Here is a 72,089-nt window from a genome sequence, read left to right on the forward strand (position 1 = left end):
GCCATCTCTCCATTTAGGCAAATAAGCTGTTTGTACTTCAGAAGAAGGAGCCCACAAGGCCTGCAAGAACACCAACAATTAGGATAATTGGCAATGTACCATATGTAGAGAAACATTGTAAAACCTCTTTTTGTAAATTTTAATATTTTGACCCTGCCGTCCATCTATGTTTTTTAAATGTATTGTTTTGTACTGGTTAAATTCCAAAGAATAAATTTATTTAGACTTAGCAACCAAAAAGAGATGTACATAATCCATTTTACACGACAATAGAAAAATAACCTTAATAAACTCCTAGATGTTAACTATACTGAGTACTTCATATGCAGCTTTCTATACCAGGGTATTCAAAGCTTTTCAATGCTCTAGCCCATGCAAGTTAAAGATCATGAGCAGGACTAATTTCAAAATAAATTACCATAAAATGTTTGGTTGTTAAAATCTGCTATTTACAGTGTCGATGAGTTTTTTCTGTGTAGTGCAAAAATCCCTCCACAAAGCTAGTTTAATGTAATTCATATTGACGTTGTTATATACATTCTTTGTATCCTGACAATAAATGCTTTTGATTTTGAAGTTTGATTTGAATTTGAAATATTTTAACGGAACTCTCTACATAATTTAACTGTCAGGTACAGTATTAAGTCTATTAGGATTCAAGGATATAGATGGACAATTGCACTGGGTACTCTGAATACATGAACATTGAAACTGGTTTCTTATTTGAGAGGAATTTTGAGCCTGAGGTAATGCATAATAGACTGAGTCTCTTGTTACCTTGCTATGCGAATGGCATCTATATAGTCGTAACTGAAGTCAATAACCAAGTACAGATTGACACCAGGGGTCACGATTTTTGAGACTTGGGCTCCCTGATTTGTGTACGTGGTTTGATCCAAAAGAGCACTGGTTGTCTTGCATCGTAGCTGTAATATAGATAGAGAATACGAAAATACTTGTAAATAAATAAAATAGTAAGTATATTATATATATATATATATATATATATATATATATATATATATATATATATATACTTACTATTTTATTATATATTATATATATATATATAGTAAATAATTTATCTTACTTAATATTTATAACTTTTTAATGAATGGTAGTGGGAAGTAGAGCAGTATTAGACATGTGAAGGTGGGTGGGTTCATAAATTAAAATTTGACTAAAATAAATAATTGTGTGTTTAACACAGAAATATCTGCATAACTTTATTTATGTGAAAATACTATAAGTACCGGTATTAACTCTTCTGAGTTAAGTCATTATGCATATAACAAATTTCAAACAACTGGCCCTATGCTATAATGCAACAACGATAATTGTATTGAAAATAGTACCTAATCGTTCAATAAAAAGGTAGCTTAATGCAATTATACCACAACTAAATGATCAATAAAAGTTGTGTTACATTAAAAAAATGGTATTATTAGTTTAAATTCTAGACATCCAGCACGATTAACATCTCTGCTTGACAGCAATCGTCATGGATCCAAATGAACAATTGATATTCATATAATAAATCCACCATTTTCACTCTTTGAATCTGTGAATGAACACGTATAATTTCAGTTACCTAATACTGTAATATCAATCTGAACTTAAAATTTCAGCATCTTTTGCCTACTCTGCGATTTCTTTGTTCAATGATTATTTATCCTATTTCTGGGTACAGTCCAATCAAAAAGCAGAAAAAATCACATTAGAACACTTATTTTAATATGATATTACTAAAATGCATGCATGTTTTATATTTAAAAATAAAAATAAAACACAAACCTTAAATATTTTGCGTTTAATGTATTTGAAGCCACACAGACGTTTCAAAGCGTTTTACTATTTCTATACTTGCTATAAAGTGAGAGAGCTATATGGAGTCTGATAAGTGAGTTTTAAAGATATCAAAATTTTTTTAAAGTACATTGTATATATATAGGGCCTTATTTGTTCATCATGAATGAGATTAAAAACTAACTGAGTGCCAAACTTCTGAGTGTGCTAGAATTTTTTAGAAAGCGCCATAACAAGGAGTGGGTAAGACTCCTGCAGAATAGGAGGGCCTTCAACTGACTAATAACAAATTTAAAGAGCATAAAAAAGTAAAAAATAAATGAAGAAATAAAAAAAACAGAGTATAACTAGTAATATTTAGTTTGATCATGTGCCTCAAAGTAGTTACTTATTAGCATAACCAACCCAAGTGGTATTATCATTATAGAGTGGCAGCATAACAGTCCGAGCCACGTTCTTATTGTGCTCTCTCACACACATCGCACCCAGTTGAAAGTCTTTCTAATTAGTTTATTCACTTTGAATTAACGATAATGGGGGACGAGGAAAAATAAAAAAACCCTATATTCTAATAGCGGAAATATTAAAACTCATGGAGTGAACAAATTAAAAAGTACCGGTAACAAAAAATATTCACAATGTTCAAAAAAGGTGACATTAGTACCTGATAAGGAGAAACAATTATAACTGAATGTGTAACAGCTGACATACACAATTAGCCAAAGTGAAAGCCTCGTTGAACTTAACTACTTAACTGTAATGTAATGTTCCTGTGAATAAGGTAGTGTAAATCTGCCCACTGAGAATACATTTATATCAAACTTACATTTTACATATATAAAAGCTATAGTTAGTTTTGAAACCGGCATATTAAAAAAAAAACCTATAGTATAAAAATTATGAAAAGAAAAAATGTTGCAATGTAAACGAAAGGGACCTTTTACTATAGATCAGATTACCGAGAGGTCTTTTAGTTTTTAATACTACTCATGAATCCTACAGGTAAAAAATTTGATAGGTTTTTGGCTCTTTTACCCTTCTTCCATAGACAGCGTTTATTGTTTGCTGTTGGTTGTTTAGTGAAAATAACAAAGGAAGGACTTGGCATGGCAGCAGTATAAGATATTGGAAAGGTTTTTTTTAATTAAAATAAAAAACCATTAAACTAGTACCTAGTGCTCACATACAAGCTTGGCTAACATATGGTAACTGAAATAACAAAATAGAAGGACATTTTCAAGTGCACTGCTGATGTTATCTGCACTTGTGTTCTTGAGTTGTCTGCCTTTTTCATGCCACAGAGATGGATTAATAGAAATCATTCCTCAGTTTTTGAGATTTTTTGTTTTCAAGCCTGCAAAATAGTGTAGAGGCTGCTTTGTATTCTCTTTTGGTTGTTAAACATTTACCAGCAAGTTTGTGTCACTGATATCTGAGGCAATAGGCAAACATGGTTTACCCTGACTATGTTCTGCCCTATGTCTCCTCCTACACATTATTTATACTAGTAACAGACTTCACATGTATCATAACTATTCCTGCTCATGTATTAATTCAGCAGAAATAAGTCAATATTATTCCTTTCCAAAACAGGTATTTAATAGCATAGATTTTGCTTTACTTCACATAAATTTGAAGTGAAAAACTTGGTGTTGAACATTAAAATATTTTCAGGATATAATAAGGTTATAAAACGTTTGTATCAATGCTTTTGTTGACAAACCAAATCTAAAATAGTAATCTTACCAACATAGGAAATGAGTTTTTGCACAGCCATGGAATTAAATGTCTGGAGTCCAGCATCTTCCACGTTGACAGCAGGTGGTAATTCCAGTTCCAACACTCCTGAGAATGCATAAGACTGGGAACAGAAGTATTAAAATATAACATAGAATGTATATTTAACAAGGTATATTATAGAACTATAATTAATTATATACCAAATTTCTATTGAAGTCCTTCCACCTTAGAAACACACTCATAACAATATAGGTATCAGAGGTGTGTCTAGCAAGTATCTGGTTTCCTTTGCTGGTCTATTATTATCATACGCCAGACCATCTCAGATCGTTTATGGGGATGGAAGGGACCTTTTCGAGACCACTGTTAGGTATTTTCTGTACTCAACTTAGTCAGTAAGTCACACTGTGTCATACATTATTACATGTTCACAATTTGAATTTTACTAGTACTAAAGGCTTGAGCAAAGAGTTTGAAGAAACTTCACCATTCTGCTTCAGAGGTAATCTTTGTGGCACACAAAGCCTTTGATATTGAGTCTAAGGATGATACTCTGATAAAGTACTTGGGCTACTCAAGATGGAGGGTGACCCGTAACAATGAATACAAACCTTATAAGAAGCGCAAAGCTTATGGAGAATAGTCTGCCAAGTTGGTTTCCCGCCAAAACGAGCTTAGCGCGTCCGCCGCTAGGAGCGCTTGTTTCCCCCTCTTTCCCTCTCGCTCTAGCTTGTTCTCTCTCTCTCTGTCTAACTGGCCGCGCGCTGTCTTCTGTCTCACTCTAGCTCGCCACGCCACGAGCGCCCTTCACGCTGCCTAGCGGTGGACGCGCTAAGCTTGCCAAATTCAAATAAAAATTGGCAGACTTTTTAACATTGGCTTTGCGCTTCTTATAAGGTTTGTATTCATTGCCCGTAATCTGGCAGGCCTATAATGGTCAGAAAAATCCAGAATCACAGTTTATTTCCAAATCTTCATTAAAATTACACAAAATGCAGATTTTCAGATGCCACTATTTTCTTCCCACTTCTGTATAGTGAATCAGCGGTTTTTGTTGATTGCCTCTTAAACACGTTCAATACTTTCTGGCCTTTACAGGCTTACCAGGTCTGGGTTACTTTCCACTTAATGTCACCATCTTCAAATAGCCTAAATCATTTTTTCATCTGAGTATCACCCATAAATTCGTCACCCATTAAAACGGTATTAAAATTAGTTGTAAAAGTTGTAAAATAATATTGTTAGTAAAAATCCAATTTCTTTGTTATTTGGGAACCGATCATAACAACTGAGGTGGCAAACGTTTCATTACTTAACAAGCTGTTTTTTATGTTTCTTATAATATTGTCGTATCTACCATAGTTTTCATGAAATTTAGCATCAAAATTTATAAACACCATTTTGAAATTGTTAAAATTTGTTATTCATATTTTTTTCAAATTAACAATTTTCCAGCTTAAGGAACTTTTGAGTGATTAGTTATTACGTACAAAACATAAACAGACATAGAGACCTAAAACAAACCATTTCAGGACATGTATTTATAGAAAAAATTTTCTTGGATTTAACATAATTAATCATTTCCTAATTGTTTTAACAATTTTGTAACACCCTGCATTAAATAAGTATACACCTTACAAGCAAAACTGAAAATCATTTGATTCGTCATGATAATAGCCTTCAAATACAACTAATAGTCACAGAACTGAAGGATTTCAAGGTGTTTGAGACCTAATCTTCAAACTTATGTAATGATAATAATGTTAATAATCTATATTGACTGACGCCTTCCGTTCGTTAAACACAGTTTTCAACTTAGATAAGTCATTTATAGTATAACTGTACGTCGCCAGGCATTACACTGTGCCTATAATATCCACAAGACTTCCATCCTCGTGCCTATGGTACTCTTCCAGTATCCGGTTCACCACTCTTCCATTATCCGGTTCACCACATATTTTTCACCTATCAAAATAATGTAGGCGCTTAGTTTTCATGTAATTCCGTATATAGATCAGTGAGTTTTAAGCGTGTACACTCATTTTTCAGAGTTCCATTGTTAATCTTATGAGAGGATATGTTTTAATTGTAAACAACTGATAACTAGAACACATGCGTAGCTGCTCAGATACCTATTCCCAATCCCTTTTCAACTTAATGTCAGTTTATTTCTTTGTAGCGGTTTACACTCTTATCTATTATATAAAAACTTCATTATCTCAGTTTTATGTCACATTGACATAAAGACTAGTGAGCCATAATTAAAGCATTTTAGAGAATCAATCGAACAAGTTTTCATACTGAAAAAATACAAAATTATATTAGCGTTTGTATATATTTACTATTTTAAAATTGTTACTTTGATATTAAACTGTTTACCAGAATTCTTTATGTAATTCTTTACTTGTGCCATAGAGAAAATAAAATATCTGAAAAACATTTTAATTCGAGTTTTGTTTTATATATAGCGTACGGAAAACTCAAAGTAATAAAAATAAAATAACTGCAGAATGCATTATCTTTTTTAATCCAAGAAACCCCTATAATGCCGTGGTGGAGTTTTGGAGGGTGAAAACACTAACACGAGACAAAAGTTATTCTTATTATTTCTCTTATCAGTTAAGGATAGTTTTCAACCAAATTAAAATATCAGCCTTAAAGAACTTAGTAATATTCCTACATGTGCTGAATGTTTGTAATGATTGGTTATCAATAATGTATTTGTGATTTGTAACATTTAAATTTCTAAACCCATTCAAACTAAAAAAAAAACAGTAGCAGTCGTGGGACTGCCGATAGAAGTGAAAACGGAACTATTAAGTTGAGAGTAATTAACAATACTTTATAGTAGCAGTACATCTGTAATTGTGTAAATGTGACGCGTTTTTAATTTTCCAATTTTAAAATCCACGAAAAAATATTATCAAATAACTAGAAATCTATTTTACCACGCTAGTAAGATAAATCATATACCGTAATAATACTCATTTCATGATGAAGAGGTGAAATATTAAAAACATAATTAAAATGAATAATGCTAAATTTTTAAATACAAATATTCGTACAAATATTAAAAATGTTTAAAAATATATTCGTTGTGTTTTCATTATTCATTTATAAGTGAGTAAACACCGAGTGAACAACAGTGAGTTGAACACCGTTATAAATAATACAGTTATTGCTACGGATAAAGTATATAATTGCAATAACAATTAAACCCACAATATTTTTTAAAACTAATAAATTAGTTAAATTAACTTGGTTCTTTCGTAAAGGTATTTTTATTGCACAATAAATTAATTTATTGAGTTAAAACGGTATCAGTGAGCCAATGCGCCAACTACAGTTCCGGCAGAAACGTTCACTCATCACTTCATACGCTACTACAGGCTAAACTAAACTTCCAATAAAAAAATGATAAACTACAAAAAAAATATTCATCTATTTTCACACAACTTTCTCGCTGACAAATTTTGTCTGACCAAAAAATAAAAAAAATCCTCGCTTACTACTTTTTTCTTGTCATTGTAAACGCTATGTAAAATGTAAACAATAATCAAAATTATTTCGAAATTTTTGTAATATTTAAAAATGTAACCAATAGATTGCCAATATTAAGAGCTTTAATTTGACGCATCTTACAGAATTGTACGACATTGGCTTCACTTTTAAATCGCGAGAGGAAGCAGTAAAGGTCACTGATTTTCGCAGTCTGTTTTCATACTCCGCCGGGACAGTTTTAACACAGCGAGACTGACTTTTTCATGCAGGTTAGTAGTCCGCGGCCAAGTCTACGGTTAAAAAACACAGCGAGACTGACTTTTTCAAGCAGGTTAGTATCATTAGCATGTCGGTGACGCGAACCGAGGATTTTACCCTCTACCAAAACGCTCAACGCGCCTAAAGAAGTTTTCACTTCAAAAAAACGGATTTTTAATCATACTATAAGTTTTTAATGTACATAATAATTAAACCAATCCGTTTAGAAATAAAACTATTTTGGGCAACTGATGTTGAACGGTCAAAATGGTATCACCACCGTTGTTGTTAGATCGTTGTACAAACCAGTAGATACCGTACAAATGCAGAATTTAGCAACTTCAAAAATACATTTTAAAGCCTACGATGTTTAGTAGTATCAGAATGTAATTTTAAGACTTTTACAGTCAGGCCCGTACTCAGACTAGATTTTTTCGGACAACTTTACCGGGGCCCGTCACATGTCTATTTGAAGGGACAGTGTCGACGGACGAGATAGCTCAATCTAATTACTGTAACAGGCTAAATTTGTAACATCGGTCATTACAATTTCGAAGAAACTGTGACTATTACTTTAAAAATTATTAATCTTACTCTTTATTTAACAATTTCGATAGTTTTTATCTGTATCAGGCATTTAAGCGTAAAAGTCGATAATAGTATCTGCAATCAAACTACAAAATACCTCAACACTTGTCTCCAGCCTGACCCGATGAATCAAACTAGAATGCGGACATAAAGACAATTTATATTCAATTGAGGATAAAAATAAAATTTAAAAAAGCTTTTAAAGAATTTTCTCCCAATCATTAATATCCAAAAATAATTTTTCAATCGGACAGCTAATAGACTAAATATTAGACATTTATAGAGTTCACAAAATTAATTAAAACAAAATCTCGTCCGATCCTTGATTTAGCTATGCTTGGAATACGTGTGGCAGGAAATCTTATTTCGAAACAAGGAAATTATCCAATATCACTCACACACTATCAGAAAATACGATTTGCTCATATCAGCCACTTTTGTGATAAGAGAAGATTACAACTTTTTGTTTACCACTCTGTTTCTCTTGGTGAATAGAGTTATTTACTATTATTAATATTAATATTATTATTTATGCAACACAGTAGAGGACTGATAAATCTATCTGTATAATATAATAAACCTGTTTCAGAATAAACCACCAAATAAATTTAGATCGAGCAGTTGCAGACGAGTCAGACTATCCCGTACCTTCATATGCACTGTTACTATCTAAGTATAAATAAAAATAAAAATAAAATAAAATAGAAAAAAAATATAAATCATGAAGCCGCAGACGATATCGTATGTGCACTTGTATTGTAAAGTATTGGGAGAGCAGAAAGCACAGATAGATTTCCGCTAGTATCCTATAGAGACAGTGTCAGCCAAGTCCTCAAGAGCGCGTCGTAATCACTACACTCAGAGCGCGGCGAGGTTAGCGAACATATAAAACTACTTGTGTTCGCTACGCGAGGCGCAGTCTGCGACTGCTAGCACTGGGAACAACAACTGCGCAGCAATCCAGCTGCTCGGACAGCGAGTCTGCTTCTCCCACCACATATTGTAGCATCGGCTGACTGCACTGCGTTGGAACCAAGCCACAAACAGCGGCTCAACCTTCACTACCACCGACAATCAGTTCGCCTTCCTGGTCGCTGGACTGCAGTCACTTCATAGTACTACAAGTCTGCCACTTCATTATTGCAACCGCCCCACTCTCTCTCTCTGTTCTGTGAGCAGCGGCTGCTCTGCCACCTTGCGGACTGTTTCAGACAACGCTTGCCTCGCCCACTTGATCTGTGAAGTCAGCTTATCGCCCGCCACTCAAATCCTGATAGTCTCACTGAGGACAGTGCATAATAACCATCACACATGTTTGATATTTTGTCACTATTATTGAAATATGTTGTTTTTGTAACTTGTGTTACGTAATTTGATTGTTATATTAATTTGTATCATATTTGATTTCTTATTATATTATATTCCTTTTACATCAGGTAACTCGGAGGGTACCACTTTTGGTTTAGTAGCTCGGAAGCCATGTTATCATCCTTGGTTTGGTGACTATCATATCTCAGGTTAACTCTTGAAAGATGCTTGCATTGGTTTTGCTTTTTGTACGAAAGAAACACAATGCTTCTATACGGTATGTAAGAATACATTAGGCGTTGTTAGGGTTTAATAAGAGACGATATTTCATTCAATTCATAATATTCATTCAATTCCTGGTTAGGATTCTAAAACCTATCGATTTTCCAATAATGAATGTTTAAAGATCGTCTATTGTCAAACCGCTTCCATTTCACATGTGCACTCGCTACCTTACAGTAAATAGTAAGTACGAGATTAGTAGGGCGTAATACGAGATCAGAACGCACAATGCACTTCCCTCCCGTCGCCGCCAAGAGTCACGCTGCTCGCGACTGTTACATGTCTGTCGATTTGTTTTCGAAATCGTGGTATTATTCTCTTTGGTCGAATTTTATCGACCATGTTGATGTGTGATGTCTGGATTGTTTTTGCACAACCGGCAGCGCGCGCCTGCTTCACCCGTTCCCAGCTCTATGCCAGCAATATTATGTCACATAGAAACATATTATGGCGGTGGTGTTCTACCGTAGCCTAAGCTTGCGGCGATGCAATATCCTGTGAACCAAACTTATATTGCCGCTTAGGCCTTCATATGATTAGAGATTGTTGTAACGATTTTATGGCACACGTACGCTAATGGTTGCATTTTACTTACGGTCCTACACAAAACGTATGAGGTACTGGGATAAATACTCAACAGACATATGACACTATACACTGCCGATACAAGTAAGTGTGTATCTGTCTGTTGTCGACGGAACATCCGCCTCAAAGACGAACGGTAACGCTGTTAGCGTTCTCTGTGCTCTAGACCAAGCGGCGTCATCTTACTTGTCGACGGAACATCCGCCTCAAAGACGAACGGTAACGCTGTTAGCGTTCTCTGTGCTCTAGACCAAGCGGCGTCATCTTACTTGTCGACGGAACATCCGCCTCAAAGACGAACGGTAACGCTGTTAGCGTTCTCTGTGCTCTAGACCAAGCGGCGTCATCTCACACTCAGTCAACGACAGAGTTGGTATTGCATATTTGCCATATAAAGCGGAACTCCATTATAAATGGCACAGTCACTTTTTGGACTTTATTGGCACAACATCTCTTCATCCGTTTTACCAGGTTTTGATACACTGCTATAGCTGTTAATACATCGACGTGGCACCCGAATAAGTGCTCCACTTATCTTCTTAGTAGTGAAGAAAAAGAGTACCTGCAACATAGGAACAAATTGGCGCCCAGAATTGGAACACCTTAACTTTTCCGTTGATTTCGGACTTTAATAATTTATTTGTTATTCAAACATGAGTTTTGTTCTAAAAATACAAGGATATTATAAGTGGGAATTCGTTGTAATGCAAGAAGTTCAGAACTTGCCAGTAGAAGAAACCAACTCCGGTCATGATCAGGAGTCTATGGAATGGGAAGAAGTTGACGACTACACTTCTCTACTGGAACAGCTGCAAAAATGGTCCATTGCAGAAGATCTCAATATGGATTGTGATACGGCAGAGAATACGGAATATGGAATGGAAGTGGACTCAGAGCAAGACACTCAGGAATAAGCAACAGTGGCAGTGACTAAAAAGTACTGGAATATATAACTGCAGACACAAATGATGACATAGCATGTGTTGTGTGGTGACCAAATTATTGTAATATTACATCTTAAGACTTAAATAAAAAGAACTATTTCGTAATTTTAATTTTGTTTGATCTATTATTCTTCCTTCACAATATGCATTTTACACTTGTTTAGGGCCAATAGTTTTCTACAATGGTGTAGCCTTGCATGAAAATCACAATTAAGACTAATATAAGAAGTAAAAACACAATTTAAAAAATGTTTGTCTCAGGTTGGTTCCCAAGTTGGACCGAGCTAGACTGGTTATTTGTTATCATTTTCGAAATCATAAATAAATAAAAACGAATAAATGGTGTCCTAAATGGACGTGAATAAAGCAAATGAAGCGAACAATTTAGAAAATCTTAATTTTTTTGTTTTGTTTGCTGCCACTCGCATAGTTCTCTACCATCGCCCTTGTCACCGGCTTGTTGATGCGCAAACAGCGACTACTCAGTCAATAATGTAAACAGTAAGCGGTACAGAATTATATCTAACCAAGTGGTCTTTATTCAAAGGACTATCATAGTACACGAACTGTTTTGGTATACACTGAGCAGTGCACTCACACGTAAGAAACTAGTTAACATCATTTTATAGTTTTATGTTCAGTAGCGTACCTTTAATGCAGTTATTCAATTTTTGCTTCTTAACAAATGTTGGCCCTCACCAATATGAGAACAACAATTTTACTTCCTCCGTATATATCTAACTTGGAGAAAACCAAGTTGTTTTTCAAACATAAATTTCATTGTGAAAGTTCAAGTGGATGAAGTTCAGATTTGGCCAGTAACGCAACTACTTCTGCTACTGTATATTCGGGATCCTATGGAGTACGAAGATAAACTATACTTCGCCATTGAAACAGCTTGAGAACATTTTAGTTCTTTACTGCTTATAATATTTTGTATGTTCTTTTTACTTAGTGTAAGAGTTATACAGTTTAACAAAAGTCTTCGTCGCCTTACAATTTGTGTGATCGAATCTGATTGTAAAATCTATAGATGGCGGTAGGCAGAGATAATAAAGTATTAGTTTCCATTGAGGGATACTTATCTTAGACGAACCACGTTGAAAATTTTCTGAGCTATTAAGAAACTAGTTTTAAAATCTCAGGAGGTTAAGGCTGGTGAAAAAACAGGAAAACAGAAGAACGTGTAATAGCGTTAAGCGTATAATGACGAAAAATATGCGCGTATTTTTTATATAATTTATGACCACCATTCGAAACAAGTCTTCATTGAATTTTGCGTTACATATATAAAAATGTAGTATTAATAGTTATTAATAATCTTAAAAGTTGTATTGATTACTAGGAATACATAAATATTTTCATATTTTAAAGAGATCATCATCATCATCATTTATTTATTGCTTTTAGACAATATATAACATTGTATAGCAGTCGTCATATATTCAAACAGCAAATACTCTACACACTCACACACAGTCAGACTTACATTTCACTCATTCACACTAATTCACACTATCTTTGGATCCAGATTTTAAATTTTGGTAATTTAAGATATTTTTAGATATCCCAGCGACTCATCATAAACTCCTCTAGCGAATAAAATGCTTTTGACACCAACAGGCATTTGAGACGAGTTTTGAATTGGTTTTGATTAGTTGCATTTTTTACACTTTCAGGGAGCTTGTTGATTAAGCCGACGCCAACCTGATGCGGTAAATGCTGAGATACCGCCAGTCTATGACTATGGACTCTAAAGTTGTCCCTGGCTCTAGTTTCATACTGATGAAAGTCCCTGCCCCGGACTAAAGTGCACTTCGATTGACAGTACAGGATCGCATGAAACATATAGAGACAGGGCAATGTCAGCAAACCTAGCTCCCTAAAAGAGTCCCTACACGACTCTCTGTAATTCAACTTTGCAATAATTCTAATTGCCTTTTTTTGAAGCCTGAAAACGCGTTCCATCTTGTGTTTGGCACAGCCCCCCCACAGTCTTAAGCCATACGCAAAGTGCGGATATATGAGACCAAAATATGCCGTCATTAAGACTTCAGGGGAACAGTATTTCGCTAGGCTTCGCAAGGCAAATATGCCAGAAGTAATTCTAGCACATATATTGTTAACGTGGTCGTCCCAGGTCAGACCTTGATCAATGTACATCCCCAGGAATTTCGTGGATCCAGTTTCCTCTAAAAGGACATCGTCCACAAATACAGCAGGTTGCCTTGCAAATTCCCTTGGTCTTAGGCAGAAATTGATGACATTTGATTTTGATTGGTTCGTTTTCAAATTCCTGTCAGTAAAATACTGAATGCATGAAGTCAGTTCCACAAATGACGTGATTTCCAAATCTTGTGTAGTTTTTCCTTTGAAGGAAAGAGTCGTGTCGTCGGCATAATGAATCAGATCACCATGCTGGATCACCGAGTTAGTCTACAGACGTAAACTAAAAAAAGAATAGGCCCAAGAATAGAACCCTGAGGGACACCGTGGGCTATTTTAATTTTACTAGAGATGACATTCGAAATTTGCACGTCTGCACGCATTGATCTCGATTCTTAAGATAAGAAGCAAGCCACGCGTTTGGCAGACCCCGAACGCCACATTTTTGTAACTGGTGCAACAGTGTTTCATGATGCACACAGTCAAATGCTTTGGATAGGTCAAGAAATATGCTGAGCACTTGTTCTCGCCTTTCCAAGCCATCAACATCATTGTTCAAAAGACTGTTTACAGCGTCAATTGTTGATCTTTTTTTCCTGAAGCCAAATTGTTCAGGATTTAGAATTTCATTGCTTTCTAGGAAGCTTTCAAGTCTTTCACAGAAAAAATTTCAAAAATTTTGCTGAAAACTGGAAGAATTGAAATTGGACGATAATTGCTGGTTTTGCAAGGATCGTCTTTTTTTTAAATCGGTATAACTTAAGCTGTTTTCAGTAGACATGGAAAAGTTGCAGATTCAAATGAAAAATTTATCAATTTTGTGAGTGGCCTCAAAATGTACCTAAAGCAACGTTTGAATAACCAAACTGACATCCCGTTAGCGTCACACGATTTCTTTGAATTCAACCCCTGTACGACACGGGCTAGCTCCTCCACACACACAGGGGCCAGAGCCATGGATGCAACCGGTTCCCTAACACCAATTTCATGATATCGAGGTTCTGAAATTGACGAATCAGTTGAGGCCACAGAAGAAAAATAATTATTAAATTCGTTGGCAACCTGCAACTGATCATCAATTACCCGTTCATTAATTTTGATTGATATAGACTCAAGGTTTCGGTCCAAGTTTGATTTTTGTGCCGATTCATTGATTATTTTCCATGCAGTTTTAGAAAAGTTTTCACAATTTCTCAGGGCTCTATTGACGTCATGAGCTTTAGCAGCTTGAATGACTTTTCTATAGATCCTCCGATATGATTTGTAAAATGTTTTTAAATTTTCGTTTTGTGTTTGGACAAATATTGAGTGAAAAAATTTGAGTTTATCTTTGGAAATGAGAATCCCTTTAGTTAACCAGGAATTATTTTTGGGTTTTAAATTGTTTTTGGTTTTTTTCAAAGGACACGAAACGTCTAAATAATAAATGAAACGGTCATTGAAAGCTTGATACATGTCATTGACATTCTCAAAGCTGTTCAAAAAGCTCCAGGTTTCGTTTTTTAATAAATTGTTCAAATTGGAAATGTTTTGGAAATTGAAAGCTCTTTTAATTTTAAAAGATGATTTTTGAGTTTCTATTTTACATCCATGTATCACAACCTCCTGCGCAAAGTGATCGGAGACAGCCGTATTCAAAACAGAGACCGTGACGTTAGGAATGTTTGTAATGGCGTTGTCGATGGCAGTACTCGTCATATCAGTCACTCGTGTTGGGGAGTTCACGGACCAATTTAGATTAAATGAGCTTAAAACATCCCGCAGCCGCTGGGCCATGGGGTCGGTGGGATCCAAAACGTTGATATTTAGATCGCCAATTATAGTAAATTTCGATGAGTTTAAGAAAAGACAATTTATAAGATTTTCAAGGTTTGTAAAAAAAGATTCGGCACATCCATTGGGTGATCTATACAACCCTACGATTGATATTTTTCCAAGAGTGTTAGATATGATCTTAACACCACTGGCCTCAAAGTTTAGATCGGTAATGTGATTAATTTAGAAATTTTCAAACTTCAATGGTGCTTTCACGAAAATTGCCACACCGCCCCCTTTAAAGTGCGTTCGACAAAAATGTTATGCCAATTCATAATTTTGAATTTTGAAAAAATTTATTGTTTCAGTTCTGAAACCGTGTTCCGAGACAACAAATACAGCAGGTTTGAGTTCGTCACACATGAGCATTGGCTCATCTATTTTATTGGTTGCACATTGGGCATTTTGATGTACCAGTATAAACTTTTCAGTTTGTTTTGAATTAGAAAACTTTTGAAATTTTGGCAAATTTTGAGTTGGGTATTTTTCTAAATTTTTAACTGGATCCAAAGTTTCTCCTAACCTTTCTTTAAACAAGTGTCGACAATTGAGTTTTTTTTGGTTAGGAAAGCGTCCATTTTCATTTTCCCTTTCAGTGGAGGTTCCTGCTACGGCGTCAGCGTAGGTGTCAAAATTTCCGGGACGAACTATTGGATGATGTGGAGTGTTGTCCGTGCATGGAGTGTCTAGAGAGGGCACTTGAATGGGAGAAAGAGAGCTGGTTGATTGGAAGGGGGTGGAGATTGGTGATGACTGCAGTTTGTTTGGAGATGTTGAATCAGGATTATATTTTATAGGAGAGGGAGAGGATTTAGAGAACGGTAAACGACCCACTTCCACCAGACTTCTCACCAACAGTCCGGCCAGAATCCGCTTGCCCGACAACCTCAGATGCAGACCATGGCGAGTGAACCAGCGCCTTTCTATGCTGTTGATGTTTAGCAGCTGGGCTCCCTCGCATCTGGCACATAGCTCCTCGATATAATGGTTCACGGCGGTGGTTGTCTGGTTCACTATATGGTTCACTGGGAGGTCGTGTCTTTGAGGGATGGTGGCCACAATGACTCGGGATGAGGCGAGGCGGGCGATTATTCGCTGTTCCAGATGTCGGTAAATGCTCTGAGACTCACCGGTTGCAATATCATTACTGCCGGCGAGTATGACACAGCAGCTCCCAGGTGGTGGCGGGGCGCCGGACGTAGCATCGAGAAGTCCCGCTGAAGGCTTACAGATCCCACTTACTCTCGTAGGCAGTTTCACACGTTGCTGAACGAGACCGGCCAGATGACGTGCATGGCTGTCCCCCTCGATAATAACGGTCTGGAAGGGTAAAGACGTTGTAGGCTGCTCCTCTTGACGATGTTCAACCCCCATCGTATATCCCTCCCGACTAATGGTCTGAGTTGTAGACTTTTTCCGAGGGTTTCTCTTCTTCTTTTTCTTTTTCTTCCCTTTCTCCCCTCCATTCCTTGTTTTTGGAGAAGCAGTCTCATCGGATTCAGGTAAGGTGGCCAGGGGTGTAAATTTGTTTTGGGTCTCGATTGGGACATTCTTCATTGGGACGACGGTCCAAGTCTCAGTGCTCTTCCCGCGGTGGCACTCACATCTATCAGCCTCCGCTCTTAAACACAAGTTGTCGGCTTCTAAGACCTGGATAGTATTTATGAGGCGTGATACAAGACTGTGAATTTCCACACACCGTGGATCCTGACAGGCATTGAGCATTTGCTCACACTGCACAGGGCGGTCGATCTTGGATACGCATGATGAAGGTGAGTATCTGATTCCACCGAGTGGTCTAGGACATCTTGGTATTTTCTTTGAAGATCCGCAATCTGCAACCTCAATCTCATGTTTTCGTCCTCTAGTCCACGTAGAGCCACCGGTGCATGTGACCCAACATGCCCCGCTGATGACGCGAGAGGCGTGGATGACGAGGGAGGTGTGGACGACGCGGTAGGTGTGGACGACGCGGCAGGCGCGGGCGAGGCAGCAGGCACGGGAGATGTACCAGGTGTGGGAGAGAGAAGATGACATACGTGAAGACATAAGGGGTCTCATTGTTGACGGGTGAGGTCCAGAATGTTTTTCATTAGAAGAGACAATCGATTCCCTATTTACATCAGTTTTCAGCGTAGCTCCACAAGATCTACCCAAGCAACGCCATATAGTTTCTCCACTTTTTAGAGTATAACTTTCTCTATATTTATAATTATTGTGTATTATGTGAGGTTTGCCGTTTTTTGTTAATTCTATTGAAATACTCATGATTATTTATTTATTTAAATATAGGAAAATTTAAAATTATTAAAAAGTTATGCACACGTCAAGTAAAATAAAATAATACATAAAAAATAAGGTTTAATGTAGTTAATAAAAAGTCGACACAAAAAGATAACTGGTAGTCCTTGATATCGAACTCGGGTCATTGAGTTTATCAGTCAGTGAGCGTTCCACTACTCCAAACCTGATTGTGAAATTAAGTGCAGGCACTTAATTATAAGGTTATTATTAGAGAAAGTTAAGAGCATTTTATCGAGATTTAATAATTGTCTTGCTTAACCTTAAAAAGTAACCCAGTACATTTTTTTATTGTGTGGCTGTAAATAATTCACTTCATTGAAATATTCATTGGGATTTAAAACTTCATATAGGTACACGATGGAACAAATTTGACTTTGAACTTTCACTTTTGTAATTTAATTCTTCTAAAGTGAGTTACTTGAACCAAACAAATTGTGGCTAGAAATCTGACTAAAGTTGACCTATTAAAAAGATCTATACATTTTTCACAGGCAAATTGACCTGAGTGATAGGTGATTGCACTTCAGTTTAACTTTGATGTTGGTATTAAAAATTGTTTTTGAATTTTGTAAACTTAACTTAGTATACAGGATAAAGAACCCCTAGTAAATTTTGATCAGTAACAAAAAAATTCTAAATTTAATCTGGAATTATAATATACAGGGCGTAACAAAAAGGTTGGGCTGGCTATGTATTTTAACATTCTCTGTGTAATTCTAAGCTAAAAATGAAGAATAACTTTATTTCCAATTTCCACTTCGTTTAGCCGCTAGCAGCGATTTTGTATTAACAAACTATTATCTCTAAAATTATAAAGCTATTGGTTATAAAAATTTCAAAATATGCCAACCATTTTGAAATTTGTATAACAATTCCAACCTTACTTTTTTTTATCGAAATCCATCAATGCATAAGCGAGCACGACCACTTTAAAGATACGCTTGCACAAGCCGGGAGCGCCAAATACGTCATAGTTGAGTTTTATCAGTAGTTTGTTGCTCTTGGTTTCTCATTTAAGTGGTCGAGCTCGCTTATGCATTGACGGATTTCGTCGAAATAAGTACCGTTAGAACTGTTATAAAATTCTCCAAATAGTTGGTGTCTAATATTACATTTTTTATAACTATATTGGTTTTTTTTACTTTATAAATGGTCAACAGACGCCATTTTGTCAATTATTTTTTTTATTTCTCTCTTACTTATACAAATATATGTGCCAAATTTGGTTTATTCAGTTTTATTAGTTTTAGAGATAATATGTTAATAAAATATACAAAATGGCGGCTAGTGGCTAAACGAAGTGGAAATTGGAAAAAAAGTTATTTTTAATTTTTAGCTTAGAACTATACATAAAATATGAAAATGCATAGCCAGTCCAACCTTTTTGTTACACTCTATATAACATAAGAAATACTATTAGAAATATTATTTAAAAGATAACCTCTATCTAATGATTGAGTCAAGCTTTCTCAGCCATTCTACTCCAACCGCTATCGTGCTGCTAGGCTAGTAGGTGCAAATCTGTACTACACTCAGCCTACTATCCTTGTTGCTTGGCTATAGACCGAAATTGACTTCTGCTGACTGTCTGTATGTGGGTTGACAACTCCCCGCTATTTTACTTTAGAAGTTATGTGCAAGTTCTAAAGGAAATGTACACAAGTTTTTAATTATAATCATAGTACTTGTCTAGTTTTGATTTATTACTAATCTTTTATTGCATTTACACATTTTTAGCATAACGTGCACAAATTAAAAAGCATTAATGCATTTTTAGCACTTTGACATGTCACAGTTTAAAGTTTGAAATTGTCTAAATCTTCTAAAAAAAGTTAATAAAAGGTGGTATAGCTTATAATACAACCTTTTATAAACTTTGCTACAAATTGTTACTGACCTGTTGGAAAATCTGATCTGGAGTAAACATGGAGTTGAACTGTGTAATGCGTTGGCAAGCTCGTACATTGCTGTTGAGCACTCCACGCTCGGAGTAGTACATGTCCAACAACTGGGACAACTTCATCCTGCCTGCACCTCCCATCTGGTTACTCCATGTCTGAGCATTAGATCCCAGGATCAGTCCTGTAACATGTTTAGGCATAATTAAAATTACACAAAAATACGAAGCACTATTAAAATATTACAATTATAATTTGAGTCACTTATTCTATTGTAGTTACAAAACAAAATAGCATTAATTTCCTGATATAAACAGCTAAATTGCTACTTACAACAATAAGTATTGCATAGACCAGTAGTACTCCAGAAATTGAAGATCCATGTGTAGGAAAGTCACCTTTCTCTGCTTTTTGTAGGTAGGTGTATTAGTCCTGGTATTATTTTATGTTACATTATCAGAAACATAAGAAGAAAGTGGTGGAAAATACGATAAAAGAAATGATGAGACGGCATTGGTAGACAAAGTAGAGAACCCTACTTGTGATTCTCTTTGCAGTTGAGATGTGAGATCTGATCATAAACTCTAAAATGGTTAGATTATATGAGTAAAGACAGTAGATGATATAAGTTTCAAAACTATACTTCCAACTCAGTTATCTTACAAGTTGGACCTTCAAAGAGTTATCCAACCAACACGGCAATGCCACTCACTACCTGAATGTCAATAACTCACAAGTTGTATTTAAAAGTCATACAGTTTTTATTTTATTAATTATGATTGAACATTTATTTGTTCAGTTGTGGTTTGGGTGGCTCTACATCTATGTTTCGTTACATTCCAGTACTACTAGTGACAATTATGTGACAGATCCAGAAGAGGAAGAAAGACATTTTTATGAAAAACAAACCTAGCACTCTTGTATTGTAACCATAAAAATTATATTAACTTAATGAAATAAAATTTGACTCTGAGTACATTTTTTTTAAATGTTATTTTTGGTTGTATTGAAATATGCACCTGTTACAATAAAGATATGGTAGGAGTAAGCCACACTATGTATCGCGTAATAGGCATCACTAAGGTTGCAAGCAAAATTTCATGCCTATAGCTCATTTCATTTTTGAGATGTCCTGCGGCCAGATATACAGACATACATACATCATATGATATCTTTCCTGCAGAAAATAAATTTTTATCTTTCCTTGGTAGACAATAAAGAAATTGTGTCACCCTACTAAATACTTCAGCACGCTCAACAGGATTCCATGGTTGGACATGCACCATCATAGAACTGCTTCTTGTCTATGTAGAAATTTCATGCAAACTTTAAAGTCTGCAGATGATCCTTGTTGATATATCTTGCCACTTGATACTTCATTTTTGTTCATTAAGTTACATTTCATCAAAGTTTTCAAATATTAAAAGTTCTGGTGAGGTAGAGAGGGCTAACATATAAATGAATATAAATAAATTGAGTTTTGCTAATATATAAATGAGCCATCATTCAAAATTTTGAGGACAGACAGTTATGCAGAAACGAGATTTTTCCAGTCTCATGAGTGATAGACTTTGTTGATGCTCAGCCAATAATGGTAAATTAAAACCAAGATGCCCCTTTCCCTCCTGAAAATCAGTAATGAATCCACCTTTGTGACAAAGACCCCACCTCTGATAACAAGAACCAGAATCTGTGTTCCTCAAGAGTTATACTTGGTAACTTAAAAGCAGATGCAATTGTAAAGACAGTCCTAAAACACTTTAAGAGGATTTCGTTCATGCCAGAGCTAATTAAAGCTCGTTAAAGAGTAAGAAGACACTGTCTTTCCGTTTTTTCTGAACCTAAATAAGAATAAATAATCTTTGGGACATAATTTGCAGGTTACTGACAAACTAAATGACGTCCTGTCCAATCTAAACAACTTATTATGTAATTTAAAATTTATAAGGAATATCTTAGATGCAGTAACGTTTTTAGGTATTTATGTATTTAATGGGAATCAAATTTTGAACACAACATTCAAATAGAAGATAGTAACAATAGACGCCAAATTTACATTTTAACAGCTGCATTCACATAAAAAGTCAATCCCTAAAAATTTACCAATAAGGGCAAAACATTTTTGTTTTAACCCAATCTTATTTTCTTAACTGTATAGACTTTATAATCTCTTGTTAGAAAGAGCATATCCTAAAATATAGTAGATAAACAATTAGAGTACCTAAATATAAATCAATATAAATCCAATATTACAAATTCTAATGAGTCTAAATTTATAATAATATTATTTCCTACTCTTCAAAGATTGAAAAATTCCAAATATCCCCCTAATCATCAGTTTGATGTTCACTTTTCGGTCCCATGTTATTATAAAATTGTAGGAAGTATTTAAGTAGTTCGAAAGAGGAAAAAAATGTCCCCCAAAATCGTGAGAGACCATTATCTGTGTGTGCAATTGAACATAACAAAATAATTTTCAAAATTCCTTCAACCTAAAATGAATACATCATTAAGGACCAAATCTTAAACCTAATACAAATATAATCAATGTACTGATTTTTGAAATCACACATCATATAATTTTACTATAGTAGACAAACCAGACAATCTAAATGTAAGTTGATCCTCTTTTCTTTCTTAATATATTTTATTTCAAACTTTTCCAAATATTCTGCAAAATAACCGATTATAAATTTGTTTTTGGCATTTATCTGTTTATTATTATTTTTGGTTAGCTCATTTGTTGAGTTTGAATTCTGTGATATAATAATATAATTAGTTCACAAAAATATCTGATATCTTTGTTTAAAATTTGTTATTGACAATGGAAGGTTTGAAAGGATAATTGGATTTCGGATATTTGCAATTGTTGTATGTTACAAGATGAATAACACTATGTTTTGAGATATCCAATCTGAAAATATGTTACTTCTATGATGTATATATAGAATCGTACCATCAATGGATCCACGAATATCAGTATCAGTCATAGCATCCTTGTTGTCTTCGTTGAGGAAGTAGTATCGTGGAAGAACGGAGTCGTTCCAGCCACCGTTCAGGCCAACCCTCATTTGGCTGTTACGCAGGGGTCCCTGAAGAAGTGCAACTTCTGCTACTTCTCCTGTCAGTATACATGTGATTATTGATGGTGTCTATGAATGATTATCATAAAATATTAGCAGTTGTGTAGTATTAATATATTAGCAGAATCAAAATATTACAAATATCCAGAGGAAAAATTAATGAAATTAAAAACTAGATTAGTAAAACGTAAATCAGAATATAAGAATGCTCAAATCTTAGTATGACCTGAGAGAGTGGCTGCCCATATGTTGCTAATGTTAGGGTTGGTGTCTGTAGTGTAGAGTCGGGGGAAGTTAAACTGGCGGCCTCGCAGAGAGTTGGCTTTCGCTACCAGGATCAGGTTGCGGCGACTGACTGACTGTGACTGGAGTCCTGCCGCAATTCCTCCAAGCACCAGCCCCATCTTGATAGCACCATACCTGGAATGTCAAGTACTTATATTATCATATACACATACAGGGTGTTCAAAAATGGGGTGAGGGGATATTTTGAGATATGGTTCAATGGATCAAAATAAACAAAAAAGTTCTTCCAGCACTTTGTTTAACATCTGTCTATTTGAATTTTTAATTTTTAAATCATAACTCAGAAACAGATTAAGTTACGGCATTCTCTGTTTGTGTGTCTTCTCAGAATTTTACTTTCTAGAGGATGAAAAAATCTATAGTAAATAAATAGTTTAAATATACAACTTTTTAAAATGTTAAAAACAAAATTTCATAAAAACTGATGAGAGGAGATAAGATTGTCAGAACATGTATAAAGATAGCCTGTAAAAAGTTACAAATTTTGATTTATTATTTGCAATCAACAAATAAGTGAATAAATGTGTGATTAATACTGTTATGTATCTACATTAGTGAATAGGTAACATACATACAGATATGATTGCATGAATACTAGAAGAAAAGTTAAGTTGATTAGAAATTGAACTGCAGAACCTGATTGAAATCATAAATTTAAATTTGTGCTGTGTATTTTAATGAAAAAATAATCCTATATACATGTTATAAATGCAAAAGTTTGTAACGATGATTGGATGTTTGGTTGTATGGATGTATAATTCTCAATCAAACAAAATCCAGAGGATTGATTTGGAGGAAATTAGACATTACTTATGTATAATAATAAAATAGAGGCATTCTTTTATTCCAAAATACCACCCACAAAATACTCTTAAAAGTAATTTATAGAAAATTTATTTGTTGTACAGATGGCAATATTTTTGACAGCTGTCAAGTCATGGAAATCCAACATGCCATACATGTCCCAGTATTTTGTATTTGCATTAATGAATATCAGCTGATGTAGTGTGATGCAAATAGTAATGACAAACAGTATTATGTACTTTTTATTATAGATGGGAGAAATAATTAATTTTATTCTGATCAATTAGTTTACTCTGGACTTCACTATATGATCAAAATGAGAATGAGGATGTGTACTACCAATTGGTTTCCTTTTACATTATGAGATGGCATTTTTACAGTACCTGAAGAAACAAAAATGGAGGGACCGGACACTAACATAATTCAACGAATCATTCGCTCCATTACTCATAATTTGAGGAAACACGCGACTGCAATGAATCCGTGACTATAGCAAGTGAAATACAAAACAAGACACCAGACACTGATTACAAGTTTTCATGATAGAAAGTCATTGAGGGGATGTTGCATCCAAATTCACTGATGAGAGATATGATACAGATTAGGTATATAAATATTGATATAGTTCCTAGAATGATCCGGAAATAGGATGATATAGCAAACAGGTATTAGGAAACAAGGTATTAAGAAGTGTATTATGTTTACAGACATTTATACCTTCGAAAAACAAATACCGAGGGTACAAACAAAGGCAGTGAGCTGGGTGTATATCAAAGTAGGCTTACATTTACTTTTAGGGAATTGAATTAATCATATATATTGTTAGTAAATCTGGACAGTTTGAACAGTTTTTTTGTATATGTACACGATCTAGCTTTGTCCACACATTATCTTGAAAACTGTTTCATGCACAGTGAAGATATATAGCACCAATATTGAATAGTAAGGCATAGCTAGAAGTCAGCATTTTCAATTCTATCCCTTATATACTCAAAGTGAAATACAAGTGCTGGAAGTAAATGCTTTTTGCTTTTCTCAGTCCAAAGTGTGTATGTATAAGTACTGTAAGTTTGGCCCAACGGTTATGTTGACAAAACAGTCACTCTTTTAAGAATAAAAATTACTAATGATTGCTTAGATAATGTTTACCAAAATCTGCACATGAAATTCAACGTAATAAAAATCTTTTTCCGAAATTGTTTTAACCTAAAACGAATTTATTATTTATAAACTTATTTAAATGTAATAAAGTTAAGGAATGTTGAAATTGTATATCACTTAATTTTAAAATGTAAGCAACCAGACAAATATACAATGAATCTTTAATTTTCCTTTTTGAATTGTAGTTTTGTCAACAATTACAAATATTGTACTGCATATAACAGCTGATGGCAAATTTGTTATTTGTAACATCCATCCATGTATTTGTATTATATTTTTCTCTTAGCCATGAATACTGAAAAATATGTACGGTATCTGATATACATGAAATACTTTTCCTTTTTGTCAAAAATGTCATGGACCCATTGTATTACATCATAAGTGCTTTCACTAAGAAATCCACAAACTTTGGCTTTGTGGTTTTTTCACATTGATCTATTAATATTAATATCTAAAATTGTTGGAGCTATCAAATACATTTGCAGAGAAATTGTGGACGAAGCTGCAGGTAAGCACTGGACGTTTTCTAAACACAATGTTTGTACTTTGTCATAACTTATACAGTTTTTTTTTATGTACATGCATAACTGATATAGTTGTATGAAACAACATTATTATGATAGAATTATTTATGATGTTATGATTTTTTTTATTGATGTTCAAAAAGAGTTTGTGTACAATTTTAAAATTGATTTATTGTTTGAAAGACAAGACTACTATTTAATTATAGTTGATTTTTACCAAATATACTCACTTGTTAGATTTATTCAAATGTTCAATTGGAATATATTGACATATTTGATAATAATTAATAATTTAAAATATATAATTTTCTTGATTCTTACTGCACAGTCAAACTTATTAAATACATTAACAACACTGGTAATAGTTGAAAGGGAATTTTATATAAACAAAATTAGCCTTAGCTATATTAAGGGATTATTAAAATTAAAGGGAACATTAAAATTATTCACTAACAAAATTTCTTTCTTAAAATTGCACTATGCTCTCATCTTTATGTGTTGAAAATGGTTTTAATTGCATAGATGTATTGTTAACTTAGAGCGGCATTACAGGTTTAAACACACTTTGAATGTTTTTAGGGACATAAGGGTGGTTTAGAAATATGTACCTTTGATATTGATTTATATTAGAAGATGTCATTCATTGAAAGTAAAATTATGCAGAATTGAAGTGAAGGTACTATCATACATTGGATAACACTAAAGCAAGCTCCAGGAAGTGCTGTTGTACTCTCTTAATCCAGCCTGAAAGGAAGAATGCACATCACTGGCTAAAGTAAAGATGATAGGGAGTGTCAGAAGGAACACCATGTTGTGACTCTATAGTTGTGTGTGCAAAGTTCACTCAGTCATCTTACACTGACCATGCTCACTTGTGGCATAAGAGGATTTATCAGGTGAAGAGTTTCGAAAGGCCATGATATAACTGAAGGGGATAACAGGTTCGAGGAAAGAAAAAATTGTTTTAGATCAGGGTAAAATATTTAAAAAATTAACATCTTTTAAATTGCTGTAATGCATCAGGGATATCAGTGCAAAGAAGTATAAAAAAAAATTAAAACTTCATATATTATTATACTTTTAGGAATAATGAAATTACAATATATTGTTCACAGATCATAACAATAACAATAGGTACCTTGTATAAACAACTCCATTCTCTAATGGACAAGAAAGTCCTAAAAAACCTCCTTCCAGCCACTGACCTAATCTTGGGCCACTGAAACAGAAATTTCAATCAATTAAACATTTTATTCAGGATTTTAAACAGCTATGACACAATAGGGATACTGTCAAAAATTCCTATAGAATCACCAGACTAAATCTTCAAAAATATAGAAAATTTGAGTATACTTTAAATTGAAATTATTCTTGCTTTGCTTGATAAATGCCAAAAATTACAATGGTAACTCATCCAAATACATGAGTTACATGAGTTTTTTATTCTCTATATGTGAAATATAACAATTTGTAATATGAGGGGATGCATTTTAGTGAGATTAACTATCAATTTTATCGAACCTAAAGGTTTTACCAGATTATGAATTAAAACTAATATGGTACGGTGTGATTATAAATATAATTTAATTGTATTTATTTTAAATAACTCACTTATCTGTGAGTGGTTCCAGCTCCTCCACCTCTTCTTTGTAGCTTCTGGTGTCTCGAGGCGTCCTACCACCGCCGGAATTGCGAGGCACTCTGCTGTCCCATCGCACGTAGTTGGTCAAACTGTTACACACTGTGCTCTCATCCCCTCTCTCGTTTCTGTCCACAGATGCACTCAGCATCATGTGAATGGCACACTGGACCAACACAATTAATTGTATAGACTCTTTATTCAGCATTTGTAAGAATAAAAACAAAAATAAAACTGCAACTGTCTAAAAGTGGTGTGTTATGTTCCAGATGGGAAGATGTCTTTGACTGTTGTAGAGAAGAAGGCTTAAAGGGGATGCATAACAATCATTTCAGTGTCAAAATTAATTTGTTTTATGGGCTTTTGAAACACTATTTATTGTAAGTAGTTTGATTATTTTCTGTGACCAAGGGCGTTCTCAGCTTTGGCAGGCCCCAGAAAAGATATTTGGTCGAGCCCCACCTTGTCCTGCTACCACATCCCTGTTATCCTGTAGAAGTGTGGTGGGGCTCAACCAGGGCCCTGATAAAAGTGTCTGAAAAACCGATCTGAGTTCTAGCCTGGCTGTGAGGATGTAATTTAGCTGACATGATTGAACAAAACCACTCAAACCAAACTAGAATAATCTGATAAAATATTTTGTTGTTGTTGAATGTAACCACTTTGGTTAGAATGAAGTCAGTAATTTCTTTCACATCTGTACAGTGACATTAGCCAGAGACTTGTTGAATGTATGTATTAGGCGATACACTTGGGTTATTCTGTACCCATAATTTATATTTATATGGTTGAATTGCACGGGGTAACTCAGTGTTCAATTCTCTCAAAGCAAAAAATTGGGAAGTTTAATGCCCATGAATAGTTGTTTAACTGTCTTTGAAACCAGAAGGCACAATCAATATGTTCAGTAATATTCACCAATAATATTCAGTTAAACAACATTTTTCTACATTAGGAATACTAACTGTGTATAGTCTTTACGTTTTTGAAACTGTTTTAAGCATAAAAGAAACATTTCATAACCATTTAAAACTAGGACACCATCATCAATATTCAACAAGAAACAAAAACAAGTTGTGCTTAGAAAAACATAATTTACAATTTTATTGCAAAAAAACCCTCATACATGGGGGCAAAATTTTATAATAATCTGCCTTCTAGTATTCAATCAGAGCCACATTTAAATAAATTTAAAGTCCTTCTGAAGCAGTATTTAATAAAAAGAGCCCTCTATAGCCTGGAAGAGTTTTTGAGTTGTGTATAATACTTACTTAACTTTCTTTAACTTAATTAGTGGCATTTAATATAGTTACGTTAGCAAAAAATAAACAACTTTGATATTTTGATACACTTAACATATAAATAAATAAGACAATATTAACTAAATAAAAAGCTAACTAACAATTTAAAAATGAATTATCTACAGTTAATATATTATTACCATAGATTAAGACTACTTTTATATTAGATAACTGGCACTATATTTTGTACTCTTCTATAAATCTGTACATTATGTGACACAATAATTTTGACACTATTCTATGTACAATACCTGTACTGTCTTATGAATAAAGAAGTTTTGAATTGAATTGAATTGCATGTCTAAAGGAAGGTAAAAAGAAATAATTTGAAGACAAGAAATTAAACCTTGGGTTCGAGCACCATACAATAAAACAAGTCAGAAATAGCAACATTCAATAAATGAAAATTTCAGTCCAAACCAATCCAAGGAACCAGATTATAAAGATGATATATGTCTTTCAAATCAATATTTTAGTTTTGAATGAATGCAGTTGGCTTCTTTTGTACCTTTAAAAATTACATTAGAGATGTAAATCTTTGGAGGCCAGCTGAAAATTTAACAAAGATCAGGTAGCTTATAACTGATATTATAGTGTTACTGGTTTCATAATGGCTAAGATATCAACTCAGACGAATGAGAAAAATGTCTTGGGTGGAAATTTAACTCTAGTATAAAAATTTAAAAAAAATCAGACTAAGATTGTTGGCCTTACCTTTTCTTCACTTCTCAGAGCTGTATCTGAAAATGTGTTTCCACTGGTGGGTATCAGTCCATCCATGAGTATCTTGTACCTGTAGAACTGGTTCCCTGATGGTCCAAAGGGTGTGACATACTGTGATGGAGCCACATCAGGATTTTTCTCTATTCCATCCATTCGATAACTGAAATGAAAATTCATGGTGATCAATGATGGAATGTTGGAAGAATTCAACGGGTATTTGATTTTAGCATAGTGTACATTCATATTTTACAAAAAGATTAGCTATTTATAGTATAAGATGATTTTAACAGGTACTTGCCTATTCATGATCTGAGTGGAGAGGGTTCGCATGTCCAGGTACACACCAGGGGTGTTCTCCAGCTTGCGGATGATGGCCAAGAGAGAGTTAAGGGTCATGGGTGGCAAATACTCTCTTGTAAGAAGAGACATGTTACGGTAGCAGTTGATCAGGTTCTGTGGGATTGTAGCCTGCAGCCCACTTGTGTCTGACTGGGAGTACACCATGTATGCCCCTACAAGCATGCACAGCTACTGAGTAAATAGTTTTACTGTATTATGTGCTGTGTTTAAAACATCAACACTTTTGGATAACTATTCTCATAAATGAACTATCTATCATTGGTGTGTTCAAACCCTGATGTGTGTAAGGGAACTAGATTTCTTCTCAACACAAATTATCTGGATGATAAATAGATGAATGTTTAGACTGTGTGCTAACATGCTTTTGTTTAACAGAAAATAAATTAGAGCTGTTTTACACTTTTTTAATAAGCTGATCTTCCTAAAATATCAATTAAGACTATATTATTACAGCTTTAAAATCGTTATATAGCTGTATTTAAAACTGGTTTGATGCTTCCTATGATAGCAACATAGTTCACAGCACAATGCTATGGCCAGATATAGAATTTACCACTTATTGGATATGGAGCAACAATAGTGAATTTTGTTTCCTGACCCTACTCAGGACATTAAGGGACAAAAACTCAGGAATTATAGTAGCAGCAATGTGTATGCATGTGCAAATCATTTGATGTAATCAACTTAGTCACCAGTCCTTCGACACAATGTTAATTCTGACACCTAGTCACTGGCGATGGATTCAAAATGTGTTTTCAAGAAATTAAATATAGGTTTATTGAAAACAACTGAAACTTATAAATCAAAGTATAATTAAATATTTTATAGATTCAAAAATATGCAACTAATTAATATATTTTCTTGATATTTTACCATAACATCATAAACAAAATTTAAAATCTTGTCAGAACCAATAAGGTATCAAAGATACTTTTATGGCGGTACATCAGGACAATTTGTGTTTTTTTTATTGAGTCCAGTATAAGAATCCAGTACAGTACATACATCAATAACGGTTACATCCTTCCTCCCATGAGGTTTCAGGGAGGCAGCAAAATATAACAGAGGAGAAAAAACACTGAAAAATGTTATCTGTATCTGCTAAGTTATACTTGAAATAACTAACAATAATGGGCTTTTGCTGCAATTTTTCTATTGCTCATAACTACAAACTTCAGTAAATCCAGACTCTTAAAAATCGTGGCTATGGGTTAAATGTAATTTATATTATGGATGCCTATACTGATCATAATACCATAGTATTGTCTGTCTCAGCAGATAAAGCATGAGTGCTGTCTTAAACTATCTCTATATACAAACTTTGAAAGGAATCTGAACTCAATCATCACTGTATAGGAAGGTTCCTAAGGGCAAGTATTTAGAATAATTAATTCCATAAGAAATAAGGATATTAAAAACTATGTATCATCAAACCTTTACATATAATTAAATCATGAAAGTTTTGTTAAATTTGAGAATAAATCCTGCAATGATCTAATGTTATTATGAAAGAAACAGGATTTTTCCGGACATTTGCCAATGTTTAGGGATACAAGAAATCAGTAACACTACATTTAAAGATTTGTAATCTCATCTCTTCTTCAGGTGGATAACTAAAATAACACATGACTTGCAATCTAGGTTAAACTAAACAAATCATACCAGAATGTTATAACACATAAGTTAGGAATCACAACAAACAAGTTGTGTTTAAACTCTACGCAAACAATTTCTAAAATATGGACTAAAAAAAAACAAAATTCTAATTATTGAAATCAAACTAAAAAATACAGGTCATAATAGATCTACACAGACCAACCAACCACTGAAAATTGACCAGAAGCCAATAGTAAATGACGATCGTCACAGCAGAAACAAGATGGAGGGAAGTAGTATTATTAGAGATTATATGTTATGAATAAAGAGAATTTCACTCACAAATACTCTGCAGCCAACTGACTTTATCTATAGATATCCCTGTTTTATTTGCTTCGTTGTGAGTGTAAACCTTAAAAAAAATATTATTTTAAGTAAAATCACTTACCGCTTAAAGTGAGTAGAATCCATATGAAAGTAGAATCCATTGTGTTGTTGAGTGCAGTCAAACCAGTGTAATGAACTGATCACCTAATTAACTCTGAACTTATGCAGCCCAGGATCCAGACCTGTTGAAATAATTCTCATTGTTATTCTCTCTTATCAACATCAAACCACTTTAAATTAATGCGTAAAGCTATGCAGATTGATTATTACCGGTATTAATAGTTTGATTAGTAAAGTATTGTACTGATTGGTAAAGTCAAATATTGTATTGATTGGTAAAGTAAAACATTGTTTGTTGTAAGCAAACAATAAATAACCAATAATACGAAGATATCATCCCAAACCAAAAAAGTTATAGTTAAACTTACAAATCTCATGTTTTTCTAGAGATATTTCTATGTAACGTATAAGTGTTTTATTTTTGTATTTGGGATAGAAATGATAAGTAATTTAGCTAGGATTTTTTTTAAGTGGAGGATTTACCTAACGTTTGAACTGTTTGCTACAGAACAATCCCAGTATAAATCCATTATTGAAAGTTAGGTTAAGTACAAACTAGCTGGTTGGAAAATTCTACAGTATGGATTAATTATTCCCTATATTTTTCCTCTGGAATTATATTTTGGGCCCCCACATGAGACCTCATGTTGAGGAGTTGAAACCCCTGCAGCCCATTCCTTAGTTACGGAATGTCAATTGTTATATGTTACAAATATTATTGTACTGTACATTCTTTCATTGTAACAGCTTAATGTTAGAAAAGCTATAAAATCACCCTCACTGAATATATAGCCAGGTATTTATGATGCTATAAAATGTTTGATGTGTTATTTATTTTTTACAAAATTACAAAACATATTTTAGAATATAACTAAAAAATGTTGAAATTGTACACAGTCTACTTCTTCAGGTACACTCAAAGAAAAATTATAAAAATTGTAACACTGTAAAAAATTAAATTTTAAACAATTGTTCTTTTTAGATGATTATATTGTATTAACTGTACAGCTGATAAACTAATTTGAATATTTAAAAAATGCTGCATAGTTTGAATATATATATATATATATATATATATATATATATATATATATATACAGTATATATATTTTTTTCAAACTAAAATCAAGATGGCCACATAAGTAAGTTTCTCAACAAATACACAGATTTCCACTTTGCACGATTAAGTAATTGGAAACCTTACTCTTCTATTTTTGCTATTCAATGTTAACTTTTTTCTTAACAATAACATAGTGTTGGTTAATTTGTTTGTAAGTTGTGGATTTTAAGAAGAAATTTATAAGAAATTAAATGAAATGAAAAATGTCTTTATTAGAGGCGAAGTTAGGACTATAATGTCCTCTCTACCACTTAACCTCGCAATAAGAACTAACAATATTATATTTGTTGGTATCAATTTACATGTTTGTGTAGACAACAGTATTAACCACTGTGAAGAAACCTTTTATCCTCACTTTGAAAACAACTAATAACAGTTTATGGAAGGGTATAGTGATAAAGGTTCAATCATAGTGACCTGCTTCACATGCTATAAATGCAGCTCATATTTTGAAAGCAGAGTCACTATATTGATCAATATTGGCAAAGCAGTTATCTACTAGGTGTAGTCTTCCACTGTTATCAGGACATCAAACAAACTGATAACACTCCTATAAATGTGTTTACAGAGCAGTCCAATGGTTCACTAATCGAGGATAAATACAGTGATAGAGATGTTGGCTAAATTTTTCTTCAACTTGATTAATGTTGTGTAATATCTGTCACTTGTGTTTTTTTCTCTTGATAAATCTATATTTGTTTATAAACCTTAAACCTATTTTAACTTCTTCTATACCATTAAAAGTTGATATGGTTTTAATACCTCATTATATTATGATGCTTATAATAATAAATATTACCATTATTTTATTTGTTTTTAAATTTATCTGTAACTTTTGTGTCAGCAAGAGGCTAAATAGTGGTCCTGAATGTCTTTGTATTTATTGCATAATGTGTTTTATTGTGTATTGTAAATGATTTGTATGATTTGTAATGAAATGAATGATTTAAGGATTTATTCCAGTGAGTTATTTATGAAATGTATTTATAGTACATAATTAGTATAACAGTGAACAAACATTAAAAAAACTAGAATATTAATAAATTGAGTACAATTAAAATTAATGAATTCCCCAATATTTAAATTTCCTAAGAGGACAAAGTGAATCTTTTAGAGTGAACCCACCTTGTTTGGGTTATCTAAATCTATTGATTCTAACATCAAATTGATCAGGTAAGACCCATGTATAATTATTGGTTCTCTTCTCTACTGTTGTTGCATGAACAGGATGAGAAGTGAAATTTATATTTTTACTAAACTAAATATAGGGTAGTTTCTGCAAATTCGTGGTTTTTTTTAAGGGAGATATATACCCAGTGCACGATTTCTAGACGTAGAAGTAGTGTAATTGGAATTTAGGGGTATGGAAACTTCTCAGAAGAAAGGGGTACCGGGAGCTCTCCAACAACAAACTTTGAAATTAGGAGAACTCAAAAATGGTTTTTATGAATTTCTAATGTGCACAAGAAAGTTTCCCATGCAAAGAGAAATAGCTTATTTTCCAGAGAGTCATTTCACCTTAAATCAAACATTTTAAATACCTCAGCACTGAAGTCAGAGTGACAGTTCAGTAGTTATAGCTGAATGAATTAATTTGAACTCTTTAATTAATACTGAAGGAATTCTAATACTCGTACATGTAAAGAGAATTTCCTCAATTAATTTCCGATATTTTGGTTTTCATAATTTAGAAACATAATAAGTACATAGAAAACTAAGCAATTAAGCAGCAAAAGGCTATGTTTTTAAAACTATGTGTGTCTTTTAATCATAGATAAATATGCAATTTTATGTATGTAAATAATTTATGTAATTCTTTTTAACTGTGAATAAACCAATGCAATAGAGTACGAAAGGACCTGAAAGAATATAACAAGAGTTAGCGCATAGAAGGACAGACTGTGACAAGATTTCAAGAATGATGATCTGTCCTTTTCCTTTTTTTGACCTTAAGATCAATAGAGCTCTTGGAAGAGACACCTGAGTACCAAGTGTCAAGTCTCCAGGACCTTTCTATCAAGAGTTATCACTCAGACAAACAGACAATATACAATCGGACTACCATTTAACCTATTGAACTCAAAATCAATACGGTTATTTTTTGGACCAAGAGGAACCTACTTACTAAATACAAACTCTCTAGATCCTTTTTATTAAGAGTTATACCACAGACAGGCAATTGAGTGGACATACAGACAAATAGACTGCCTTTTAACCTTTTGATCCCAAAAGGACTGCAACCTCGAGATAGTTGAAGACAAACTTAGAAAAGTCTCAAATCTTGACAGTACCAGTAGACTACATCCTAGAATCCATTCTGTACGCTTCAGGACAAAACATAAAGAGACTTACTGATTTTCATAACTACTAAACAAGAAATACATATGACCTTGCCTGTATTTATTTTGACAATTGTATTTATCAATGAAATTGTTAATAGAGCAAATATTTTATGGACTAAGCACTATTTAGCCCCAAAAATCAGTATCGTTCTCCTACAGAACTTCAAGTCTCTAGGACCTTTCTCTCCCTTTCAATACCTAGTTATCATACAGATGGGTAGACGGATAGACAGACATACAGATGTACTGCTCTTTAACCTTTTTACCTTAAATAAATAAGGTTCTTCCCTAGACCAATAAAAACCTATCTGTCATGAGTTATTGCATAGACGGACGGACAATGATGTTATTTCAAGAAGGACCTTTTGAGTCCTTAATAATGTAATGTAGTAAATTTTGCTATGCGTTTTTAATTAGACTCCCAAAGGACCTGGAAGAGCATTTAATAAAATTACTAAAGCAGCTTGCACCAAAATAGTCCGATAGTGGATCTTGCACCTGAATCCTCCCTCTACATCCTTCACCCAACACTATTGCCAGTTTTACGTATAGGAAAAATTACTGATCGTCTCATCTGTTGCAGTAAATAAATATCAGTTGTTATGGTAAACAAATATATATATATATATATATATATATATATATATATATATATATATATATATGTGTGTGTGTGCATGTGTCATCTTTTTTTCAGATAACGTGTATATCAAACATAATAATAACTGTAACCATACAGCGTAGATAGGAGTATATGTATGTTAGTTGGGTAGGTATTGGAGACATTATGTGTATAAAACTTGGTTGCTCCACCGTGCTTTGTGATCGTGTTTAAAACATTGTAATGCACTCAACTGTGTACCTCGTGACGCAGTGAGAACACCTCTTCATTAAGATTACACTTTATATTGTGTAGTGTATTTGATATGAAAACGATACAAAAAGCCTTTTATGGATCTCTTCAGACGGACATGGACGCCAGATTCCAGGAGTCAAGTCTGTGAAGTGTCGGATTTTAGATGCTGCATTAAGTGGAAGGTGAAATGGAGCTGAACTCAAAATTCGTATCATAGCGGGAATAGCTGGTCAGCAGCGATATGGCAACACCACTTCAAACGCCATCAGACTACTTTGGTGTGGGCTGCTCCAATTAGCTTATTATACATAAATATTGCATAATTGTCACAATTCAAATTAGTAATAACAAGTCCTTTAATAACATGTGTTAAATCAGATACAAAATCTTCACATTCACTAGAAAAAAAAAACCGCTCAAAAGTCATTTAATGTTAGTGACATTTCAGATAACCATAGTTTTTATTATACTGTTGTCATACCTATTACAACACAATGTGTTATTGTACTCACATCTGCCAATAGAGTATTGTGACAATGATGACCGAAGAAAGTTAATAAACAATACCGGAGTATCCAAAATAGAAACCAGTAGAATGATGTGGGTTGATCACAATCAAATGTATACTGCATTAAGAAGGAGAATAGAACTTACTTGTATCATCTAATAATATTTTTGTATCTAAAATTAGTATTTTTCCAGCAAACTTGAATGTAAGAAGAATGACAAACTTTCTTATTAAATACCTGGTAAATAAACTGATATCCTTCTACCATAGGAAATGACTAACTATTAGTCTTTATCAGTGTCTCTAAACATCAAAGAATAAATGTGTCACATCCACTTCAAATTAAAGTAGTTCTAAGAAACTGAAAATATTATGATAAAGAGTGTTATTAGGCAAAGGCTGCAATGTTTGTTCAACAATATAATTTTAATAAAATAAAGGTTGTGTATAGATTTAAAAATGGAAAGCTGTAAACTTCTACAGCTATTGGATAATAAAGATAGGCAAACAAAGATATCAAACACTTTTATGATGTGTCCACTTATTAAATTGCAATAAATTTAAGGAATGGGATTTTTAGTCTCTATACTCATCTTGTAATTAGTTAATTACAAAATCTGAGTAAATGAAATAACAACTTGAACAATGATTTAAATGAAATAATGAAATGGTGATTTATAGGAATAAAATTACAATTTTCTGCCTTTTTAGTGAGAATCATGACCTCTATGCATGTGGCTGAGGAGACTTAACTCCCCCCAGTGAGATCTCCACCTCCCCCCCCCACAGTATAAAATTTCCTTAATCTTACATAACAACTAATTTACAACTATTATGTTTAAGTAATTAAGTAAATTTACCTCTGAGCAACAAGATGTAGAAGAGGATTGTACAGTAGAAACTTGTGGATCAAGCTCACAGTAAGGACCACACCTAGAGTGACAGGTGACGCTATCACTTATCTATGGTGATAAGATAGGAAACCAGGTACACTGCTGTAGATTAGCCTCCTCCCCTCCCATACTATTCAGTGAGTCACTCCTACTTGATAGCTTAAGTTGTCACTATTAGTAATAAAATTGCTATCAATTCTTCAATACACCTTCAGTGTGCTGAAGCTCTGCTGGGGACTTGGAGGGGATAATTCATTAATCGTGTTGTAATATGTTGTAAACAGTTTATTATCCCATATCCACTTTAGTACCAGAAAACGTTATGAAAGTATGAATACATTATAAGCATTCATTATACAGTATACGTTTTGTACAAAATATCTTACTCTGATTAAAATACAATATTTTAAACTGGAAAAAATACAATACATTATTTATGTGTATCCAAAAATAGCCTCATTGAGTCATATGCTCCCCAGCTACAAATGAAATTTTATTTCTTTAATCAAAAGGCTGTTAAGTCAAATACATTGTTACTAATATAGAGCCTCATATCATTTCAAAAAGATTTTATTTTACTATGTAAGCAAAAATTACAACACAAATCTATTACACTTAAGAATGTAGATATTAATCAATAATGAAATATTTACAATATAATATATGAAATAATAATTATAACTTTTCTAAAGAAACAAAACATAATCCTAAAAATATAAAAACCTTACGAACACAACTGAGCTCAATAATTGTAAAATAAATTAGGGTACCCAATAGGTATAAGTCTGATGAAGAATACACACAGCACAGAAAGAAAAAATCTAGGAGAATGATTATACCAATATTTAAATAAATAAATATATTATTGGGAAATCTATAAAAATTTAAAAACATAAGTTATTTAAGTCTGGACATATAAGGGAAAAACTTATTGAAAACAAACTCTACAAGGCAATAACAAATAACTGATACATACACTTGATCTACATTATTCTATTTAACAATTTATAGAAAGCACTCACAATCATCCTATGATAATACATATGCTTATAAATTAAAAAAAAAATTTAATGCTTCAAAGTGTTTAACAAAGGTTAATAGTGATGTTTTTTTATGGATTTTTTGTCATTTTATGGAATTATTTTTGGTGCATTTATGAAAAATGAGTTAAATTTTTATGTCATCTTTTTTGTTCATCAGTAATTATGTGCGAGTTATTATTTTCTGTTTTATTAATTTCATTTTTATAGCAATTTTCTGTAACTAAATTATATATTATTTATCATAGTGTCATTTTATTAGTTTGTATTATTATATTACTTACAATCTGTTATTAAAAGTGGTTTCTTTCGAACAACTATATCTTAAGGCTTGTGAGATAGATGCAACTTTTCCTTCACAGTCTGAGTCGAAAATTGTAAAATTGGTGAGTGGATTTCATCTTCTGTTGTCCTTTTTAAGAAGCGATTGACTAGATCACGAGTGGAAACGGACTGTAGGATCTATTCACCATAGCCTACAACCACGTATTATCAGAAAATATAATGGCTGGGCATGCTTGTTCAAGGGCAACATCCTTTGTAATCTACGTATCTCTTTAACAAATTATCCTCTCAAAGATGAAGACATGAGAATTTTCAGGTGAAGACCCTGATAGCCCTACACACTAATATAACATGGAAAACCTTAATTGTATCACCTTAAAGAGACAATCGAGAGAGCAATTCAAACATTTGTTAAGTTTTCACGTGGAATTCGATCAGATATGAGTATTGAGCAGACCCTAATGAGATTATTGAAAAGTAGTGGGATAAGGAGGGATCAGTTATGTATGGCATTGGCATACCAGACAGCACACTGAGCAAATAGGTTCTCACAATATCTGCAGTAATGACTACATCCCAATAAGTCTAGGATTTCTGCAGGGTTCCATTTACAACCATTGAGCAATATAATGATGCCAGAGACTCTCAAGTGCACCAAGACAATGATGATGTTCAAAAATTTGTAGAGTGGCTTGAATCAATGACTGTTTTCCGACCAATGATTTTGTGATGACCATCAATAGAGGAGTTGAAGCAGATAAAACGATAATTTACCACATAGCATTTGAAACCTGCAATTCCTCAATGATGAAATTGGTAGGCAAGATATTTGATCAAATTAAGTTTGTCAGAAACAATTATGTAATGAACGTGCAAAGGTTGAAATCAAAGGTAAAAATCAATGAGGATATCCTGTTAATCCGTTGATAATATTTCACCATGTAGCCTTCCTCAAAAATCCAAATAATGAATTGAACATTTTCTTCCAATATGAACTTGTGCCATATCCCTTGTTTGACAAAGTTTGGGTGAGAAAGACTCCTAAGTCCGTGTTGTATAGTTTATTTACACTTCTAGATGAAGATTTCTTCTGCATCAGATGGTGTGGAAGACTGCTGATACCTTCCAGGGAATTGTTAATAAATACGTTGACTACTACCTTAAAAGAAATTACAACAGAGACTAACTACTGTGGTGTTTTTTATTGATATAGAGAGAACTGCATACAAAGAAAATTAAATCTGCAGCATTTGATATGATCAAAGAGACAAACTGCCTCTAAACTCATCTTGAAGTCAGTGGTAGGCTATCAAATGATCAAAGCATCATGAAAAGGTTACTCTTATCAGTGAGAATACAGACTGTGATATTCTGTGCACTAGCCCCAACATATATCTCCTAATACCTGTATTTAAAACATCAGCTAAACTGTACTCGCACTTCAGCTGCAAACTTGTTGAAAATAACAAAAAGGTATTGGTGTTCCTCCATGCAGTGAGTGGTTGCAAAACTGCTATGGCCTTAGATAAACAGGGGGAGATGGAGGCTGTGAAACTTGTAGTAAACAACAAGCACTCTCTAAATAATTATCTCAATTTTTCAAATATGACTCGACACCAAAGCTGGGTAATAGTTTTTGGTCACCCTCTTTGGAAGCATGAAAGGGGATACATAAAAAAATGTCTTCTTCATATCAAGGAAGAGTCTAGTACTCTGTACTTAGACTGTACACCACTTTTACTTATATTTATTCCTAAAATTTTTAGGCTTCTACCAAAGCCAAACGAGATTTGCGAGCTTCTATTCTCTAATATCCTAAGGAGCTTTTCTCTTGTTTTACGAGTACAAAACCAGTCCAAAAAAACAGCCATAATTGCTTGCTTCATATTATTACAAAAAGTTAGATTACCAATTATTGTGAGAGTAATAATTAATTAATATAAATATGACAAAAATTGTTGCCATTTAAGTTTTATAGAGTAATTTCTTGAATAAGCTATATTGTATTATTTTACAAGTATTATGCTTTCTAAAAAATTTGTCACACAAAAATCTGGAATTTAAACATTTTTATCAAATATAGTTTTGTAGAAAGATACAAAATTGGTTTAAAGGTTTAGTTTTTAGTTTTCCCTTGATACTGGTTTAATACCCATAGCAATGGATAGAAAACAGGGAAAATTTACTTTTTTTTAAATATGGAAAGCCCTTCACAGGGGGTTAAAACTGCATACAAGTAGGCACTGGATAAGAGACTTAGAATAAATTTTTCCCAACCCCACCACCGACTCCTATAACTCCTTCTCCTGCTCCTCCCAGGCATAATCCTGATAAATAACGAAATAATAGAAGTTGTTATTCAGAGTTTCACCCTTCTATGAAACATCGGTAGAATGTTTTTTTAGATTGAGGTATTCTCAAACTGCTTGATGTACTGTGGCTTAAGGTATTTCAACATCTCATAGGTCCAATGGTATCGCCGCTTCATCTCCACCAGTGAAGTTGAGAAGAGGGCTGCATTGGAGCAATGACAGTGTGGTTCTCTTTAGTAGGCAATAACAGAGGTTGGGCGATTGGAGGAAAGAAGACACGTGGACCTCATGCTTCCCCCGGGGACTGAAGAAGTAGCCGGACGACGGAAGAGTGGTAGTAGTCCGTGATGTGGAAGCTGAGATGGTACAAACTGCACAGGAACCAGCATCCATGGAAAACAATAGGCAGAAGCATTACCGCTGGATATTGGGATGGGAAGTTTCTAATTCTTTGGGTAGATTGTTCCTTGGTGGTGTTGGCTGCTGATTATCCGATGACTTTGCAGTCGACATACTAGAGCTGCGGTCGCTGGACATGCATGGCCTCAGTGAGGACAGTAATTTTCAAGTGCAGTCCGAAAGATAGCCCTGCCTGCAGTTCATGAAAAAGTTGATTTAATTAGACTCACAAGAGACAGTCATAGGCGTGAACTCAGTGGTGGTAAGGATCAGGAGAGGGTTGATGGTCGTGGTAAAGGTCTTGGATTAGAGTTTGTTCTGTGCCACATATGTCTGGTCATTAAGAAGTGAAGTGCTTGAGCTCAAAATATAATTACTTTTCACAATGGGGGACAGTTATTGAAATGAAATGAAATTTATAGTTCCCTTCATGTACAAACTTTATACAAGATATGAACAATAACTGGTTATGGTTAATTTTTTAATACAATGTAAATATAAATGGGTACATGTATATATAAAATATTGGTATTGGTATCAAGCAAATACAAAACTGTCTCCACTGTAGGCAATGTAAGTGTTGTTAACTCAGAAACCCAGACAGACAATCCTGAAACACCTACCCAAAGAAATACCGTGCAATTTTTAATTTAACTAACTCAAAAATTGCTGACAGGGCCATATGGAAACAACGGTGAAGACCTTACAAAACAAACTCCATCAACATGACCGAGAGAATGCAATAACACCTGTAAAGTTAACTCATAGAAAACCAGTTAAAAAATCCCCAATATTTCACAGTGCAGATAAGGTCAGGAAAATAGTAAAACTAATGAAAAGAAATCAGTATAGTTTTTTTTCTACAGGTGGCTACACAAAAGGTACTTGGAGGAAAATCAGAAGGCAAGGATATAAACCACAACAAATCTCAGACTGGAAAAAATACTAGAAGAACTGTTATTTTTCAAGTACAGAACAGCAAAAATACTCGGATACAACGAAACGTACAAAAACTTTGTAATCAAATGTCTTGAAGAAATTTCAGTTAATTTCAACAGAAGGACGAACAGCAACATTGAAGGATCCCCAACACTCATAATACCATACATTCTTTTTAGAAAACTCACACTTAGAACAAGCAAATCCATCCATCAAAACATGCAAGAAATTGGAATTAAGAGTAGAAAATGTAATATATTAATTCACTTACTTGATGAAGAGCAACCAAACAGCTATACTGAATGAACACTGACTAAAGGAAAATTAATATAAACACAAGATTGCCAAATTATTCACTTAAAGCCCACTTCTGTAGGCTAAGCCATAAAAAAGGAGGGGTAGCAATCTAAGTTGGAGAAGAACTGACACAGCATTTAGACCTCTGAACATAAACCATTATAGCAAGGAACTAATATGTGAATTTGTAATGATAAAAGTAACCCATGGCAAAGAACTTCTCTATGTTATAATGGTCTACAGACCACCAAATGCACAACTAGATATAATAGTTCTTGACACTCTCTCAACAACCCTAGAAGAGATGGGGGCTGAAATACATTCTGTAATAAATATGGAAGATATCAATTTGAACAGTTTAAAGCCTAACAGGAACACGAAAAGCTAAATGATATAATGCTTAGGTATGACATAACACGATTAAAACTACCTATAACCAGAATCACCCTCACCACCTTATCCTCCATAGATTTTATCTACTCAAACAAAGACAGAAGACTAGAGACAGAAGTACTGCATGCGGGAGGGAGGGTGGTACTGGGACTGCCAATTATGACATGTAGTAATGCATGTAATACATGTGTGTATTTATAGTAAAATTATTTATTGTTTTATATACATGTATGTGTTTTAATAATTTTGCAATTTAACTACCGTAGTATTGACTTTAGTACATAAATTAGTACAAAAATTTAATTGTGCATTGAGATGTCATTATTATTATTCTTTTCATATACTAGGTATATTTTTAGTTTAGATAGGACAGTATATTATATAATTTTACTTATATTTTGAATTGTAAGGTTAAATGTAATAATGGATCATTTAAAATATTCTAATGTTCATCTCAATAAATAAGTTTCTTCATTAATCCCATTAGAAGAATAGAGACTCCTCGTTCTAAACTATTGTGACTTCTACAACAGCCAGTTCCTGGGTTGTTGCCTCAAAGATATTTCTGTAACAAACAGTGAGTTACATTCTTCATTGCATTAAGGAATGCTCTCGTCAAGACCCTGGTTCAAAAGTAAATCTTCCTAGGTGAACTCCTCCCTCACTGTTTAACATACTCTTTGAGAGGATTAGGGCATTATTGAGCGCAAGTCTCTATATCTATTCTGTTTGAATCTGTTTTAATAATTTCTTTTCTTTAAAGAAAATCCCTGATGGAGCTGGGTCCCGGCGGCCAAGTTAAATATCTCACTTCAAATCTCTACCACATTAAATTATACACATATATTGCATTGGAAACAATGTTACTACTTTAATAGTATTTACATACGTATTAGAGCCAAATAAAAATATTTTTTATGTTTTTATGGATTTTTATAACCAAAAATATGAAGAAAGACATAGTTTTGGTTTAAATTTTAAGCTCTCTCCACTTTAACTCGTAATTAGTCAAAAAGTAACCAAAGTAAAAAAAATTCTTAGACAGCATTTGTTGTATGCCTTTTAAAGAATGATATACGAAAAACTGAACGTTCTAAGTTAATAATTAAAGGTGTAATTAGTTTTTTGTAAACCCTTGCGAAATCGGTTATTAGCTATCATTTTGAGATTTTGAAAATACTATATGTAGGTACTTGTGAATACTGATTTGGATTTATACTAATCCAATTTTACACCATCCCATAAATAGAAGGTATTTTCAAAATAGTTTTAAGTGATTGATTACAACAGGTGAGCAGTGGCTGCTTCCTGGGTGGGAGTAAAATTTGTATCTTCAGACGACAATTTTGGTCGGGCAGCGTCATTGTTACCTAAAGGTTTACTGTTTTTTACTGCTATTAATTTTTTTTTAATTAATGAGGAGTTACTCTATCTGATGCAAAAGAAATCCTCATCTAAAAGGCATTTGATTCTTTTTCTTTTTTTCAAAAAGGAGAAGCCAATCCCCTTTTAAGCCTTATTCTGCCCGTCTTCATGGGCTACCTGCAATACACCCAATATGGCATATCAGTATTGTAATTTAAATGACCTGGCCATGAATGTAAACAAGATAAAACAATTAGCTTTTGATGAGAAAAGTTGGAACTGAGCCTGAGGTGAAAATGGAAGAAAACACAACATTACTCATCAGCAAACTGAACACGTCCTTGTATGCGTTCAGCAGACAAGTGACCAGGCAACTGCAGAAATTGCTTACTATACACTTCTTGATTCTCACATAAGATATGGCATTGCATCTTGGGAAGGAACCTTAGCAGGAAACCTACACTGTATCCTTTTACTGCAAAAGAAGACTGTAGGAATCTTACATGGATTAAAATCAAGAGACAGTTGTAGAGAAGCTTTTGTAAACGTGAAAGTTTTGTTCATAATAGCATCTATATTAGAGAGGTAGTGCCACATATAGTTGGTGAGATGTAAACTAGATGCCGAAATTCATACATATAACACTAGAACAACTTCCAACAACATCTACATCACACTACTCTTTGAGATAAGCCCTCATACATCATCAAGAGGGAATCAAGTTCTACAACATCTTGCCAATGGACATGCGAAGTGCTCAAGGGAAAAAATTTGATTGAGTGGCTGATAAAGTATCCATTTTAAAGCCTTGATGACTTCCTGCGGTAGAAAAAACTGACCAAGACATTTTGAAAATATCGTCTTGAAACATCTTTTTCTTAGTTTCAATATATTATAAATTGACACTATTACTGTATATCAAAGGTCACGTAAATAAAGGATATTGATTATTGATCACATGCTCACCTCCTAATAAAATGGTTCTAACTATAGTTAGTTTTACTGTAATACATTTTTTATTTACCTTCAACGTACTGCAGTTTTAGGAAGGAACTGCACATTTTGAGGTATAACACCTGTTTTAAATGGTGGCATCCATATTGTAAGAGATTATGATCTGTGCTGAAGAGGTAAATTTACAAAATTGTTATAGCAAAGGTGTTGGGTTAGACCAGTAGAGTGAATTTAACTACCTCATGGATAGATTATTCTTCCATTCAAATTTCAGATCAGGATTATGTTGAGTTCATTCATATTGGAATGCCTTCAAACAAGAAAATGTATGACAATAGAGTGATAACTTTTGTAAATCCAGCTGCCATTTGTTGAAGACTGATCGGCACATGATTCATTGTTTCTATTGGACAAAACAACGTACATGATAATGTATACATGATTGTCACATCAGACAATGTATTGCTGTTTTCCTTTTTTTTTACTAAAGCTTTATCTTATGCTGGTAGGATTTTGGCACAGAAGCAGTTCTTTCATTATCATAATATGGTTTTATAAGGAGATGTGTGTGCCACACTTAGTGGTAGAAGGATACCTGAGTTAAGTGGTTTCACAAACAAGTGGTGTAAAGGTGGCCAAGTATAGAAATAACCAGTTATTAAGTATATGTATAGTTTTGAGATTCCACTACGTATGGAATCTGGTTATCTTAGAACATGAAGTCTGTTCATTTAGAATTAGCCATATGAACTTTAATAAGTAGAAGGGTGACCAGAGTTACAGGGATTGTGTGGGACCTGATACTTATCCACATACAAGGTATGTTCAAAAAGTAATGGGATTTTTTTTTAATATTCACTTATTTGTCTACATTAATGTTGTCACCTTCAAAATTGTTCTCATTAGATATTATGCACTTGTGGCAGTGCTTCTTGCAATCCTTAAATACCTCTGAAATTCTTTGGGATAGCCCTTTCTTAGCATGTTTAATGTCATCTATGCTTGTGAAACAAAGCCTCTTTAAGGTTCTCCTGATTTCCCTTTAAGGTTTTCTTTATTTTTGGAAGTAAAAGAGCCACACGGTGCCATGCATGGAGAATATGGAGGCTAAGGCATTATTAATTAGATTATTGCTTTTTGTCATAAATTCAGAAGCGGCAACAAATTTCTAACAGGTGCATTGGCATGGTGCTAAAGCCATAAATTAATATGAATGTTGAGTTTAGTTCCAGCTCACCTTCCTCTGAAAGCAGTGTCTAGAATCTGATGTTGTTACAGACTTGACTCCAGGAATCTGGAGCAATATTTGTCTAAAGAGATAGAAGAAAGTTGACGACAAAGAAGCTCAAAACGAACAATTTACATCATTTCGACATCAGAGACATGTTAGATTACAAAATATCAGGGCCTGAGCATAACGCAAACAGCATTGATCTTGCAGGTCTCCTTATTGACCGTTAGACATTGTGACAAGAATTCATGATACACCACACCATTACAATCAAAGAACACAGTGAGCATAACATTTATGTTTTATTGCACTTTTAAAGCCTTTTGTAGTCTTAGGGATCCAGAATACCTTCACTGGGATGATTGAGCCTTAGTTTTGAAGTCATATTCGTAAACGCATGTTACATCACCTGTTATAACACGTTTCAGTAGTTCTGCATCGTTATTGGCTTCATTTAGTGACTCCTGAGCAACTCCCACTTGCCACTGATTTTGTTCAAAATTCAACAATTTTGGAACAAATAATAATAATAATAATAATAATAAACTTTATTGTGAACAGACAATGCAAACATTGTATCACAATCGTCCTACCTAACCTAATCATTCACACTGACAATACACCATTCAGACACACATTGTGTCACTCACGCCTCTTTCACACGATTTACAGGCCCGGCAAATTTATTTGTTTTTATGGTCTTGAGAACAAAGTTTGCTGCCACACGATTGATACCTAAAACATTTAATGGCACGAGCCAATTGATACACATGATATGCTAACATTATCAGCAACTTATCTATTTATGAATGATCACTGAATTTAAAAATACTGTGATTGTTTATAACCATTTCTTTAACTTTTTTCACATTTTCATCGGTTGTTGATGTGCCATGGTGTCCAGAGCATTTGTCATCTTTATTGTCTTTGAAACGTTTATACTACTTGTCAAACCTTGTTTCACTCATAGCAGACTCACCACATGGCTTTATTAACATTTCCCTTTTCCTTTCTTCATTTCTTTTTTCACACAAAATTTGATACAAATTTTTTTATTCATTTTGTTTAACAAACATAAATTGCTGAGTTCATAAAACAGTTGCAGCTTTAACAGTTGCCACTGAAAAGGTAAAACAATGAATACAGCTGGAAATCTTATTATACTTTAGGAGCATGAGTACCAACATAATGAAAACAAAATCTTATCATTAGACTCTTCCAAACCCACGAAACTTAAAAATTCTCATTACTTTCTGAACTCACCTTGTATGTGGGAATTGAGTGAATTGAACAAGATTATTATTATGACCACCATAACCTATTGTAACATTCAATAGTGAACAATGAGGGAGGAGGTTGAGGGGAGTAGAACCCTCCCTCAACAGCCCATATAACAACAGTAATTCAACTCATTTTAAATAGAATAATTAAATGTTTTCTTTTCGATTGGCTTATCTAATTTAATCAAATTTTAATTTATTCATATTTTTCAATACCCCTATGCTTAATCACATTCATCACAAAGCCAAGTCCTAGTTAAGCCACTGCTAATGTTCTTAAACTTTACTACTTATTTGCTTTTTCCTCTTTTGTTTCTATTTACTGTACATTGATGCTAATAGTGAAATTTTTCAGAACTCTTCTTGCACTTTACACAAAGTGATTTTAGAGAAAATCTAGAGTAACTGGAGAGGAAGTTTGGATACTTCCTTGCAAGTATGGCGAACACAGGATTGTTGACGACAATCCTAGTATTATTTATGAGGATAATAGCACAAGGAGGATTATGCATGGTGGTTTCTTCAGCAAGATTATCAGCAACTACTCTATTTATGAATGATCGCTGTATTAGAAAATACGGCGATCGATCATAACCAAAAATGAGGGTTCGGGAATCTTATCCTGTGAAATTGTGAGCTTTAAGACCTCATAAATGTGTTTTAGCTTAAAACAAACATGCGATTTTAATGTTTTGTCTTTCAAAATTTAGGGGGGTGCTCCCAGCTTCCTCTTTATATATGCCCATGACCGAGAACATAGGTAGATAAAGGCCAAATTAAATGGTTCAACAACACCTGAGGAGGTGTAATGGCTCTGCAAGGAAACCTGTAAAGCGAGAGATGAGGGATAGCATATTCTCCCCCTAACAGTGTCAGAATTGAGATATTCAAAACTTCCTACAATATGCTTGAGTGACCATTTGAAGATCTGCAGGAAGCAGTATTTAGTTTCAGAGGCTGATTGTGATACTTGTATACTGGGGTTCTGCAGAGTTCAAAAAAGGTAAGACAAGTTAGTAACTTTTCCTTAGTGACAGGTTACTGTACTGGAATTATACAGAAAGATAAGCTCTAAGTATAGGTCTTGGGATTGTGCAGGCCTAAGCCAAGATTGTAATAATTTACTTCCTTCATTAGAGGATGAGGATATCATTAACAAGATACATACTTCTTTAGAAATTATAAGTTCAACCAATCAGAGAGGGAAGTGTTTAGGAGGACTGAGAAAGGAGATTCAGATTTGCTAGATTATAGTTGTAGTGGATAGTACTACTACTAAAAATTAAAAAAAATTCTTGGGTACACTTCAAGTATGGAACGATCCAATAAGTATGTAAGAAAGGTAATGGAAAAACTGGAGACCTTGAGGAATGGAATAGTTTCAGAACACTTAATAAAGTAATGGGTCTAACTATTCATCTGTGAAGATTGCTACTAGGACTTCCGCCACAGAGTAAACTTCTGTCCTTGAAATAAAGGGTAGAAGAAGGAGCATCTTGGGTGGCAAGGCAAGGGGAAGAGATATTAGGCTCACTACTCCTAAGACAGTCCCACAGAATGATTTTTAAGTCCATGAAGAGGAGGGAATAAAACAATTTTGCAGAGCTAGAATCAAATTATTTAACTTTTTATCTGATAATATTAAACACTTGCTGAGCAAAATATGAGAATAAAGCAAAATTGTCTTTACTCTTCTAAAGGAATTTTATAATATAGATTTTAATTGTAAAATAGTCATTTTATTTTCTTAAATAAAAACATATTATTGTTATTGTATTCTAATACAATAGTGTTTGAATTGTTAACTTTTGTTATTAAATTTTAGAAAATGTTTTTATAATGATAATACAATTTTTTAACTACTGTTAAAATGTTATATTTTTATTTTGAAATTGTTGTTTTAATCATGTTAAGCTCTAATATAGTTATTGTGAATGGATTTTGAGTATTAAACAAATGAATATAAAATTCCATGTCTAATAGTTGTCATAATTAAATTTAAAATTTATACATTATTACAGTTGATACAACTTACATGTTCAGTTTACATTTTTTTAGCCAATCAAGTGACAATCCACATATTAATTATAAATATCTAATTAGATATATAGTAAGATTAATTTTAACATATGTCTGTCTCATAATTGTATCATTCAAACAGAGACGTTCCTAGGGTTGTTGGTACCCAGAGCAAGTGTAGTTTTAACACCCACCTCCCCATAAACATAAATTTCAGAAGTAATTTTAATTTTAATATTATAATTTCTACATTTAATCACATTATAATAGTCTAAGAACCAAGATCTAATTTAGATAATAGAAACACACAACCTGGTTTCTTTTTTAATTCAATAGAGGAATTTTCTTATCACTGATATTGATTGTCAGCCACGGTAATTTTGGTGGAGATTAAAGTGAGAGAGTATCTAGAGGGGTGAAAATAAGCGTTTTCTCAGATCATATTTTTTAAGGTTGACACACATAAAACCAACCATCAGACATAAAAATAAATGTTAAATATAATTATACACATACCTATAAAGTCTGTACACCTCATTCATGATGATGTCCATTTCAAACAAGCCGGGATGGTTCATCTGGGCTCTTTGATGGTGGACACTGTTCCGCGATATTAGCAACAACCTCAGCTTCTCTTTGTGGCTAGAATGAAGTAAACCAAAATCCTCCCTCATCATTGGATACAGTTTGTGAGTGATTGGTGAGTTGGTGATTGTTCTGAGCATTTACCTTCAGGGGCTTCTAATCAATTGGGAAACTAAATGAGCAGGGGAAAATAGGCATCTAAAAGTTGCGTACCTAAACATGAGATCTCTAAATACTGGGTTTGATGAAATGAGCTCACTCATGCGTGACTTTGATTTTTATGTTTTTGCTGTTGGTGAAACATGGCTTCATGATCGCACGCCCTCTGACAACTATAATCTACCAGGTTACAATATGCTGAGGAGGGACTGAGTTGATATGAAGGTCCAATCTGACAATGAATCAGATGGTGGAGATTTGGCCTTGTATATAAAGGAGGATTTTACTTACGAGCAGTGTTCATTTCCTGGTATTGATTTTCTCTGTGTATTATCATACATTTAAAGGGAAAGAGACTTGGCATTTGTGCAGTTTATAGGCCCCCTAGTTTGAGATGCACTCTTGAACCTTTACTTTGCTCTTTCTTTGTTGACTTGGCTGTTCAAGTAAATACTTCTGTATATTTATGAGATAATAATACAGACTTCATATCAAAAACAAGCAACGAGGCTAAGTATTTAAACCGACTCTTGAGATAAACTAATTCAGTACAAGTTATAAATCAACCAACCAGAGTTTGGTTTGGTTTGGTTTTGTGTCTTTGGTTTTAAGTGGCATCCTCATCCACTTTCTTAGGCCACATTATCGTGAACAGGTTGGCTGAGGTCAAGAGGATCAATGTTATTGGTACATCATGTATCAAATACCACAAAGAGGTGAAGATAACAGACCATAAGCTTGTTCACTGCGATTGTATGTGTAAAGGAAAGGAGGAAGCCAAAGATGATAATGTACAGAGACTTCTCTAGATTTAACTCAGAATTAGCTGTAGCAGAAATTGCTGAGATCAATTGGAACCAAGCTTTACAGATGAATAAAGTGGATGATATTGTAATATTTATCACATCAAAAATATTGACATTATATGACAGGCAAACCCAATCGTAAGTAAAACAGTAACAAGGATAAAGGCACCTTGGGAAAATAATGAAATTAATGAGAAAATTGGTATAAAGAACAAGCTAAGGAAAACATATTGGAAAATTGGGACAGATATAAAAGTGTGAGAAACGAACTAAATATTTTGAATTGGCGGAGAAAAAGGGAGTTTTTGTCTGTTGGTCTCAGTGATAGTAAAATTATGACAAATATGTGGGAATGCTTAAAAAAATTGCAGAAAAGATTTTCTGTTGGGAGTCTTTCAAAAGTCAGAGGAGTTGTTCGATACCTGAAGAGTAACAAGTAGAGTTTCTGTTGGAGAGATTCTTTCTCACTTTCCATAGATGCTAATTTATGTTGTAATATTAACGTTCCACTTGTCCATTTGTACTAGGTATTTCGGCAGACCATTGTGTGAAAATATTTCACTGAGCATTCCAATTGTGGAATTGGAGGTTGGAGAGGGGTTTGTTATTCTGGCCACTTTGATTTGGCATCTACAAGAATCATAAAGTGATGCCCCTTGTATGGACCTACATGGTACTGCATAGTGCTACCAGTTCTTGTCTGGCCGGTCCCACACATGTAAAGGCACCTTATTTTGGTTGTTCTTAATTGCACACATGCTTCACTATTTCTTACTGTATGCCCAATATCCCTATCAATATTTTTCCAATAACAATATATTTGAACAAGATGTCATTTAAAAAAAAAATACAAGGATGAGTAATAAGTAATTTAGAAAGAATTCAGGTTGTAACTTTGAAGGAATGTCTACCTTTGCCCACAAAAAACTGCTCCCTTGTGAAGATTAACTCGGTGCTCCATTCTTTTCCAGATTCCATGTCTCTTTTTAGCTGTCATAAAATTGGATTTTTGTCTGTAAATCATACAATAACTTCATAGGTAATTGTTCTTTTTGAAATAGTGTTTATAGTCGGTTCACTCATAAGGTTTTCTTCATCAATCTTTTCATATTTGTGTACCAAAAGTGATCTAGAAAAATAGTCAGATTTCTTGTGATTATCTGACCACCTGCATACAATTGTATAATTGAACTCATTTAGACATGTTGCATAGAGAAGTAACGTGAAGCTGTTGTTGCCAACAGAGCCTTGTCTGTATAAAAAATGGATTGTAATGGTTTGTTATCCACAACAAATGTAAACTTCCTCCCAAACAAATACCGGTAAAACTTATGAAAGGGCCAGAAAATGGCCTTAGCTTCCTTGTCCAACTGTGAATGACCCCTTTCACTTAATGAAATTGAACTTGATATAAATGCAATTGGTTGTTCTGTTCCATCTACGATGTGTAATAACACCCCAGATAATCCAACAGGACTTGCATATGTAGCCAGAGTTAGAGGAAAATTTGGGTTAAATGGAACAAGCACCCTATCACTTGCTATTTCCTCTTTCACACTGTTGATAGCAATTTCACAGTTTGGATCCCATTTAAATTTGGAGATTTTAAAAGTTGGTTTACTTAAAGACTAATAAATGTAGGTGCATGAGGAATCAACTTTGAATAGTACGCTGTAAGATCAAGGAAGTTTCTTAAGCTTCTTGACATTTCTAGGGTGAAAAGCATCTATTATAGCTTTCAAATTAACTGGAGATTTCTCCAGACCACCAGCACTTATTACATAACATAGGTAACTTATCTCTTGTTCAAAGAACTTAAGTTTCTTGAGATTCTAATGACGATTTAATTCCTTTTGCTGCAAACACTTTATGAGTACTTTTATAATGTTAATCCTTGGATTATATCATCAAAATATACAGCTGTTCCTTCCAGATCTAAAGTAGCACCATCCATGAACTTTTGGGACTCATTTGGGACACTTTTAATATAAAATGCAAATAAATCTCCTTACGTGTACATATTGTTTGCAACATTTTACTGTTATCATCGACCTCCGAATGTAGATACACTTTGTGAACATCAAGGGTACAAAAGTATTGTTCTCCCTTCATTTAAAAAAAAATTCCTCAATTCTTGGAATTGAATAGTGTGAATCGGTCAGTTGAGGTTTGAGAGATAATTTGAAATTGACACAGACTAACATTCCCATCAGATTTAGGTACCACTACAAGAGGTTATGTCCATTCAGAATATTCTGTCTTAGTACTAACTCCTTGACTTTTAGGATCGTCCAGTTATTTTTCTCGTAATGCATACGGAACTGGTCTCGCCTTCGCAAAATTTGGTTTTAGAGTATCTTTAGTTTTAAGGCTACACTTGTACTTGGGAATCAAACCATTTTCTTGTTTAAATATGTTCCTAAAAGATTGACAGATTTCTTCTCTGAGTTGGTTTGTGTTATTTATTAGTTCAGGAGACGAATCCATATTGACCTTATACTAATGTTAACATGGTGAAGCCAAGCAGGACCCGAGGTTGCAGCAGAAGGGGTATTAACAACATGCAAATCCTCCTTAGACATAATCTTGTCATATTAGACAGGAACTTTGACTACTCCTAAAGGAGTAAATCCTTCACCTGTATATGTGCGAAAACATACTGTAGTTCTGAATCTAGACCCAATGCCAATTCACTGCATTCCTTATGACTCATAATGCTAACAGGTCTACCATAATCAACTTTAAAAAGCTTTGTTTTTGAACTAACATTGACAGGAACTATGAATTTAGAATAATCATTTAGGCTTGTAGAAGAGCTATTATGTATACTAGTTACTTTATTAATAATATTATCAAAGAGCTCATCTTTGCCAAAATCATAAACATGATCGTTAAATTGAATGTCTCCATACTGTAATTGTTTAATGTTGTGATTTGTAGGCTCATAATTTACTAAATTAAGCTTCTTAGTTAGTGTTTGGATGCACACCTTTGACACACTGCTCCAACAGTCACTTTTACAATTGCTAGCAAAATGATCTATCGCAGCGTAGACACGTATTTGCCAATAACCAAGGCTTAAAATCTGGATGGTTAAAAATTCTATACCTAATATTAGGTTCATCTTCCACTGTCACCACAGTTTTATGCTTATTGTAAATGTTGTTCCTAGACACCTGATTAACTGAGGTAACAACCAAGGAAGAACATGTCACCTTATTTCCCTGTTTAGATGCTTCTAAAGCAAAATAAATTTTGCAAGCTCAATCACTCACTCAAGGGTAAGAGATTTCTCCTGTAACAGCTTCTCTTTGATGTACCCATCACTAATAATTTGTGCCTTCAGATTGATTGGTGTTTGAAGTGTTACATTCCTGTTTTTCACACTTAAATTAGTGAGTAATATTTAATTTCTGAAGAACTGCAGGAAATTCAGCAATAAGCTCACTTAAATCTTGTACCCACCATAAAAATTTATGTTGTTCATTGTAAACAATTGAGGCAAAACATAAATGGTTTTCCAGCAGATCAACAAGTTCAGAGTATGAGCAGGCGGGACAGATGCTGTCAGACTAGAGAGAGGTTGATAATGCTTAGTTCCAATAGAGTTTTTTTTTTTTTTATCTCATTTAAGCCTCAGCGTCAGCTATGCCGGCTTCGAAGTGCACTGGTTTTTTATTAAAGTACAAAGTGTATGATTGGACCTCCCCGGGATTTGAACCCGTGATCTCTTGGTTAGAGAGCCGAGACTACCTGTATAACTATTAGTCTGAGGAGGACTCTAATAGAGTTCATTTATATGAGCCTTCAGTTCAGCACTGTTTCTTATCCCAGATTTAAGTTTAAGTTCAAAAAGTTTTCTAACCTTTATTTTTAACATGTAAAATTTTCTTTTGAATCATCAAAATCTTCAAAGTTTATTTTTTTTTTAAAGACATAATCCTGGATCACTTATTCTTGATGTTGAGCTAATTTGTACTCTTGTAACAGCATCATATTTGTTTACCAGAGCAGACATACTTGAGTCAAAATTAAAACATTTTCATCAGCCATGATTTTATTACAATGGCTAAACAACAAATATAAAAAATTAATAAAACAGAACATAAATTTAAATTACCACTTGTGTCCAAATTGTTGTATCCATTCAAAATAATTATTAATATTGAATAAAGAAATATAATACAAAATTGTAACTCTATTGATAAATGTTTACAATCACCTATAACAATAATATGACAAAGATAACATATTATGTTTTTATTAGAGTATTTATAAACTTATTTACAGCGCGCACGCGCGCACACACACACACACACACACACACATAATAATTCTGGAACTTCCATCATAAGAGTGATTGTAACTCACAGATTTTTTACCCAACAGGGATCACTTCTGGGTGGTTTATACCTTCCAGTTGAACCTATAAAAGGGCACAGAAAAAACCCGATGTGTCAGTTAAATCTGGGTGACTTTATGGATATCCAGGTGCGCACATCACTAACCGCAAATGTTGAGATTCTGGGGTGTAAGTGTAATTTAATAGGTCTAGTCTACTGCGGGAGATGACTATTGGAGATGGTGAGGTTCATTCCCTAACTATCAGAGGTTTTTGCTGGGCAACAACGGTGTGACTGCTTTGACTGGAGAGGATGGTTCAGAGCTGGCCTCCCCTTCTTCCGGGAGACATGACTTTGAGATTAGTGCCCTAATTCTTCCTCATGGATCTTGATAGGAGGCGGCCCCTACCCCTTAACCTTATCCATCCTGAATATCCTGTCACTCCGGAAGCAGCGCTAAGGTTCTTATAGAACTAATAAGCTTCTTGTCCTAAGAGAAAAAAAACTCACAGATTTGAAGTCTACTTTAAAATGGTAAGGGTTAGATGCATATATTTGTGATTAATGCATTTATTTTATACGCTCCCATATTGATCCAGGCCTTGAAGCAAACTGTTTCGCTTACCTCTCTACACAAGCCTCTTAAGTTTAAAGTCAACTATATTACGACTATTATTATTATTCATAAATCCATTCAAAAAAGATTCTTTATTCATGAAACTAGTGACATAAATACAGTGATTAAATTGTTATAAATTCTTTAGTGATAAGTCACTGTTAATAATGAACGAATATTAAGTAACCAAATGTTGTACATATTGAATCATTCTTGTATTGAATATATTGCTTTATTTTATTACAAGAACCTTAAAATAATAAATTTAAATTATTTTTATGTTTGATTCTCTTCACAATGTAATTTAAAATGATAGGTTCAACATATTCAGTGATTTTCTTAAATAACTAAAATATTAATTCTTAAATATTATATGGTATTCATTAGTGAATTAATCTTTGTTTCTTGCGTTACAAGTATACCAATCTTTATATTTTTGTTTAATTTCCTCATTATGTAGCACTTTTATTTACATGGAAGTAGTTATTAGAAGATGACAGAAGTACAGTATCTACAGTGAACAATTTTTTTGAGGTTTAGCAAGGTACAAAGTGCAAACAGTTTTTCATCTAATTGTTATCTTATTTGTTATATAATTTTTATATGGTATCTACCGTAAAAGAATATGTTTTTAAAAAATGTCACTGAAATGGGTCTAAATCGTTTATTAAATGGAAATAGCTATTTGTAATAGTTGATATTTGTTTTAAATTTTTGCATATAAACCTTCATAAAGAAAAGAAATTGCCACATTAATTTTTACAAAAAGTGCTTTTATGATGTAAATGTTGATTTACCATTCAAATTTAATCATTCTGCAAAAGAAACAAGATAGAATATTGTTTTAAATGATGTATAAAACAGAATTAATGTGACTAGTTAACTTTTGTTTGGGATTTAAGACATTATTTAGGCATACATAAATCACACGACATGTCTGGTACAGTGTCTTTTTAATTTTACACATTGCCAACTGTTTGGGAAAATTATTGCCCATTTTTTAACTTTCAAGAGGTTCAAATCGTTCAAAACTATTCATCAGTAAGTCTCATAGTTAATTGTATACCTTGAGAGTTCAAGTCCGCAAGTTCTGCATGCATTCATTTCCATTGTTCCTACACAAGTTCATGCCCACAGTTCTGCATGAATACATGGCCACAGTTTCTACAAGAGTTCATGTCTAAAATTCTTATACATAGTCAGAGACCAGTTATTGCAATGTCAGTTGGAAATATGATTCTTTTGAATACAGTTCAATATTTATTCTTACATTTAAAAATTGCGAATGCGAACAACCTGTTTTATTTTGTGCCCACAATTATTAAGAGCCAGACTTATTGATCTTAGTTTTAGGACTGGGTACTGGGGTTCTATTAAGAAATTAACTTAAAACAATATAATACTGTGGTGACTTAACATAAATGTAAACTGGATAAGGTGCTTCATCCGGAGTCCTCCTTTACGGATTAGGAATGCCTGATGGACGCTTGGCGAGAAGTTATCCTAGATCCTTACCAGACTTCTATGTAAAAAATCAAATAGTAAGTTGAAACGACATGGGATTTCCCAAAGCATATTAGCCTACAACTAACAAATAGAGAAGAAAAAAGAAAATATTGTTTACATTTATAAATTTAAAAGTATAGAGTAGGCTTGGTAGCAACAACACTTCTTATTTCAACCTTTTCTGCAACTGCTGTTGAGCACAGAGTAATAAAATATCCAGATAAAAAAATAAAAAATTAACTAAAAATAGGTATACTTTTAACTGTAAATTTTTGCAAATATTAAGTATGCAGTGCTTGGTCAGTAATGATATGCAGATAGAAAAGATAAAGTTACTATCTGACTTTTACTTCAGACTTAAAGAATGTTTTAAAACGCACATTAGTTGTTTTTTGACAGAAGTAGAATTCTCAGAACTGCATTTGAATACGTACTCGTATTTTCTTGATCGGGACAACAAAGCAAGTTCAATTATGGCAGCAGGAATATCTTAGACCGGATGAAAAATGATAATGCCCAAAAGTAAACCCTTTTTGACCGAAGTAGCCTTCTCAGAATTACATATGTATGTATTTTATTAATCGAGGCTTGAACACAAAATCAATTATCACACCAGAAATATTTTAGACAAGATGTAAATTACAGTGGCAAAGGTGTAGACTTTTTTACATATTTTCTTGATCAGAGCATTAAGTTAAACTCAACCTTCTTCTTCTTCGAAGGGGTAGCCTATAGCAATGCACGTAAGTCTTATATACCCTGGAAGTAGATAATGAGGCCATTCAATTTACGATTTCAACAGTTCTACAAACCATCACTCTTGTCCAGACTTTCAAAGATGGTGTAGCACTCCCTTGCTATTGCATGACAGCATTACAATACTCAAAGAGCAGGTATTCAGCTCTTTCCTTTGGCCCGTCACATATTCTACAAAACAGATCCTCCCGGAGAATGCCAACTCTGTGAAATGCTTCTTCAGATGACCATGTCCTGTAATTAAACACACAACCTGAGAAGAAACTGATCTACTTAAGGAGAGAAGCTCAGATGCTACCCTGGGGAAGGTGACTGTAGGACCATTCTGCTTGTTCTCAAACTTGGATGCAGTTTCCACCTTCTCTCACGTTCAGCATGAACCCACTTCGACATCCCAAAGGATTCACACCTATAAATACCACAGAACGGCTGAGGTCCTGTCATGCTGGATGCTGAGCCCAAGTTGGCCAGGGCATCAGCTCTTTCATTCCCAGAGACCCCTCATAACCAGGAATGCAACAAACATTCATATTGTTCATTCTGGCAAGATAACGACTTGATAACAATCCCAGATTAATATAGAGTTGAACACAAGAGTCTAACGCTTTCAATGCTGCATGGCTATGTATGAAAATGCTAATCGTCTTAGTCCTATACCGCATACAAAGATTCCACAAGCATATTCCATAATGGCTGTAAAACTGTGGGATAAGGACTCATAGGAACCACAAACTCCTTGCATCGTCACATTCCCATAATTATTACAGTTCCTGTGCCACTTTTTGTTTTAGAGCCGTCCATACACCATTTAAGCTCCGCTGGTCGAAGAGGTTTCTTTCCCTCTGACCATGCCTCGCTAGAAGGTATCACAACCCTGAAGGTTTTTCAAAGGAAAATCTTTGAGGCATCTGATCAGAGAACATGTGCACAGTATTCCCCTGATTCAGGATGCTAATTTAGCGGAGCTCCCTGTTACGCTCTGAGGCTGACCAAAGCCTTGCCTGCAGAGAACACAAGGCACTCATCTTGAACATAGCCCGAGTGACAATGTCCAGGGGGGCGAGCTTGAGAGTTTAGAGCAGATTTTAGAGACCCAGCGAAAGGCTCCAGTAATAACCAGCCAGACAGCACCTTCTGATACTGGTCTCTATTTTTGGCAAAAGAGTATACTCATGGTGTCCCTTGTTTTTTCAAGGAAATTGTGTAAGCCAGGGGTAATTGCTAGTTTAATGTACAATCCATTACATAATTATTTTATTCAAAAGTATTTCCAACAATTACATATTGATTGATACATTCCGTATGCCAACATTTCTTGACATTTATGTGTGTTTTTATTACATCGGATTTTCTAAAACATAAGTTGTCTCAGTTAAATTTATGCATATATTAAATTCGTAAATTGTTTGCATAATACTTCAGTTTATTTAGTATAACAGACATTAATTTATAAACAATATAGAACTTGAAGAACAGGACAAGTTTGCCAGCTTGTCCTTTTGTAGACAAACAGGACAGCTAGCTGAATGTGACTAACCTCTGACCCCCCCCCCTCTCTCTCTCTTTCTAATGTCTTGACCCATATTGTTTATTCAGTCTTCTGAAATTATGTTGTGAATTTCCACAATATATGAGTAAATTGTTCAGATCAGCTACAGGCAGAACACATAAAATTGATTAACATTTTACTGTATAGGATAGATATACAAAATTTATTTGTGGACTCTCAATGAGGTGTTTTATAAAATCATTTAAGCATCAGGACCAGTAGATATCTGTACAATCATTACTACATACATATAAAATCAGCTTGTTGAACTGTAATGGTTAACATATGATGTAGGATATACTATAGTTAGTGAGGAGTTTTATACAATCATAATCTTACTACACACATAAAATCAGCTTGTTGAACTGTAATGGTTAACATATGATGTAGGATATACTATAGTTAGTGAGGAGTTTTATACAATCATAATCTTACTACACACATAAAATCAGCTTGTTGAACTGTAATGGTTAACATAATGATGTAAGATATACTAAAGTTAGTGAGGAGTTCTATACAATCATAATCTTACTACACACATAAAAAAAAAATCAGCTTGTTGAACTGTAATGGTTAACATAATGATGTAAGATGTACTAAAGTTAGTGAGGAGTTTTTATACAATCATAATCTTACTACACACATAAAATCAGCTTGAACTGTAATGGTTAACATAATGATGTAGGATATACTATAGTTAGTGAGGAGTTCTATTATACAATTTGTTAAGCGTCAGAACTAATAGAGATTTGTACAAGCTTAACTAAACACATATAAAATCAGCTTGTTGCATTGTAATGGTGTATATAACGATGTAAGTTGTACAACTTACATTAAGTTAGTGAGGTGTTTCTTATAATCGTCTAAGTGTTAGAACCAATAATGATCTGTACGGTACAAGTTTCACTATCTGGCAAAACTCCATTACTCCACATATCTGTGGCTGAGTACAAGGACATAGCCAGCGAGGGGTTCCAAGGGGTCCAGAGCCCCCAAATTTAAAATTGTTTCATTTCCTTTTTGGCAAACGATTATTATTATTTAAATAATTCAGTATTACTGACTTGCACTGCTGAAAGATCGTTCTCAACATTGAAACATGTGAAGAACTGGAAATGAGCGGTTGACTGCACTTTGCCCTACTTTCTGTCCACTATGGAAAAATATCAGTACTCTTAACACCCTCCCTCCCGAAACAAATTCATTTTGTATATATATATATATATATATATATATATATATATATATATATAATTTCAATAAACATTGAATCGCAAAAAGTACTTGCTCCGCCGGGACTCGTACCCGGATCTCTCACTTGCCGGGTGAATGTGCTACCATTCGATTTACAATTTAATTATTTTGTATTTGGCCGTATCTGTCACATATGTGTTTAAATAACCAAACTAACATATGATCGGAAGACCAAATACCTGTCAAATGACTTTTATTTTTGTTAAATTTGTATAAATGGCAATAGCCTTATTCAATTTCAATAAACATTGAATTGCAAAAAGTACTTGCTCCGCCGGGACTCGAACCCGGATCCCTCACCTCGTAAAAAGTGAGGGCTCTGTGGTGTAATGGTAGCACATTCACCCCGCAAGTACTTTTTGCGATTCAATGTTTATTGAAATTAAATAAGGCTATTGCCATTTATACAAATTTAACATATATATAAATATGTATTAGGAAGCCATATTACATGAATTAACTGGGATAAAACTACTGCATACAGTATTTTTAAAGACTCCATTTGTTCATTCAAGCATTTAAAACATTATGCAGAAAGAGATATTTCATATGACACCATTTTCCTTCACATTCTTGCTGCCTCATGTTCACTCATTATATTACTATAATGTAGTATTTCTCATGTGAGCCAGTAGAGGAATATAGTCCTTGACATTCTTTCACACAATTCATTCCTGCAGAAAACTTCATTTGTGAGGTTATCTCTCTATCAAATACTTTTATTGAAGAGACTGTTAAGTCCTTGTCCCGTTATTTTACAATAAATGTAAATAGTTTAGGAGTATGCATACCGTACTTTTAGCAGTTTAACTAGCAAGTCTTTTCAATTTAAGTTCTTTCCCAAAATCCTGTAACCACAATTGAAGCGAATACAGTTAGAAGCTGTGCAGATGTTATCTTCTAATTAATTATTTACTTCTTCAATAATATATCACATACATTATTTTCTAATCACAAAGCATGTGTGAACGTCTTCATAGCCAGCTATATAGTGAAACTACTGAGTTTCTTTCACCGCATAAGAAAAATGTTAAACTTCAAACACATTCATGCCCTTATCTTTGGTTGTTCAACAACTTTCTTATGGGACTAAAATCAATATGCCCAGCAGTACAGTTAGACTGTACACTGGATAGATGACAATAATTAAAAATTATGAGATATTTTCAAACACCCATCAGGAAATTACAATGAAACTAATTATAATTAATTGTATCTTTGTCGTCTAAGACCTAAAACAAAAGGGTAAAAAACACATGTTCAAAAACCTTATTTTAAACAATATCTTATTTACTTTCCAATATATATAATTAGGATGTGGGGAATAATCTAATCTTTTAACCAAACTACTTATTGCATAACATAAAGGTAAAGACTTTACAAAACAATAATATTTCAAGAAATCTTATTTCTTACCCTTTCTGAATTGAAATTAAGTCATTTCAGATAGTGATCTGTCATTTTAGAAAGATTTAGTCTTAAGGGAAAAATTTGTTGTCAATGCGTCATATTATTATTTGTTAGACAAAAGTGAAACCAAGTAAAAGCTTAGAGTTATTCCCACCAAATCCTACTCTTTTGAGAATAAAGAGCTGCCCTGTAGTAAGCAATGTTTTATTTTTTTCATAGTTACACTTAGGCAATGAAAATCAAATTAGTAACAGTATCCTCAAACTTTCAAATGTCTCATGTCCCAAAATGTTGAGTTTTTCCTGTGTGAGTCCACAGTCAATGTTTGATTTTAGCAATTTTTTTATTGCTTTCTAAATACAGAATCAAATTTATGGAAACAGAGCTTCCCCTTTTCTTCTAAGAACATTATATCTACAACTGTCAGTATACCATCTTAGATGGATCTATAGGCATTTTATTTGTATTTAGAGGATATTTTTGGATTAGTTGTCATAGAATTTTAACAATGAGCTTATGATAATAAATGCTACTTGTTTTAATGATTTAATTTAAACCCCTTCCGCTTGTCTTACTATTTAAAATAGGAATTTATATTTATACACAGCCAAGGAAAAAAGAGATATTCTAGTAATATGTACTATGCTAACACATGCTTACATCTCATGTCCCTTAACACTGAATATGTTGTCTTGCATGGTTAAGCATGTTTTGTATTTTGTTGAAACTATCGGATTATTTATAAAACAGTTAAGCTTAATAAAAAAACCCCAGATTAATTGCAGTATGTGGTTATTCCTTCTCTTATAATACCTTGGTCCTACAATTCAAAAGTTGTCCCATATACAGGCCAGTAGTAATGATCATTTTATTTATATTTAATTATGTAGGTAATCCATAAAATGTAATATTTTTCTGGTATAGGGTTTTAAACTGCCTTGATAAGATTTTAACAAAAACCTGAACTAAGCTTTTATTTGAAACTCTCTGATCTCAAGATGAACCAAATTTAACTACCTCCTACATGGAACAAGCAGTGCCTGTATTTCTTGAATTACTGTGTGTGTTTTCTCAAATACTTAGTAATAATATCAGTTACCTCCAACAAGCTTGATACAACAACATTGGCATTCTACTGTAAAATATTATCCTTTGGGGTAGTGGCCTATGGATTTTAAATTAAAGCAAGACCAAGTTTGGAACTCAAAAGAATGTTTTCATATTTTGGTATTCAGTTTCTTTCACATCATAGCAGACTTTTAAATTCTCTGTAAACTGTTGCTCCTGGTGGTTCAGTTGTCATTGTCTCAGATTATCACTCCAGTAGTCATCCAGGTATGGACAGTCACTTTTAGAAGCTAACAAATAATCATCTAAGCCCAGTATGAAGTAATGTGATTATCGGTCCTGGATAGTTTCATATCATTCATATAAAGACTTCTCTGTAAGTTATATCCTCCTAGAGGTGGTGACAGCCTCATACAAATCTGGAGGAAATGATTAGTCATCTACGGGGAATGATTAATGAGGGAGGGGGGCTGTAAGAGTGTATCCAAACAAATTTGCAACCAACACTTTTGTCATGTTTACGGATTAAACCCCCTACACTAATATTTTGCCAAAGCTCATAGACAGGATGCAGGGAGGGTGGTGTCAGACAATTAGGTTAGTTAGTTGTTGAGTGCAGTGTTGTAAATAACGAGCGGTCGACTCGCGGACGGAGATATACGTGTCCGGGAAGTGGCCTAGCGGCGTGTTTATTAAAAGAACAACATCCCGCATCGCTAGCCTCCTCTCAGCTCCATTCAGCAGTTGGTCTCCGAGGCTAAGTGGGTGTTTTGTGTCTCAATGATGTATCCCGGCCGAGTCTGCCCCCTCCCCCCTCGTCCTACAGAGCCTCGCCCTACTGCAGTAAACAAGCTCTGTCCCCTCCCCCTCCCCGGCCACGTCTACAACAGCCTACTACTCCTCGCCGGACACTGCATCTGGAAATAACTTTTAATTAAGTAATCTGAATGATTCTGGTCATTCTTATTCACCCTGGAGCTATCGTTCACGCCGGCGCTCACCATCTGCTTTTACATAGTTTTATCACTTCTGTAGACCCCTTAACTAACATAATCGTTGTTGACGAAAAACCCGTTACTGTGCAGATAAAGTGCTTAAAAATTTCATTCACTAATGGAACTTGAATTTTGGAAATTAGGCGTACACAAACAAATATTTTTAAATGTAGGCTAATATCTCCGTAATTGTCTACAACATTTTTCCATATAATTCGATAGTTCTTTGCAAGTTAATATAGGTACATGAATGTATTATCTAATAAACAACTCGGATTCTATGAGTATACATTATTTTCATATTCAGAAAAAGTTAAACTTTTATACTTCCACTTGCAGGGAATAAACAGGACACGACGTGTTCAATACGATGTTATTTTAATGCATTTTAATTTATGTTATCTAACTTATTTATTCAACATTTATTTGGTCCAGATATGTAAATATCTGCAACCCATTAGCTTCTCAGGAACGCTTGACCAGAGGTGTGCTTAGGGGAGAGGTTCAGGGGTTCGGCCGACCCCCCCCCCCCCACCACCACAAACCGTTTGAGGCAAAATAATATAGTTCCCTCACTACGGTATAATTGAACTTAAATCTTTAGAATCAGTTAAATTTTACATTTGATGAATTTTTTTATTTTTAAAACGAAAATTTAGGATATTGATGTAAGAGTGATAAGATTACATTTATTGTTTATTTCCAAACACTAATGACTAAACTTTGATATGTTGGACGGCACAGTGAACAGCTCGCTCTTCCTAATTGGTATAGCTACTTGAAAACTGCTGTATACCAGGCCCGTACTCAGTCTGGGGTTTTTCAGAAATTTTACTGGGACCCGAGCCTGGCCAAGCCAGACGTGTTGACGCACGGGGGGACATGACGGGGCCAGACCGAATATCTTTTTTGAGGCACGCCACATCCGAGTACAGCCCTGTGTATACGTATACTGTACTCGACGCAGTAATTTGAGCTCTTAAATTTAATTATTCGAATGTCAAATAAATATAAATTATCGGATCGAATAAAATCTGACTTTGGTCATTGCCTGCTTGGCTGGTAAAGCTTGATTGAGAGGTAATTTTGCCAATAATGTAATATTAGTGAAAATAAATATATTCGTAAGTTCATATTGTCATTCTCATCACAGTAGGTAAGAAGATATATAGTGATGAAGATGATGAAGATGGGACATTAACGAGAAGCTGTCTTGTTTGTACTCACTCTGGGTAATTAAATCCATTGCCAATTTATATTTTTGTTTCTCGTACTTTCGAAGATAGATACCGTATATTATATTTAATACATTAATTCATAATTGTACCATCTCCTCACTATGTAATTCCCCATGAAATGTAATTTGGCGGGTTCTCCTCCCCTTCCCCCTGCCTACACCACAATCTTTGAATATAAATTTACCTCTGCGTACGACAATTTCCTCCTCAATCAGTGCCATAGCTAGTACAGAAGAGACCTTGAAACTATGGGGGAATTGAAAGCAAATCTTCGTCTACACGAACTTGTTTCGTAACAGTGTGAATTTTTACTGTTCCACACTGTCCCATTTAAGGATAAAATGGTTTACAATTTAAAATTGTACGGATGGATCTAATTTGGATAAACATGTAGTTACGAACGAACCATTCATCTTTGATATTTTGTTAAGGAACAAAACTAATACTACGTCTGGAATATTAATATTTTAATTAAGTGAGGTTTGTAATGTTATATAATTTTACTAAAGTATTAATGTATATTTTATTTTTACCAATAACATTGCTGCAGTTGTAAACTATATTAAAAATTAAAATTCTAACCCATTATTCTTTAAAATGTAGTAAAACCTTTGTTGTTGAGAATTCATCCCTAACTGTGTGTATAGACAGACAGCCCTGACGCAGAGGAACTAGGTGTGGGAAGAAAGGAAAGCACTAAAAGCTTCACTATCTGTGAGCCAGCCAGCGCCTGCCGCCTGGCACGATAATGATAACACAGGATAAAGTCATCGCGAGGAGTGTGACTCACCGACCTTGGTGTGACCTCTAGCAAACAATGACTCCTTCAACAGTCTCTCGTGCCGTGTCACTTGCTGGGCCTCGGGTCGGGTCTGTTCACCCAGGAAGTCATCTGTTTCCGCATACCGTCTAGCACGCCACCCGAGCCCACATGCTGCAAATTGGAACTGTCAAGTTTTTCTGTTACTGCCGTGGCGTGACGACCCGGAGGTGTGAGAGGACAGAACCCCTTATTACTTTTGGCTTCTTCAGTATGGTTTAAAGTATTTATTTATTTGTTTTGGGAGTTTCAAATGTTATGCAATTGGGGTCTTTTTCGTTTAAGGGCCAGCACCTTACAAACATACTATACCTGACTGACAGTGCATTTAATCGTTTTTTTGGTGTTATTAGGGTTCGTAGGGCAGTAGTCCAGGTACTACTTCTAGTATAAACTCGTCTTATCTTATCAGTGATAAACGCGGGCCGCTTCTCTTTTGCCTGTAATGAAACCTGCGTTAGTTCTGTGAGTTATATACTTAGTTTTTCTTGTTCAATAAAGCGTCGTGAGTTGGTCTGGGCTTGGACTTTGCAAGCTCGAGTTAATTTTTTTCTAAAAGAGCAAGCAGCGCAAAGCGCTGCGCAGCGGGCAAGCATCGCGTGATCTGAGTTTAGAATAGGCAAGCTAGGGTCTTTTGTGCTGGCCCTTAAACGAAAAAGACCCTGCAATTGTTCTCCCCGTGATGTCTTCAATATACCTCTCACCTCCATCATTGAGCAATTTTGAACTTCTAGTTAGTTCAGTACACAATTTCATTGTTTATCGGTAGTATTTCTGACAGCAATTTTGTAATTTATTTCTTTCTATACGAAGGTCAGGTTCTCAGGTTCTTGATGAAAATCAAAGTCTTTTCATAATTATGAGGGATTAGAGATAAGAGTTATAACTATTCCATAACGTTATGTAAAATAATTATAACGGAACAATGATGTAGCCTAGCGTATATTGTTTCTCATATTTAGGAATTCCTGTTCATTGTAGAATAGCAATGGATAATCTTGAAGGCAACGTTAGTTCCTCTCTGGAAGCTTGCTAGGTTCCATTTTCATCTCATTCGGAAGGTAGTTAGACAAAAGGCCCCTTTGTATGACGGCTTCTTGGTACAAAGTTAAGTGGTGTTGAGGTAGTATTGTAGGTCAGCACAGTTCCAAGTGTTATAATGATAAAGCTTTTGGAGTTTATGAAAGAAATCAACATTTATTTTTTGCTTATAATATAACAGGAAATTATTCAATTTTACATAGACTTTTTCAAATCAGGCCAATTAATTACGACGACTCGTGAGCGACGGACAGTTCACTTGACATGGGCAGCTCACAGTCGTACGACTCCGGACCGACGGACAGTTCACTTGACACGGGCAGCTCACAGTCATACGACTCGTGAGCGGCGGACAGTTCACTTGACACGGACAGCTTACAGTCATACGACTCGTGAGCGACGGACAGTTCACTTGACAAGGGAAGCTCACGGCCATACGACTCGTGAGCGGCGGACACTTCACTTGACATGGACAGCTCACACTCATACGACTCGTGAGCGACGGACAGTTCACTTGACACGGGCAGCTCACAGCCACAGCCAATAAAACATCTGCCTATTGTTGCCCCGCCTTGGAGGCACAGAACAGAAGGTGATCTGTTCCGGAGAGACGGATCATGCCAACCCAAATCAAACACTGTGACATCTACAAATAAACGGAGCCTTGGGGGAGCAGCGTCTGGATTCCTCCGATCCTACTAACTAGAACGTCTTGGGTCGCATCTTCACGAGCTTTAATACAGTGTAGAGAATGTACTAAAATGTTTCTTTGAGAATAAGTAATACATTCCTCGTAAAGAGAGAATCCTAGTGGTCTCTCTTTCTCTTACTCGTTTTATGTTACTATAATTTTCCATTAATATTTGCAAATACCTCATAATAACAATGATATTAAATAATACCATTTGTATTGTTTGAAAAATCCTACAAAATACAAGTTTCTGCAAATAATTAAGAATGTAATAACACTAAATAGTAGCGATGTTTCGTCGTCACTTTAGATTATCGTTTGTTTAAAGCGTCTTTAGGTAACTACAGAATCCAAGAATAAGCACTTTATTAACTTGAAATATTTTAGACTAAACTCACGATAGAATATGGAATTTGTTTGTTTTAAATTGTGGATAAAAAATACATACATTTAACTTTAAGAGGTTCTGTGCGGAATTTCACTTCCACATAATATTATAAAATGTGCAAAGAAAATAATATACTAACACTCACTCTTCTTTGCACATGTCTAACCGAGGAACATGTGTCATGACAGTCGGTTAAGACCTCTTGAACGATAAGTCACGGAGTAACGAACCACAACTTAAAGTATTTTGTTATGAGACAACCTACATATCATTGAAAAGAATTTTTACAACATATCTATAGCAGATAAATAATCGTCACACGTATGGTGGCTTAGAAGTGTGTATACCTATATGTATAATGATAGATAAGTATTAAAGAAGTAGGTTAATTTTATTAACGGTTTCGTTTCGATACTGACACAGCAAATCATGTTATATCTAGTAAAATGTTTATCTGTGTAATTGTTGTGGTTGTACATAATAAGGTTTCCAGTTATTTAAAAATCAGAAAAGAGAAAGTCGTATAAAATGGAATATTAAATATGTTGGAAAAAATAAAATTTGGTGTATCGCAGGGAACTAGTTGGAGCCTGCATTATTTATTATTTGTCGAATGAGTTGTTGGTCTAGTAATTTAGTATCATTAATACAGTAATATGCTCGATTCATACGACAATGTTAATTTTCAACCTCAATTACCAAGTAAATAGTTGTTACTTGAAAATATTTGAACGTATTTTCAAAGACTCTTAGATTTAATAACAAGTCCCATAAACATTCTGATGAAAATAAATGTTAACTTCACTCCTATTCTCCAATTTTAGAACTGAGTCTTGTCTATCTCGAAATTCGTAATACCGACCCAGCAATTTTTCAGATCCTGATTTTCACGAACTAATCTGTAACATGCTAATATATAAACTGTATAATATGTGTACTTAGTCTTAAATTTCTTAACGTATATTCTTTAGCAGTATATAATCAAGATATATGTGGAGTAGACCTACATTCAATTAAATGTGTTCAATTAAATTAAACCTAGCATTGGTGTGCCCTATAGTTCCCAAAAGACTGCTTTGTGTGTGGAGTAGGCTTCACATATTTGGTGATGAAATCTCTCATAGATTTGAATAAATATTTACACCAGTAGATAGGCATGTTATTCAAAATATGTTCTTAAAATGTTGGACTGAAAGCACGAGTACAAGATAATTCAATAGAAAAATATAGATCTTTCCAGAAACGTGATGACTAAACAAGATCACACACGTGATGCTTGTGACATGTCAACAACATCAATACAATTAATTAAAAAACTGGAATGTACTACCACCGTGTGGGAAAACATTCAAATAAAACACGGAGAGTATCAATATTGTTAACAGTTAACTTTTTAACTTGGCCCGCTCACGACACCAACAGTGGCGCTATCTGCGTAATCAAGCACACAACAGGTTGCCGCTGCGCGTCGCAAGTTTCCAGGAAACGCCGCCATATTCAAACCGTGTCTCAAGTTGAGTTTGTGTGAAGCGCTGATGCTATCTTTCCCGAGAAAGTAATCACTTCAACTTCTCATAAACGTGTGTAACAATGCCGCTAACGGAAATCGTTAGCATTTTCATAGACCTCTCAATTCCGAGATATGAAAGTCGATAGTTCAGTGTGTCACTGTCAAAACATCTATAGACAATTAGACTGACAAACATGTTATCACTGTACACTTTTAGAAAAGAACTATACGCTAGTAATAGTCATTTTACACTTCTTTTCGTGGTAATTTGAATACCAAAATCTCGAAAATGGTAATGGGGATAAATATATGTAATAACTAGCACTAGCATTAGCACGAGTAACGTCTCCATGTTTATGAGTGATTATTTAGGTGATGTAACAGGTATTTGTTTCGATTACTTTTTTGAATTAAAAACAATGTTGTACTTCCAATCTTTAAGAGACCTTTCCTGGAGGCAAGAAAAACAAAGTTTTTTATCGTTGCATGCAATTAGCCTCTTAGAAATTGCTATAAGTTTATGCAACTTTTACAATAATGTAAAGGATGAATGAGGGGAGTAACAATTTTTTTATTACAATTCATTCAAACATTTAATTGTTTTAAATCATAAATCTTTAAAACTCATGCCATTACCTCATAATTCGTAACGTAACAAGTCGTAACTCATACCCATGCTGTAAAAATCGCATCTTATCTTAGGCTGTTTCCTTGGCCTCGTTACACAATTGCAGAAAAGTGTTACTTTAAAATGCTCATAAGTTCACGCGAAGTGATTAGAAAATCTATTTTATTTTGTTATATTCTGAGACGTTAACTTTAAGGAAATGATACGGAAATTAAAAAAAAAAAAAATAACCCAACCATAAAACGACAGTCCACCTTTTTAGATTGGCCCTCGACCTAAAGCTCCTCTTTTTTGTAAAAATTTAAAATACAACAGTTTGATCTCAAACATGGGCATAGAATTAATTTTATTATTAATACACATTTATTAATATAAATGACCATCTTGTAGGCATCCTGAGGCAGTTTTCCATACAATTTTCATGTTTAAAATCAATCGATCCATAAGGATTTCTAGATCAGTTATGATGAAAACTGTCTAATCGCCTAGATTGCACCCCTTATCTTTTATTTGCTTAATAATAACTGAAGCTTTGCTGACAAAAGTTATTAACCACCAACTGAAACACCTACATATTATGCACACAATTGACAAACAAGTGGCATAGAGAAGGTAGTGAGTGGCCGACAATGCTGTTCTCAGCTTAGTCTGCTTCCGTTATAATTCTGTTATATTAATAAGTACCGGAGGCCCTCTGTTATTGACTGATTATTCAGTCAATCTCACTGTGGTCTACTTGTAGGCGTACCTTCTACAGCATAGTAGAGCATACCTGTATACTTCAAACAAATACACTCAACTAGGATACACTCAGAAAAATCTGGCAAGAAATTATGGGAACCTGATATTATAAGCTTGTGGTTTTATCACATAGCAGTTCTAACCGTCATTGTTTAAGTTGTAAGGTATCCTGTTCCTCTTTTTTATGTATCCGAAGAAAGATAATAGCGACAATATAAAACAGCCAAGTTGTATTCAGGGCTAGGCTTCTGAGAAAAATGGAAAATATTAAACTCGTCGTTCATTTCAAGCGAGTCTCCATCACCAGTCACCAAATAAGGAACTAGTTTTTGTGCAGAAAGGGGAGTCGTAACTCCAAGACCGACTCAGCTTGTGAATGGCATGCTCCGAGTCAATGTGTCCAATGTCCTATCCATGGTTGTAATTGGTGGCTGGATTAATTGGATGTTTACCTGGGTTTTTTACCACGAAGAGCCTTTCCCTGTAGCTCTCTGAGCCAAACACTTGTTACAGAGAACAGTGTGTGCCTAGAGCTCACTCAATGTTTTTGGGTTGCATAGTATTTTCCCTCTTGTGCTTGGCGAGTATGAACAATGCGGTCGATCAATCACAT

At 34.1% G+C, this 72,089-nt stretch overlaps 1 protein-coding gene across 1 annotated transcript; it reads right to left on the bottom strand.

The window, feature by feature from the left end:
• Positions 1-649: 649 nt before the first annotated feature.
• LOC124362633 lies at positions 650-36,940 on the bottom strand. The gene is made up of 11 exons (XM_046817306.1): positions 36,826-36,940; positions 31,141-31,261; positions 29,035-29,248; positions 28,728-28,896; positions 26,685-26,878; positions 26,212-26,292; positions 22,505-22,698; positions 22,152-22,316; positions 19,195-19,379; positions 3,553-3,667; positions 650-926 (listed from the first exon to the last, which is right to left on the bottom strand). Exons 2-11 carry the CDS (start codon positions 31,178-31,180, stop codon positions 817-819), a joined length of 1,467 nt encoding a protein of 488 aa, XP_046673262.1. The 5' UTR covers positions 31,181-31,261; positions 36,826-36,940; the 3' UTR covers positions 650-816.
• Positions 36,941-72,089: the final 35,149 nt, after the last annotated feature.

The sequence above is a fragment of the Homalodisca vitripennis genome, chromosome 5 (genome assembly GCF_021130785.1).
Source record: "Homalodisca vitripennis isolate AUS2020 chromosome 5, UT_GWSS_2.1, whole genome shotgun sequence".
In the NCBI taxonomy this organism is placed as follows: domain Eukaryota; kingdom Metazoa; phylum Arthropoda; class Insecta; order Hemiptera; family Cicadellidae; genus Homalodisca; species Homalodisca vitripennis.

What these genes read in the sequence shown, in the direction of transcription:
- LOC124362633 (XM_046817306.1), bottom strand. Translation starts at nt 31,180, where the DNA reads ATGGATTCTACTTTCATATGGATTCTACTCACTTTAAGCG. An exon ending in AATGGAGTTGTTTATACAAG is followed by an intron (nt 22,699 to 26,211) that starts GTACCTATTGTT and finishes TTGACATTCCAG; the next exon opens with GTATGGTGCTATCAAGATGG. An exon ending in CAGATCAGATTTTCCAACAG is followed by an intron (nt 3,668 to 19,194) that starts GTCAGTAACAAT and finishes TTCTGTTCCCAG; the next exon opens with TCTTATGCATTCTCAGGAGT.